The sequence below is a fragment of the Stegodyphus dumicola genome, chromosome 8 (assembly GCF_044657685.1).
Source record: "Stegodyphus dumicola isolate Sdum_Otavi_A_Nest chromosome 8, ASM4465768v1".
Classification (NCBI taxonomy): domain Eukaryota; kingdom Metazoa; phylum Arthropoda; class Arachnida; order Araneae; family Eresidae; genus Stegodyphus; species Stegodyphus dumicola.
This window is the reverse complement of record NC_140775.1, coordinates 147,093,525-147,150,775: the sequence shown is the minus strand read 5'-3', so window position 1 is coordinate 147,150,775 and position 57,251 is coordinate 147,093,525. Positions and strand designations below refer to the sequence as shown.

At 31.3% G+C, this 57,251-nt stretch overlaps 1 protein-coding gene across 2 annotated transcripts; it reads right to left on the bottom strand.

The window, feature by feature from the left end:
- Positions 1 to 8,081: 8,081 nt before the first annotated feature.
- Positions 8,082 to 46,879, bottom strand: LOC118186467 (EF-hand domain-containing family member C2-like). 2 transcript variants are annotated; one of them, XM_035356571.2, is made up of 9 exons: positions 46,791 to 46,879; positions 39,433 to 39,591; positions 31,648 to 31,780; positions 28,745 to 28,971; positions 25,747 to 25,998; positions 25,369 to 25,451; positions 10,350 to 10,489; positions 10,189 to 10,271; positions 8,082 to 10,074 (listed from the first exon to the last, which is right to left on the bottom strand). In XM_035356571.2, the coding sequence occupies exons 1-8, from the start codon at positions 46,827 to 46,829 to the stop codon at positions 10,222 to 10,224; spliced, it is 1,083 nt and encodes a 360-aa protein (XP_035212462.1). In that variant the 5' UTR covers positions 46,830 to 46,879; the 3' UTR covers positions 8,082 to 10,074; positions 10,189 to 10,221. The 2 variants fall into 2 exon arrangements, with proteins under 2 accessions (XP_035212462.1, XP_085678677.1); XM_085822551.1 differs by having other exon boundaries at positions 8,082 to 10,271; positions 39,480 to 39,591.
- Positions 46,880 to 57,251: the final 10,372 nt, after the last annotated feature.

Here is a 57,251-nt window from a genome sequence, read left to right as displayed (position 1 = left end):
AGTTTTTACTATTCTTTCAAATAGTGCCAGTGGCAGTTTACGATTGTTTAAAAAATTAGTGGTGCGTAGAGCACCACGCCCGCAGGCGAAATTCTGGTCAAAGGTGGCAAGTCTTAGGAAAGTCACAGATCGTAAATGACATACATGAGTTCAAGTCATAAGCAATTAAATGTGCATAATCAGGTCGTATTTAAAATTAGAGTAGGTGTTGGCTAGTGAGTAGCAGTTTTGACGTGCAGAGTAGCTGAGAGTTCTAATCAGACTAGGATGAGCAGCGATAATAATATAAGATTACTGAGCTGTATCACGTGACGTAAAAGCATTGTGATTGGTGCGAAAGTCTATAAGCAGCGCTTGAATTATAATTAATATATCATTTTGTACAATCAAAAATACAATAAATCCTTTTAAGGCATGAGGTCATTGAAGTAGAGAAACTTCATAACAGTCCTTTAGACATAGTAAAAACAAAAACATGAGCTTAAAATAATTTAAATTTGAGTGCAGGGCATGTCATCACGTGCACCAATGAGCAGTGAGCAAGCAGTATTGAATCAAAAGTGCGTAAGACTGCAATGAAAACAGTAAGTACAATATGTTTCACAAAAAACACACAGTTCCTAAAACTTTGAGAAAGTAACAGTCCTTTCAGTAATAAAGTCCATAGTAATTAAAAAAATTATATGAAGAAACACAAGTCCTAAGGCTTTGTCAAAAACAGTTCCACTCTGGGTAAACAGAAAGTCCAAAGTCACACAAAAAACAGTTGATACTAGATAAATACAAAACACAATTCTTAGTTAAATACTAGTAGATAAAGCAAAAATATTTACAGTAGATACTAGATAAACACAAAACACAATTCTTAGTTAAATACTAGTAGATAAAGCAAAAATATTTACAGTATGTACACTACCACCACTTTGGATTGTGGTGGATAGATCGTAGTCTTTTCATAACACTTTCTTGCGCATAATACTTGCAAAGAAATTATGCACATTGATAAGAATTTGATCATGAATACAGGGAATTTTCAGGTCATCATTAATTTGTTGATTTCGCTCAAACCAGGGTGCATCTGTAATAGCTCTGAGTATTTTATTCTGTAGCACACTTATTTTTCTTGTCTCCCTCTTATTTGCAGTTGCCCATTGCAGGCACTGCATACAGCAAAAGTCTTATAAGCGTGCATTTGATTCTTAAATCAAGCTTTGATTTTCTACCCATAAGTGGGTATAAAGCAGCGTTAGCCTTATTGATCACTGAAGTTATGTGTTCTTTGAAGGAGAGCGTGTTGTCTATATGCACACCTAAATATTTGTTGGAGGAAGCAACTGAGACTGGAACGATGTCAATTTCAATATTAATCTCCAAAGGATAGTGCTTCTTATATCTTCGATAGAGAACAATGCAGAATTTGGAAGGGTTTAATTTAATTTTTCAAAGTTTGCACCAGGCAACAATTATATTAACTTGGAATCTTAGTTTGTCGATTGCGTTCTGTGGGTTTGTAAAGTTCGTAATGATAACAATGTCATCAGCATATTTTAAAATATTAGAAGAGAAGGGCTTTGGCATGTCATTAATGAAAATATTAAACATTTTTGGTGAAATTACCGATCCTTGAGGGACAACTTCAAAAATAACTTTTTTACTTGAGACCAGACTGCACTTGAAAGGTTCTTTTTTTTAAGTAGAAAATAATAAGTTTGAGGAAGCTATTAGATAACATAAAATTTGAAAGCTTGTAAATTAAGTCGGCATGCCACACTCGATCGAAAGCCTTTTCAAAATCGAGGTAGAATGCAGCGACTCCTTTTTTCTTCTGGAATTCACTAGCAATATTTTCATTAAGGTTTAAAATCTGATGAGTAGTAGAATGCCATGTTCTAAAACCTAATTGATGATCGTCAATAAGTTCAAGGTGTTCGTTATGTCTTGCGCTGATAATTTTTTCAAGCACTTTACTGATGGCCGGTAATAAACTAAATTGGACAGTAGCTGGACACTTCCTTTGGATTTTTGTCAGGCTTGAGAAGCATTATTATCACAGAATGTTTCTATTGTGGGGGAAAATGCGTCAACCTAATACATGCATTGGAAATGTTGCAAAGGAGCACAATGCAATTTCTCGGAAAAGCTTTAAGGGCTTCGTTATTAATGTTGCAATAGCCTTTTGCTTTTTTCTTCTTTAAATTTTTGATAATTTTTCTAACTTCTCTTGGGGAAGTAAATTTGATGTAGTCTCTGTTATTTCTAATTTTGATCAGGTTGACTGCATTGTTTACTTCTTGTTCATGTTCAGAATTTTCTTCATCATGCTTTTCGAAGGTTTTGCTGAGATTACCGGCCATTGCTTCAGCAATCTTGATCTCGGACTACATCATCTGTCCCGTGTAATTAATTGGGTGGATGTGATTATTTTGCTGTGTACGGAGTGCCCTTGCAGTTTTCCACACTTTTTTGTCAGGACTTCCATGTGTTCTAAGATATTCCACACAGCGGTGCAATATTTCTTGATTCCTTCAGAAATTTTTCTAGTTAAATAATTTACTTGTGTTTTATCCCTGGGGGACTTAGTTAAGTGCCAACTTTTTCTGCATCTGTTTCTTCATTTAAGAAGGTCGATGATATAATTAGGGAGTTTTTGCGTATTGAAATTTTTGCTGGTATAGGTAACTTTAGTCATTGCTTGCTGGATTTTAGTGTTAAAACATCCCAGTTAATTTTAGTAATAGGTTTCTGTAGCCGGGGGGGGGGGGGTAAAACCCATAGAAGTCGAAATTCACCGGATAATGGTCTGAGGAGAAGTCTTCGATTACTTCCAGGGCCGGAGTGGTTGCGATGTTCTTAAGGATGAGAATGTCGAGAATATCTCCATTCCCGTTGTAATGATAGTGGGTAGGGACACTGGGAGTAATGATGCGTATGTCTGCTTACATAGAATAATTCTGGAGGATAATTTCATTTCTGTTAGTTGCGTTACAGTTCCAAAGGATGTTTTTAGCATTCATATCACCAGCAATCAGTGTAGGGAAGATAGAGTTCGTTAAACTGTCCAGTGCATCATAATTTAAGATGTTATTAGGTGTGTTGTATACTGAAATATATAAAAAGGGGTTGCTGAAGCCTGTATTGGAACATTTATTGCATTAGTCCTGTATAGACTAATGCTCCCTTGCAGTCAATGTTCCCTGAATTTTGAATGTCAAATTGAGTGTTTTTAATATACCTTTTAATGCAAATCGCTGTGCCTCCTCTGCCGTTGTACTGGCAGTCGTTCATAAGGATGCTATACCCTGGTATGCTGACTTGCTATCAGATGTGTTTCATTTAACATCATGATATCTATGCTGTAAAAATTTAGTAAGATAATTAATAAGCTCCTGTTTTTGCTTTCTAATGCCATTAGTGTTAAAAAATGAGACTTTCAAATAACTTGTGGTTGTTGCAATCAAATTAATGGTAGGATGAATGGGCCTAAAATTCATAATTCAAGCTGGTGAAGTAATCAACTGCAGCCATTCTGACTTCAGTATTTTGCATGATAGACTTCACAGCCTTGAATTGGGTGAAAAAGAATTTAACTTTTGCAAATTGAGTTTTAATTCAGTCGAAAAACGACCCTTCGTTTTGATTGCTTGAAGCATTATTGTTCTATGCTTGTAATTGGCCGGGAGTGGCCTGAGTGTTTGAGCTCGGTAGTGCCGGAAACTCTTCTTTGTCTTGCACAGATCCTACATGTGGCCATATCTTTGGCATTTAAAACATTGTACGGGACCTGGCCTTGATTTATAATTTGCCATCTGGATATCTAAACCATGTAATTTCTTACATCAAAAAATTTTCTTCTCATCCTTAATCCGCTTAACTTCTGCTAGAAAGACTGGGAGCTTAACTAAGACACCATCACGGATGGTTTTGATTTGTTTTATTTTTAGAATTGGAATTCCCATGCCCTGAATATCTTTATATGATATTTCAATATTTGAAGTAGCTGGTAATCGTTTAATTATGGCCTTTAACGGCTTTTGTGAATTTAGTTTAAACGTATGGAATGGTAATTCATGCTTCTTTAGATAGGCTGTAACTTCTCTATAGGGATGAGTCGAAGATAGTCAGACGTCCACCTTTTAGATTTCCTGTATAATTTTTATGCCTAATTCTTCAATTTCATCCTTTAGCTTATACCAGCTTCCCTTGAAGTCTGCTAATATAATTGGAGGTTATGTGCCCTACAACCATTTTAGGGGTTTCAAAGGGGGCTTCATTTTGGTTATTTTCATCCATATTGACTTCATTATTAAGCTGTTCGAATTTATTCTTTTGTGTGGGATAGTTAATTTCAGGGTTTGAATGAATTCTTTTGTGCGTTTTCCATGGGGAAGTGAATCCTTTGCTGCCTTTTTCTTATTTTTGCTTCTATTGCTCGCTTTACACTTTAGGATTTTCGAACTCTCACATTTAGAGGGAGTTGTTAAATTCGCGAGATCCTTGTTAATTTTCTCTAAATCCGTATCCATACCTTTTAGCATAGTGGTCGTAAACCTATGCGCGGTATTTAGTTCCACTATTTTTTGGTCATTTTCAGGAAGTTTAGAATTTTTTAATGAATTTTGATCAGGCTCAATTTTATTTAATCTAAACATTAAGTATTCTCGTGTAATCTGCCCACTGCACTCACGCTTGAATTGCTCATGTAATGTTTTAACCTGCACTGCATATTCTTTTAAACTCAACTGCTCATCCATTATGCTGCTTAATGCTGCTAACTACGTTGGCCGCGGTAATGCATTTCAAGATAACAGAAGAAAAGAAAACTTACCCGGATCAAATCTGCAGCAGTAATCCACTTTGTGTAATCAAATCATGACACAAATATCAAACATTGTGTGCTCTTGGATTAGAAACATCACACTGTTTCAAAATCCATGCATAACTTTTGATTCTCCAATATCTTTACTAACTAGCTACTGTTAACTGGAAATTATGCAAATAAAAACAAATTGGATGTTAAAACATATTTACATATATGTGCTAAATAAAAATCATTAAAAATTAAAATTGTAAGGAAAAATGCATTTATCCTGTACACAGAAAAATAGACTTATCTTGTACACATCAGTTTTCATATATGATACAAAACAGTATATATGTTGTCATTAATGCTCTAACAACAAATATAAAAAATCTGATGTGTACACCACGACTTCCTTGTATGGAATATTAAACTATATGCAATTTTCCTGCATTTCATTTAAACGTATTGAATTAGAAGTTACCGAATTTTGAATTAAATCTACTTCGTGGATACTATAGAATAAATGCACTCATTAAAGTTCTCTATATTTATTTGCCATAGTGACACTTTGGTGCTAGTTTCAATTAACAGCATTACATCTCATTCATTTTATAGTTCAGAGTGCAAAGAAAATATATCATCTGAAGAATTACCACAAGTTCTATTCAAATACTATAATAAATCTGAAATGATATATAAAAGAAATTAAACAAATAAAAAAGAAACAGTTTTTCGCAGACGATTCAGAGCTGCTTACCTGAATGTTTATCTAATGCACATGCACTTCTAATTAATTCACTTCACGGCAAGGCAAAAATTCAAAATATTTTCATTAAAATTTGAAAGATATAGAAAAACGTAAAATACTAAGTACAGTTAAAGCAAAAAACAATTTTTACAATTAAAAATACAGTTTCAACGCAAAAACGAGCTAATAACTTAAATGATAATTCCAGAATTAATTAAGCATAATTTAATTCGCAATAATAAAAGAAGTTGTTACTTTGTTATTGCGAAGCTTAGTTTTTCTAGATTGGCAACAAATCCTCTATTCTGTATGTTTTAAATGTACACAAACAGCTATGTTTGTATGACCATGGTAATAAAAAATTTGGCTTAGCCGCAATTAAAAAACTTTTAAATTGCTCATAATTCCACAATTATTGCATGCAGGTTTAACTAAAGGCATTAAAAATCTTAACCAGAACAATATAATTCAATAATTTTTATCCCAAAAAATGCACAGTTTACAAACATATAAGAATAAAGCGCAGAATCGCCCACTTATTTGATTGGCGTTTGTTTGGTGCTTTTTACAAGAGTAAGAAGAATTGGATTTTTGACAATTTTCTTTGACTTTTTAATTGAAAATAGGTCAATGTGTATATGGATAAAGTCAAGGGAGTGCACAATGCCTTTTTTTTTTTTTTTTTCAATTCTGGAATTTTTCAAGTGAAAATAGGTCGATGTGTACATCGATACCAAGTATGTGTAATTCTTAAAAATGCGCCCAGCAGTGAGTGATTCTGTACTTTCCCCCAATAAAGAAACTTAGATCACTGTGCCAAGTAACAGAGTGAGGTCTTTTGTCTAATTACCAGTTCGCTTTACATTTTCTTTTTCAATTAATATATATATATATCCACTCTGTAATATATATATATTTACATACTCTTGGTGCGGCCCATTGCAACCAAAACATGAGGTGCACATCTACATGTTATAGCAATCCTATATAAAAAATTTCAACATTCTGAGGCTTTTCGTTTTTGAGTTATGCAAGATACGTACATATGTACGTACGCACAGACGCCACAAAAAATTTACTTTAGAATTCATTTTAAATCAGTTTTATAATTTGGGGGGGGGAGTCCTTTATTCTGTCCTTACTTACGGATGTCATGCAAAAATATCGTTAAATTGCATTCAATAGCGGTCAAAATGGATATTTTTGTTGAAATATGATACCTGAAGTTTTTTGCTATTACAGTACTTCCTTTTTACTTCGTACAAGGAAGTAAAAAACTAAAGATGAATTTGTGTATATTTTTAGTAGTAAACTATAAAATAGACTCATCAAATAGTATATTTACATACATGGGTCAAGTAGCATTGTGGCTATCTCCTACATTTGATGTTAATATTAAATAAACAGTGACATCACATGTGTCAACTGCAAGATTTGGTGGGAATATAAAGTGTGTTGTAGGTATTTGGAAAAAATATATTAATTGTTGACGTGAATAAACAGAGCAATTTATCAGACAAAAAAAAGGGGGGAGAATAATTATTGGCTTTCAGGCTAAGGGTGGCAGAATTTCAAAAATCATGCAGTTTGTGAACTGTTTGCATACTGCTATGGTGAAAGTGTCCTATGAATGGCAAAATGGCTTAATACAAAACTGCACAGTGCAAGTTCATTATCATTGAAGCTGCTGATGTTATTGGAGTAGTACAAATCATTACCACAACATTGAAATGGCTAATGTTTGCTTTATTTATGGGGGTAGTGAATAGAAGTGGGTGAGCCACAGTGTGATTGCACTGTAGACTGTTCCCATATAATGTGTGCTATATAATCAAACAGTTAAATGTATGAGCAAGATTGTGTGAAACTGGAATCTTCGACATGCTGCTGGAACTATGAAATTAGCACACTTCTCTGACATCATATATATCTAACCGTATTTTATTTTTTTGTTCTTTATCTGTAGCATATATGGATTGCATTTGGAACATGTTCCTATGTAAAAGGTTATTATTATTATTATTATTATTTGTTCCCGTCTTAGCTTTAAAGTTATGGAAAATCTTTTGAATTATCCTGCATATTTTAATAGTTATATGTTACTGTACATCAATTTTTTGGAGAGACATTATTTCCTCCATTTTGCATTGCTCTGATGTAAGGGAATATAAATATATTTATTTTTAGGTATTTACTCAGTTATGTTTTGAAAAAGTAAATGGCCTTTGAAAGAGTTTTCAATTTTGCTATTATCACATAAAGGGACAAAATATTTTGTTCATTGTTTTATATTGCTTGGTTCATATATTGTTGACTTTCTTTAAGTTTTAATGCATACATTATTTCATAACATTTTTTAAATAAATAATTTTGCATCTTCTTCTATACAGTTCTGTTTTCAAAATTTTTTTGTGAGGTAAAAAAAGCAGTATTTATGGTAGCTTCAATTCTTTTGTAATAGTTACCTTTGCTGTCAGATCAGATTATTGCTTATGATTTTGTGTGAATTTCAAGCAAGTATAATATTGCATGTAACCTGAAGTAAAACCATTTTATTGCCAGTTCACATGTTTACATAAACATTCAAAAACTTCTAAAATGTGAAAAGATGAAAATACTGAATATCAATACAACTATTAATTTTATTTAAGCAAATATTATTAACTAGTATTTATTTAAATCAAGTAGAGTACAACGTCCAAGATCCATAATCATCGGGTCTTTGGCAATTCCAGATTTTAGGTCATCAGTTTAAATCTAGTAAAACAACATGTAAAAATTATAAAATTAAAAACATAAAATAGTGGTTTATGCAATATTAAAGCATTTATAACCTTAAAGGAATCGAAATTTATTTAAAAAAAGCTTGATATTTATTTGTTTGCTTTATTAATAATTTCTTTCAATATAAGTTGTTTAAGTTGCTTCGTTTCTTCTTCAGTTGCAAAGTTCCGTTATTCAAGTCCTGTAGTTGCGACATCTAAAATTCTGACTAGATTCTCAATCAAAATCTTTTCGTTCTCAAAAACCTCTTTTTCACTTTCTTCACTATCAATAGTGATATTTTCTGGATTTTAAACAGTACTGCAGATTTTGCCATTCATTAGTTAATTGCTGATTGCAGCATTGTCATCGTAATGAAAATCATTTGTAACATCATCTATATTTATTGACTTTTCTCACTATTTCTTCAACTGGAAAATTTTGCCTTCTATAGCATTCAAACTATAAAAGAAGATTTCTGTTTTGTATAGATTTCTGTTTTGTATAGTTTTGAAAATGCACTTTCTTAAGCCCAAAATTGTCCGAATAATATTTATTCTGGTACTCTTCTGTTATTGGGACTAGATTCAGAAATGTATGTATGCATGCAGATTTGTATGTGTGCATTTGGATTGCATGTGTGTATTTATACACACACATACATATGTACATATATACACACAAGCATGAATACATCCATCCGTACATATATGTATGCATATGCATACAGTTGTGTTTATAAACACATACATACATACGTACATATATTACACACATACAGGAACACATCAATCCATCCATACATACATTTCCGACTTTGGTCCTGATAACAGAAGAGTACCTTTTTCCTTGCCAAGGACACTATGGAAAACAAGTACTAAATATGCTTTTGCTTTGCAGATCCTGTTACAGCTCCAAAACTGAAAACTGTTCTTGACATATCAAAATTAAAGTTTGAATTTTTCATTAAGATAGCTGGAAAAACTGTAAGATAGCTGTAAAAACAAAAAAATAATAAGCTGGATCAAATGAAAAAGTTAAGGAAGAGTGCAGTTAGCTATATTAACTGAACTTAAGTTCTTCAGAACATAATTTTTCTCTCTTCTCAGCTACTATGCCAACAAAAGAAAACTAGTAAATAATTATAATTGCTATGTTAACAGAAAATTTCTTCGGAATCTAATTCTTTTTGCCTTCCCTGTTGTTAGGTCAACAAAAGAAAACTTGTATGAGCAATGTCCAATTCCAAATAAATATATCATAGGCCTTTACGTATTCTTTAGGTCAGATAGGAAAATTTAATCCCCTCTCCACAATTTCCTCAAGCCCTGAAAGCATGGTTGTGGCTAACATCAATCAATGTATTGTGATTGGCCATACTCTGATTCCCTAGTTAGCAGGTGTTTGCAAGAGACATACGGGAATCTCAGATATAAAAGAAAAGTCATTTTTATGCCCATACCTACTTCTTTATTTTTTAGTGTGATATTCTTCATTCCTATACTTGGTTTAAAAACAAATGCTGGTAGTCCAAATATTAGATGTTCCAATTTCAGATTTGGTACTATTTTTGTTAAAATTATGCACATAATTATTATGAGTGTTGATTCTGTATAAAATAATGTGCATATTTTTCTTCATCAGTGAAACATTATACCGTTAAAAAAAAAAAAAAAAAAAAAAAAAACTTCAGATTGCAATTCTTTCTTCACACAACAATATTTTTTTTCAAATCTTCATCAAGCAGCATTTCTCACTTCAGCTTCAAAAAGTATAATAAATTGCAAATTAAAAACTGTATAACAACATTTGCCAGATAATAAAATGCAAACAATTTCAAATTGATAAATGATTCATTTCAAAAACATATACTTACATAGTTGCTTATAATATATCAAATAGACATTTGTTACAGTATTTTCTTTTCTGGTATCATAGGTTTGGGGACTGGCATTAAATCTATGGAGAAAAAAAAGTAAAAATATAACAAATAATAAAATTTACCTATAAATTAAAGATTTAAGCAATTGTTATTACTTTTTTTATGCTGAGTGTAGTAGTATTCCTTTGTATATGCATCACAGTCATATAAAAAGAGTTGGTAGCCGTACATGTTGAAAAACATGCCTAAATCAAGATCTAGTTCAGTTAAAAATTCTTCTGGTTTTACTCTGAATCTGTTAAAAAAAAATAATAATTGAAACTTTTTATTACAAGATATTTGGTTTTTGAACTTGGACATAATGAGCAACAATAAAGAAAACTATAATTAAGACAATTTTACTGTAGAAAAAATTAAAGCAGAATTTTTACACCTGGTATTTACACTAACAATTTTGCAGTCAAGGATTTATATATTAACATTTGGCCTGTCTATCAGAAGCAAAGTGGCATAAATAACTGGTGTATAACCAAAGAAACATTATTATTTCTGTAATTGAAATTTGCCTTTATAAACTAATGACACAGTTATTTTAGGTCAAGTAGGTTTTAGAACATTGTATGAGCATTTTATTTATTATTCTAAAAAATACAAAAGGGAAATGATTGTTTGAATTGACATGCAACAAACCGCCACTTTATATGTAGCTTTGGCTTCTTAAATTACGAACATCCAGTAAAAATTCAGAGTTGTGATCTGAATAAAGTGCAGGTCTACTTTTAATTTTATAGAAATCCTTAGATAATACTATAAAAAGATTAAAATATGAAAATAATTCAACAGTAATAATTATAAGTTTAAAAATTTATGGCTTTTTTATGCGACACTTGCAGAAAAATCTGATATTTGAAAAATAATCATGAAAATTTGCAGCATGATAAAGTTGTTGCCTTAATTATATTGGACCATCATTGTCAGAATGGTTAGAAATGCAGAATGTGGTAGTTTTATTCCACCTTCAATTTCTAGTTTTAGAAGATTCATACAATAAATATGAGTCATATCCCTTAGAAAAAAATTTTTTACAGATTTCTTTCCTAAACAAATAGACTGAGTGCTTATGTAATTAATAAACCATGGCCGTAATTGATGGGAGCCATAATTTTGTAATTTATATAAGTCTCTCATAATCACTATGAGGCAATATTTGTAAGAATTTTTGTTGCTGAAAGAAGTATTTGGTTGTAAATTGCTTGGAATGTAAAAGCAAAGGGGGGATGAAGAAGAAAAGAAAAAGAGAGTTGCTTTCACACTTTCATTTTGCTTTTTTTATTTTTTAAAAAAACAAGGAAATAGACAATAAATTTTAATGCACTGAGCATTATAAGATGAAATTTTTAAAATGAACATTAAGATTTTAAGCACTTGCAGTTTAATATATATATATATATATGTCATAAATAAAATCACAAGGAAAGGACGGAACATTGTAGATGCGTGCCTAGATCCATATTGAAGAAGAATTTTGATTGCGTAGTATTTAAAGAACTTGGCAGTTGAGGCAGTTTTAATTCCATTTTTATTTCCAATTGATATTTGTGGCCACAATCACTTGGCACTCTAGTCGTGCTTTTCCACAGAAGATTTACATTTTTGATATTGTTGGGATAGAAAGCAAGCCAGCGAAATCACATCTTAGCACAGTAGCGAGCAAACGCTGAAGTGCGTAGTTATGCAAGATGGAGGCACGCGAAGAGAAAAGTTTTGGTTTACAAGGACAGTTTCAGTTCCCAATGGTAACGTCATCAGAGCTGCGCCGATCATAGAGTGATCTAGAAATGACGCAATGCAAAGAAGTTATTACGATTTTAGAATAGAGAGGAAGAATTAATGTTTATAGTTTAATCTATAATTTTGATTCATATATTTTTATCTTACATATATATATATATATATATATTTATGGCTTTAATTTAGCCATAAATATATATATATATATATATATTAAACTGCATTTTTAAATTTCTCTTTAGTCACGTAAACTGTGTTTAATGTTAAATGTACAGTTTAACAATAAATAAATTTTGTTTAATACTTATGTGCAATGAAATTTATAGAAGACTATTAGTAAATAATATTTCTATTATTTAAGTTATTTTTTTTAATAAACCTTTTATATAATTATTGAAAATTGAAATAAAATAAGCAAATGATAGATTTAACTCATTATTATGAAAAAATTTAACATTGTCTTGGATCAAATTATAGCTGTGTTCAGTTGCATTATTTTAATTATCTTATTTGTAAACTTGATTAAGGAATTTTTAGTCTAACAATACATATTTTGATTATCATCAGTATTACAGCTACTACATCTTTTATATTTATACAGAAAAATTTTTATCATTGAGGAAGCATTTAACTATGTGTACTGAATAGAAACACGAGTAGTGGTTTTAAACTATTTGCTTGGGAGATAATCTCTAAATCAGACCACATGATTGGCCTAGAAAAATAATTCATAAAAATTAGAATATTTCATGGATTATGTCAAGGCCAGACTATGCTTATATTTTTCAAAAATTGGATATTCTTCATTTTATAAATTTCTAAATAAGAAACATAATATGGTTACAGAAAATAAATTGCTCCACCCCAGTGAATCCATGCAAGAATAGGTATACAAATTTGAAAAATGAATGCCTTTTCCTCAAAATAAGAAAACATTTATTTAAGATAAAGGAGGAATAATTATATACTTTAGCTCAACTTTGTATATGTGCAAGCTAATTTTTCTTTAATTTATAGCTAGAATTTCCTAAGATTAAAAAATGTTACATTTTTACATTTGAATAAAATTTTTAATTCAGTAAAGTGTTATGCACTAATTGCAACAAATAAATGAACATATTACTAAAAGCAGTTTCCATTAGGCATTTGAATCTTACTGTTCTGCAGTAATCTATATCCTAACTTTTTGCAAATAATAACTTCCATCAAGTGTACATGAATTTGCATGATAAGTACAGTTCATTTAAGAATCATGATGTCTTTCATAAGAAAGTAAAGATTTAGCAATGAAAAAGTTGCTAAAGTACTTTTGCTATTTGGGGTACGGGGAGTAATCATAAGCTTTAAATACATATAGATAGTTGGATTAATCAATGTTATTTTTAAAGTGACATCCTGGCTGATAAATTTCTTGAAATGATGAGAAATTTCCATCACAGTATTATAAATAAGCAATGCTCTGTTTGAAGTTTCATTGATGTAGCTAATTTCACTTGTCCCCTCATCGGAACAAGACCATGGATAACAGCAAGTAATGTAAGACTGCATCTGTTTTTCGCATGACCTCTGAGCATTATAAGTTAACAGTAAAGGCCCGTCCACATGACTAGGCTCGAAACGTAGCTGACGAACGCTCTTTTACATTACCAGAGAAAAAAACGTTCAAACGAGTACGCTTGCAAAGAGTGTGTTTAACCAATAGAATTATTTTGCGCAAAAATCACGTGGCGCTGTAATATAGCGGCAACGGAGCTGTATCGTGTTACTTCGCTGTGCTGCTATATGTTTGCAGCAAGTTGTCTGAATCAGATGATTTTTTTGATAGCTGAAACTTTACTTCATTAATCAGAGGCAAAACTGGAAAAAAAAAAATGAGAATGGATCCGAAAGATTTATTTAGAGCAACCTGTTCAAAGAGATTTTTTTTTTTTTTTTTACTGCCGTGTTTACGAAATGAATATCCGGAATTATTCAATTCCTACTAGTATTAGCTCACACTTTTCGTATATCTTGTTCAAATTTTCAGTCGTTAATAAAATACTTTTTATTCATTCACTCAAGTTGTACAATACAATTTTTTAAACTTGTAGTGGATGACACTTGATGATATTACAGCTTTTTCACATATTAAAATTTTTTTTATTTAAAAAAATTCTGTTAGTTCCCCCCCCCCCTTTGTTGATCTAAGTAGGAATTGACTTAATTTTTTTATATATATATTACTTGTTTTTTAATTACTTCAGAATGAGCATCGATCAGTTTGACAGACTTGCAGATTCTATATTGTATGCAAATTAGGATTTATAAAATTGGTTTAGAATACAGTATATAAAGAGAATTAAATTACTTAATTCTCTTTACACCATCCACCATATAATAAAATCAACTTCATATTTTTTAAACTCCCCCTCCCTTGGTCTTTCGTTTTTCTTTTTATTTATTTTTGAAAAAGTAAAAGAAAATTGACAAAAATCCAATTGTTTTTATCCTTGTAAAAAGCGGCAAGCAAATAAGTGGGCGATTGTGCACTTTAACCGAAAATTTTTTCAAAGAAAAGGCATCATTCATTATAGAAAATTATGTTTTAACAACCAACGAGATGAAATTATGCTTTAGCGATAACTCGGTAGCGAAATAGTGATGCAGGTATCCATTCAGTTATGTTTAGCAGTTTTTATATAAATTATAATAATGATCTGAAATAGTTATTTACTCTTATGATTCCATTCAGTCATGTTTAGCCTTTTTTATATAAATTATTATAACTAAAAGTATTATATGAAATAAACTTTTCATCAAAATTAAAACATCAGTCTTAAATAGTTATTTACTATTGTACTTCCTTTCCTGCATTAGGGTTGCTGCAATTATTTTTGGCAACACTGGCATCAACAATAGTTTGGCGATTTTTTACAGCCCTCAAAACCGAATAGTACCTATTTGGGCTGATCTTTGGAATATGGTAACTGGTAGTTTGGAGGCGATAAAGGTACGACTTTGGTAATAATGTGAGAAGTACTCAGTTCCGATTACGCATTATTTTGTGTGAGGGAAATGAGAGATCATGAGGTATGTCATGTGACATTAATGGATGAATTACAGTTCTTTAATCGGAAAAGGGGGGAATTTGGAAAACTGTAGTACTATATTATTTTGTATTAAGCTTCATTGTGTGTTGTGTGAAATAGTGGAAGTGTGTGTGCCACGTAATGAAGATTCTGAAGATTAGGTAAGTTAGTATTTTTAATCATTTGAGGATATTATTTTTATGCATTGTTCTAAATAAATGTAAGGAGTAAAAAAATTAATATGGTGTTATTGGAAAATTGTTATTAGCAATGATTTAGTTTAAAGTAATTAGGATTGTAATCTAATTTTTATTAATTTAATGTATGTGCTTATTTATATTTTAAGTAGTGTTTTTTAATTTAATTATATTTTAATTTAATGATCGTGATTTTGTGAGTTATATGTTTGTAGTATTTTGGAATACGTTTGAGTAGAATAAATTGAGTATTTTCATGCATTTTCGTGAAATTTTTCTAATTTATGAGAAAAAAGCAGTGTACATGGATATAGTGAAGAGTGTGCACAATGCCATTTTTGTGCAATTCTGGGATGTTTTTTTAAGTAAAAATAAGTTGATGTGTACATGGTTTAGTGATATTTTAATTAAATGATGGTTATTTTGTGAATTTTATGTTTGTAGGAATTTGGTATACGTTTCAGTTGAAGTAAACATGTGTAGGGTTTATATTTATTTTAACTAACATTTATTTTAAGTTTAAACTATCTTTCCTGTCAAGCCTTACTTTCCCCTGGAACTGCCAATGCCAGAATATGTAAATTTGAGTAGAACGCGCAAGGATTCAAATTATCAGCGGAAGTATTCTGATTTAAATAGAAGGAAACGAGTTCGGTGTGTGATATTCTTACTTAGCGAGCGCGGAGGTAGTTAGCGAGAATTTGAAGAACCCCGCGTTTCGGCCTATGTGCTTGGCGGGAAGTAGTGTTAATCGTTCCAGTGAGCTTCCAGTCTGCTGAATTAGCAGCGGTATTGTAAAACGCGGTGAGTTAGTTATTTTAGAGAGCCTCGTAGTTAGAATCTTGTCTTTAGTTTCTTTTCAGGTTATTATTTTTATTTGACTGCCGAGTTGGCACCGTCTGTAAGCGTCAAGAGGACGCAATTGTAATTTATTACGTTGAATAAAAAGGGACTTAAACCCTTTACAAGACTCTGTGTTTTATACAGCTTTCACACTCACATCTTGGTTGCGTGCAAGTTGGAGGCACGCAACATTATATTGGCGCCCGAACAATTATCGAACTGAAATGGCCGAAAACTGGATGGAAGCCGCTGGACAACACCAAGAAATGACAAGTCAGTTAGAAGGATTTGGATACCTGGTCCAGACTTTGAGAGCATCAATCAAGCCAAACGTCTATTTCGACGGAAAAAATTCGGTGTCGGTATTTTTAGAAGGTCTAGAAAACCACTTTCAGCTCTACCCTGTGCCTGAAAGACAAAAAGTTGCCATCGCCACATCAGCACTAAGAGGACAGGCCGCGCTATGGTGGAAAAACATAGGCAAATTTTTATTAGGGGAATTTGGAAGCCCGACATATATATTTGAAAATTTCAAAAAATCGTTAGTAAAGGCCTTCCCCATAGTGAAAGATCGCGCACGGCTGGAAGCCGAACTATATAGTTTCTATCAACGGGATACAGCACAATTGATGGACTTTATTTTACGAAAAATCAAGCTAACGGATATGCTTTATAGAAAGAAACCCGATGCGGAGATAATTGAGATAATATTACCAAGATTGTTACCCGCTGTTCAAGACTACTTTGAAATTAGAAACCCAAGCACATTGCAGGAACTTTTCGAATTGGCGGTGAAGTTTCAAAATCGCAGAATAGCGGAAAAAGCGAGAGGGGAAACATATTCTCAAAGTACCCGAAGGAAGGAGGAAACCAGAAATGGAAATCGCTCTTATGGGGGAAAGAACTATCAAGCTAATGCATCGAAACTCGAAGGTCAAGGCCTAAAAAGAAAATTTGAAAATAAACATCCGCGTACCCAGAAGACACAGATTGAAAGGAAAGCTTTAAACGAGTAGAGGGGCCTGTGAAAGGGAGGGTCCAGACCCCGGAAGTTTTAAAAAAACCCTCAAATAGACATTTAAACACCGTCATCGTAAAAAACTCACAGCTACCAATTATACAAGTCCTGGTTGGCGATGTACCAGTAGAAGCCCTCATCAATACAGGAGTAGAAGGAAATTTTATGAGTGAAAATTTCTTCAAAAAGAATTTTTATGGGATACGAATATTTAAAACCAGAAATACGGAAATTATAGCGGCGCAAGGAAAATCATGTCACTGCATCGGGAAATTATCATTAAACTTACAGGTAAAAGAGGAAAGTCTCAAAGTATTAATTTTTGTGGTGAAGGATCTGCAACACTCTCTTATTTTAGGTATGGAGTTTTTAAGGGCCGCGAGGGCCAAATTAAATTTTCAAGATAGTTCCGTGGTGTTGGAGATGGACCAGAGGGTGGTGGAACCTGTGGAGACACCTGAAGTGGACCTTAGCCATCTGAATGACCATGAAAGTAAAGCAATACAGCAAGTGGTGAGTAATTTTTCTCATTTGTTTTCAGAAAAACCAGGAAACTGCCAAATCGTGACGCACAAGATTCAATTAAATGCCGAAAAACCTTGTAGGACTAAGCCATACCGTTATGACAAACAAAAAGACTTAATCATCGAAGAACATATTCAAGAGATGTTAAAGAATAAAATAATAACGCCCATAAATAGTGAGTACGCGAGTCCAGTCGTACTATGTAGGAAAAAGAACGAGTTTCCTCCTTCGGATAAAAGGGCTTGGAGGTTTGCTATTGATTACAGAAAACTAAATAGTATTACCAAATTTCCAGTTTACCCTTTGCCGGTTATAGACGAGATCATTAGACTGATCAAATCGACAAGATATATGTCTACTTTGGACTTAACGTCTGGCTACTATCAAATAGCTATGAGACCCGAAGATATACATAAAACCGTGTTTATAACAAAATCGGGCACTTATGCATTTTTACGCATGCCCTTTGGGTTGTGTGGAGCCCCATCAACATTCCAGAGAGCTATGGACATTGTTCTAAAGCCTGTCCTAGGAAAATCAACTTTAATTTATCTAGATGATATAATTATAACAAGTAGTACGTTGGAACAACACATTAATGACCTCGAACAAGTTTTTAAATTATTAAAAGAGGCCGGTCTTACAATTAACGCCTCAAAATGCAAGTTCACAACTAAAGAACTTAAATATCTCGGTTATAAAATTTCGCAAAAGGGTATAGAAACGCAAGATTCAAAAATAAAAGCTATTAAGAATTTCCCACCGCCAAGAAACTTTCTTCGTTCCTTGGGTTATGTTCTTACTATCGATCTTTCATAAAAGATTTCGCTAATATTGTTGAACCACTCTTAGTAATCAAAATAAAAAGGGCTAAATTTACATGGACAGCGGAAGCTAACACAGCTTTTGAAAGATTAAAAGAAGCGCTTATTAATGCCCCTGTTTTAAAATTCCCTGAGGGGGACGAGAATCTGGAAATTGCGGCAGATGCGTCAGACTATGCGGTGGGTGCGGTTCTTATGCAAAATAACCATCCGCTGGCATTTTTTAGTAAAACGTTGAATCAGACACAAAGGAATTATACAGCTACACAAAGAGAAACATTAGCCGTATTAATGGCTGTACACAAATTTCGAGTTTATTTCGGCAAATCGCCAGTAACAGTCTTTTCGGATCATGCGGCTGTTGGTAGACTTTACTCGGGGAAAAACCTAACGCCCAGGTTAATAAGATGGGCTTTAAAACTCCAAGAATATAATATCACAATAAAATATAAACCGGGTAAGGAAAACAATGTAGCTGACGCACTTTCTCGTATAAAACTGGACGATGAAGGAAATGAACTTAAATGCGCTGTGTTGACTTCAAAAATTTTAGATTCTAGAGATACGGTTATTACTGAACTGAAAGCTGATCCTGAATTTGGAAATATCTATGCTTATTTGAAAGACCCCGAAAGCTTTGAGCATACAGATATCGATGCGATAAGAAATAGAGCAAAAAACTATGAAATAATAGATAATTTATTATTTTATACGAAAACAACAAACGAAAATCTTGAGTATAAGCCAGTCATCCCAGCCTCGCTTCGATTAAGCATTTTGAAGGAGTTGCACAAAAAAAAAAACAGCGGGCCACCTAGGGGTCAGAAAGACTTTAAAAAGGGTACGCGAGGCGGTATATTTCCCGCAATTATACAAAATAGTAACGGCGTATGTCAGGTCCTGCAATCAATGTCAGTTAATAAATGATATTAATTACAGCCCGGCCAGGTACTTAAATAGCATTCGCGCTACATTTCTGAATGAAATTTTAGGCATAGATCTCCTTGGTCCCTTCCCCCAGAGCGAGTTAAATAAAAATCGTTTTCTTTTAGTAATAGTAGATCATTTTTCAAAATGGATAGAAATTGTTCCACTTAAACGTGCGTCAGCCAAAACAGTCGCAGATGCATTCTTACAGAGATACATTTTAAAATACGGTGCACCGATAAAAGTCATTAGCGATAACGGAAAACAATTCATTAGTCAAATATTTGAAAACATATGCAATGGACTTGGCATACGCCATATCAAAATGGTTCCGTATAGACCACAGGCTAACATAGCAGAAAGAGTTAATAAAAACATTGTAAAAATAATTCGCAGTTACGTTAGCACACATCACAAGCGCTGGGATGGCTACATAAATGAATTAGCTTATGCTTTAAGAACGGCACATCATGATACTACGGGAAAAACTCCAGCAGAATTATTTTTAGGCAGAAAGTTAATTACGCCTTTAGATAAATTATTCTTTGTGCAACAAAGAGAGCAGGAGTTTAAACAAAAAGATGTGCAAAAGTTGATTGATCAGGCGCTTAAAACCTCGGATACGGCAAGAAATAGGCAGAAACTATATTACGATAGAAAACGCCGGGAAGCAGATTTTAAAGTTGGGGATAAAGTATTGAAGCGGAAAATTTCTTTATCAAGTGCCCCAGACAATTTTATGGCAAAGCTAGCTCCAAAGTTTGAAGGCCCCTATGTAATTCAGGAAATCAAAGGAGTAGTCTTATATCTTAAAAACGAGAGAGGGGAAATCTGTAAAGCAAGTCCCGACCAGGTGAAAAAATACTATAATCCAAATGATTTTGAAATCCTTAAAAGTTTCTTGCAGGACTCAAGTCTAAACGAAATAGAAGGGCCAGAGACTGCAACAACTATTCCACCACCCAAGAAACGGAGAACTGAAGAGAGACCTAGCACTTCTACAACCCGGACGTCGGTATCAAAAAGAAAAAATGATTTTCAAACTCCGGCGTTTAAGAAAAACAAAAATACAGATGAACCGGGTAAAGAAACCGTGGTAAAGACGAAAACACCACCTACAAAAGATGGCAGGAGAAATTACACATCAAGGAGAACGCGCACACGGCCACAGAGTCAGGTGCCAGCAAGGCCGCCGTTCCGGAAACTGAAACGCCAACAGGAAACACAAAAATACGAGGAACAGAAGAAATTCAAGAAGGACTCCAGACCAGAGGACGTCAAGACCAGCCGTCCCAGGGAGAAACAGAAAGGCCAACAACCAGACGATTACTCCGCCAAGAGGCCAGCATGTAGAGGACGCAAAAGAAAAAGTCAGGTGGACGACACTTGGAGGGCAGTAAGGAGAAGATTAACATCCATGAAACCTCTAACTTGGGACCAATTCTGCCAAAAACGAATGACGGAGTTTCAAGCATCGAAAACTCAAAGATAAGTTAAAACCTTCTATAATTTTTTTTTTCTCTTTTGTTCCGAAATGTTATGCATAAGTACGAAGTTCTATGTTTTGACGAAAGTCAATATGTCTCGGTTGAGACTTAGTTTTGTTTTACTTTATTTAGCTAAGGCAAAAGTATTATTTTCTTTAAGTGTAAAAGCTAAAAACAAGCATTTTCTGTTGGTCGAAAGACTAATTCTGTTATGTTAAAGCCAAAATTTGGCCGAAGATAAAAATCGTATTCTTGTATTAATAAGAATTTTACTTTCAGTGCCGCCAGCTTGGCGAAGAATGAGTAAAGTAAAAATTTATTTTCTCTTATTCATTTTATGGTAAATTGTACAAATCATATGTATTAAAATTTTGTAAATGTACGTAAATACTTGAATATTATGTAAAAGTAGAATGTAGTCTAGAAGCATAAAATTGTAGATGCTAAAAGTGAATGCTTAAAAGCAATGAAGTCAAAATTTAAGTATTAAATTGTAGATAAAGTCATGCTTTAGAGCGAAAGCCTGCATGTTTAAAGATGAATGAGGGGGAAGTTAGAATGAATGTGTTTTGTAGGGTTCTCCACCTACATTTGAATTTTTAAGAATATTAAAGTAGCTCACTGAGTTGTGGAATGTCGAGTAAGGTGTGTCTATTTGGTCATTGAATTCTAACAAATCATGGTGGTTAGGGGAAGTGTTGTAAGACTAAAACACGAATATTCCCGTTTGACACCACACACGGTGGAGAGCCAGGGTAAAGTTAAATTAATGCTTGAAAAATTGAATGAATGTGAAGTAAGCAATAACTAAGAAAAACGAATCGTTTAAAAACAAAAAATTATTGTGTCAAGAAAGTGTAAATTATAATGTATGTAGAAAGATACTGATACTTATTCCTTCCAGATGCTGGAAGGAAAGACCAAGATTGATTGATGAAGTCCAGGAAAAGTTGCTGTAAGAAGAGAGCTTTATAACGAGCAACAGAATTTTAGTATACAAATTGTTACATAAGATATTTTTTTGTGTAAACGAGGTTCTCGCCAGTTAGTTCAGAATTAGAGAAACTTACAACAGGTCGTTTGTAGGACCTGCTTCCAAGTTTTCCAAATTCTGGCAGCGGCAAATGTAGGGTTTATATTTATTTTAACTAACATTTATTTTAAGTTTAAACTATCTTTCCTGTCAAGCCTTACTTTCCCCTGGAACTGCCAATGCCAGAATATGTAAATTTGAGTAGAACGCGCAAGGATTCAAATTATCAGCGAAAGTATTCTGATTTAAATAGAAGGAAACGAGTTCGGTGTGTGATATTCTTACTTAGCGAGCGCGGAGGTAGTTAGCGAGAATTTGAAGAACCCCGCGTTTCGGCCTATGTGCTTGGCGGGAAGTAGTGTTAATCGTTCCAGTGAGCTTCCAGTCTGCTGAATTAGCAGCGGTATTGTAAAACGCGGTGAGTTAGTTATTTTAGAGAGCCTCATAGTTAGAATCTTGTCTTTAGTTTCTTTTCAGGTTATTATTTTTATTTGACTGCCGAGTTGGCACCGTCTGTAAGCATCAAGAGGACGCAATTGTAATTTATTACATTGAATAAAAAGGGACTTAAACCCTTTACAAGACTCTGTGTTTTATACAGCTTTCACAGTCACCTCTTGGTTGCGTGCAAGTTGGAGGCGCGCAACGTTATACATGTATGGAAATAATTTAAATATTTGACACTAAGTATTTGTAACCATTTGTAATGTTTGCGGTATGAATTCGTTGGTGACGTTTATAATATAATAGATAATTTAGAGGTAAATGTTTTTGGATATTTTATTTATTTTATACGTGGAAATGTTCATCCTTGGAAAGGGTATATACTTTTTCGCGATCAGGTAATTTCATATATGTGCTTTTTATCGAATTTAAAGATTCACAGAATTTTTTTGCATTTTCGTGCAAATTTTTTTAATTTATCAGAAAATAGCAGTGTAGATGGATAAAGTTAAGAGTGTGTGGAATGCCATTTTTGTGCAATTCTGGGATGTTTTTTTAAGTAAAAATAAGTCGACATGTAAATGGTTTATGTGTATGTGCTATTCTGAAAAACGCGCAAGGAGTTTGCGATTGTGCACTTTTTCCCAATTTTGCAGTTAATATTTGTCATGATTAAGCAGTTTTGTTACATAAAATTTCTAGCATAAGTGTAATTCGGCTAGTAGATTGTTGGAAAGTGTTCAGTAAATAAAAAGAAAAGAAACATGTCTTTACTTCGTGAAGACAAAATGGAGGGTTGCTGTAGCAGAGTTGGTCGCCAAATTTTCGCCAAAAAATCGCCAAGTTGCCATAATCCAAAGATCAACCCCTATTTGTTTTAACTGCAATAAATTAGACATTTATTGCATGACTTAGTTTTTTTTTACTTTTAGGCTGAACCAGAGTAGGAGGTTACAATAAATAAGATATTTCCTTTGAATAGTCCCAATAATAGTACATGACATACTACTGCTTTCCTATTGGATGGCATAAACCCTCCAATTGGCATTAAGTGAATAACGCCATAGAGGACCGGCAACAGGTGCATACTTGTCTAGATGTCTAGACTAGTTCAGTCACATTTAAAATATTATAGTGAGACATTGCATATTGCTCTGATGTAGTAAAGTGCATTCTGACATGGAGTCCCAGTTCTTATTTGTATACAAAATTAGCAGTGTTTAGTTTTTATTTATATATAAAATGAAACCTTTCCTTGTGTCTGCCTCTGCTAGTTCATGTCGTAAGTGTTTAAATAGCCCCGATCCATTTTATTATAGATGAGGTAGTTGTAAAATAAAGTAGTCATACTTTACTATCAGCTATATGCTCAGTGCTAGTTTTTGAAGAATTATCCTCTTTGGAAATGCAGGAATACAATTCTGATGAATACCTAATTGACCTCAACGACAAAGGTTTTGAAACTGAAGATGATTCTGTTCGTAAAAGATTTGACCAGCACTAGATCTGGGACTACCTAAAAATCTTTAGCATCAAGACTGCATGAAACTGACTGACTGACTGTTAGCATCAAGACTGCATGAAAAAAACTTGTTTGAAAAAGGAGCTAAGGTATCCTTCTTTCAATTAAGAGAAAGTGTATTTCTGCAATACTTTTGAAGTAATTATGCATTTGTGTATTGCCATAACTTACATGGTTTAATGGAAAAGTTGGGAATTTCAGCCTATGATGCAACTCATCGTATGCTGCGTCAAAGTTATTAACTAAAAAGCATGATATAATGGAAATACAACTGAAGAAATAAATATCAAATGATGAATCTGTCAGAAAAGCAGATGAGTTCCTCATGAAAACTTTCTTCTTGCATGGTTTAAGCATGATCTATTTAAAATTTTGGAATTGGTTATTAAGTGCTACAAGCATAGGACATTTTATCACAATCACATTTATACAAATTACTGCCTTTAAAATTACAAAGCGCCTATATTCAATTATTGTTAAGTAGTTCAATAATGAGTTGGGACTATATTCCCAACTAAAATCTCAATGCATGCTTCATGGCCATACCTTACTTAATAGGCACAGAATGAACTTAATAAATCTTTTCTGATCAGTAGCATAGCTAGGGTTTTCAGCGCCCGGGGACAACTGAAGATTTTGCGCCCCTTTCTCTGTGCCAAGAACGGAAAACATTTCATTCTAAAATTCCGTAACATCAGTTAGGCGCCCCCTGAATGCTGCGCCCGGGGACAGATGTCCCCCCTTGCCCCACCCTAGCTACGCCACTGTTTCTGATAGACACATGACTTAATTTTTGTGGTCGTTTTCCATTTAATCTTGAAATAAGTAAACAAGTGTACTTATCTTCTGTAACGGCATTGGCACTATTTGGGCTTAAGAAAGTGTGATTTGTTGCCAAATGTTACAAAAGCATACACAAAAAAAGAAATTGAATATAATAAACAATAATTATCTACACAGCCTAAGTTATTTAATATATACATATAGGAAGAATTTAATATAAGTTTGTAATTTATATAGTATTTAATTAAATAAATTGTAAAAATAATATTTTAAATAACGTAAACATAACAGAAAATTCATTTTGTACAACTATTTTTGTGGCCACAGTTCAGCAATAGCTCTTAATAATGCCTCAAATAATAAACATGCTGAAAATCACAGTGAACTTGGTGCCTGAACATTAAATCACTAAATGGTTGCTTGTCTAGCATATATTAATGGGACATTACTAACATATATTACTGGACTTTTCTAATGTATATGGGCATATTATGCCCATTTCCACAAATTTTCTCACTTGATAAAATCATTTTTATTGGAAAAAAATATAGCATCTATTTCATTTGATGGTAGATGAAAAATAGTTAGTATAATTAAATATTTGCAATGAAAAACAGCAATATTCTAAAAGCAAAAATTTTCACTAGCTGAAGAAATGTGAACTACGGGCAAAAAAATCATTAAAGCATAACAGGGTAGAAGAAATGCGCACCTGTAACTGTTTGTTTCTCGCCAATTCAGACACATGACAACATTAATATCCTTTGCGAAGACCGCTACAGAAGATATATGTACCTAAATCAGTATATAATTTAAAAAGCATGCCAACATACTTCTCTGTTCAAATGTTAATATAAATATAGCATAATTTGGTATTAATATTTCAAATATTTTCACAACAAATATAGTCTCCGAGTGATGGATATTGTCAAGATCAAAGGCAAAAAAAGAAATGCATCAAAAATAAATAAAAAAGTAGCTGAATTCTAAATTATGATTAATTACATATAAATTATTATAAGCCTTTTCAGCTTATTTTTTAATTATTTTTGTTACCACATTAAATAAATTTAAAAGGAAAAATATTAACCTTTGGAATTAGTGATGGTTTTAAGACAAGACGAGAGTCATAAGACCGCGAATCAAGTTCCCGATCTTCGATAATTTTGAATGTACCATCAGTAAGACTAACAAGGAGTATGATATATAATTTTTTGTCCTTTGGAACTTTGTTGTCTTCCCATATTCCATAGAAGCGAAGCATTTTGGGGTAGGTTTCAAGAAAGTGGGCTAATTTATAGGCCTTTTGAGTAGCTGTTCTTCGGCGAAAGTCTTTTTGTATCTGAAAGTGAACATATAAAGAAAATTGAATCTTCATTTATATAAAAGTAGACTTTTTCTTCACTGATAAATATTGTTACGTAGAAAAAAAAAATAATATTTTTCATTTAACTTTTATCTCTTTAAAGCTGACTCCTTGGTGCCGCGACAAAAAAAAAAAAAAAACTTCTCTAAACTACTAAAGTTGTACATACAATAATCAAAACTTTTAAATCTAAGAGACATCAAAGAAAGATATCCCCCCTGGTGTTTTGGTAGAATCACGATTAATTGACAAAAACAAAATTCGAAAATGCACTTCCACAACAAAATCTTTAACACGCTATCTCTCACTAAATTAAAACTAATTTATATCTCCAACCTGAAAACATAAATTCCAATACAAAATCTAGAGATAGCCTTAAACCTTTAACCTTTCAAATACCACACAGATCTCTTCAAACACCGGGGAAAGATACAAACTCACAATTAAGAAGTTTACTCAACATAATCAAAATAAATTCTGTAAACAGATCGTATAGTCTCCAACATTAAAATTGATTTTTTTTTTTTACTACCGCAATATAATTACCCAGGTTCGGTTGAAAAACCATGTTTCCGTTAGGATCACATGGGTGACCTACAGTAGACCACAATTAATACACACACAAAAAAAAAACATACAATATTAAAGATAATAAACACATTTATTGAAAATTCCCACACATTATAACTTAAGATAGCTGGCCAGACTACCCCTACAAAATCTTTTAAAGTTACTCATTGGCTCAAACAACACTAAAATTAAAAATTTAGCCAATCTTAAGGAAACTTGGACTCCCCTTCACCAATTAAAAGAAAGCTAATAAATAGCCACTGAAATTCTCAGAAATTCAGAACTTTCAACAAGATGACAGATCCTTCTTTCCCACGCAACAGAAGAATGTTTCCAACCTATAACTCTGTCAAAAATCGCTGCCCCTTAGAACTATTCGCCTCTGAACGAGAAAAACACGTGTTTTCAACCCCCGCGAAAAAAGGGGAAAATGCAGCTGGACAGTGACCTCTAACCTCCAAACAAGCCTACGCGTGAGAAACGGAAATACAACCGCGCCCTTTTAACTGTAACACATATTCTGCCAAACTTAAGGGAGCTTTGCCGTAAAGTTTAACAATATTAAATATTATACATTAATTTAAAATAAGCTCAATACAAATTCATTAAACACAGTAAAATAATATAATAACTAAGAATACAATATGCACTGTAAAATAACACGCAATAATTATACACAACAAAAAATACATAAGAATTTTCCATAACAATATTAAATAATTAGAAACATACACAAAAATAAATAAATAAGTTCCATTTTTCATAACATTGCAGAATTATTTAAAGATTAAAAATTTAAAAAAATCAGTGTTCATTTTAATAACACATTTTAATAACATTTAATAACATTTTAATAACACATTTAATAACACACATTTTAACAACAAATAAATAAATTTATTTGCTTGAAACAGAAAAAGGGAAAGAAATAATATGAATGTTTTGAAAAATTAAGTTACAGAACATACTACATCATGAATTTAAATTTCAGTTAAAGCAGAAAAGAATTTTACTCCTTTAAAGAATAAAATCCTCACATCGCTATTTTTAACAGTATGTGCTTTCATTAAAAAGAATTATTTCCTACATCGTTAAACCCTTTTCTAGAAATACAGAAATTTGCGGTTGATCTTATCTTTTTCAACTTAAAAACCAACTTCAATATATAGTTTGCTGCATATTTTAGATTTTCTTTTCAGTTTTTAATTTGCTGATATAAACAGGATTGGCTGTAAAGTAAAATGCTTAATAATTTCTTTTTGCAACAGGGGATTTTTTTCCTTCAAGAAGAGTTGGACTATATCTTCTCATATAGTCCAACTGCACTATTGATTTGATTTCTGCACTTCATCTTATCCATATTTTCCCCTTGTTGTTTTCGGATTGGATTTCAATTTATTGGATTATGCCTATTTGCAAACAGGGAAGAATGTGTTAGCAGGAGATTTATTAAGGGAAACTGGCTTATATTCATATTATACATGAGGAAAACCACAAAATGTTCATGTAACTGATCCTTTGCTGAGATTTCAACCCACGTCAAACTACCTCTGTTCAGTGGTTGTATCTGCTAGTGAGCTGCTGTTTCTTGAGCATAAATAGTATTTTAAACTCGTGACATGATTTTGAAAAAAGAAAATATGTCAAAATTCTGTTCTGAAGCAAAGTTTGCAAAAATTCTCAATTCAAAATTATCAAAATCTTATCCAAAGCTTTATTTAGGTTTTATGATCATATTCACTTTATTATAAAATGAAAGAAAAGTTATAATTCTACAATAAGAATGATAGAGAACATGCCTTAGTTCTTTGCATGAATGTGCTGCCATCTGAATTTGTTAATGTCTTTCAATATAAGTTATGCTTTGCTTAAATTACAACTAGAAACCAGTTATTAATTATGAAAATATAATGAATTGATTTTCAATAAACTGGAATTAATATCACATTTTTAGTACTAAAAAGATAATTATTACTGGAATACAAAAAATAATGAAAATGTGTAAAATTTAATGACAGTTAGAAAGTAAGTTATATAAGTAGAGAAATGAAAAAAAAAAAAAAAAAAAATACAAAACATAAACAGTAATTAATGCTGATAACAAACTAAAAGTATATATACAATATTTATGAAATTCAAAGAAAATCTATACCTCACTCTCAGGCAGTAAATGAGAAAATTCAGCAATAGGTGTTTTCAGTTTGAAACCCGTGTTTGTTAAAAATTCGTTTGTGAAGGAGTCACAATTAATCAATGTATATTTATTTCCATAAATTTCTAGGCATGTTCCAATATTAAAATCTTGAATTGTATAAAATGTATCATTCTTCCAAACATTAGTAATTGTCTTTTTTAATTTTTGTCTTGTAATCAAGCAACCTGCAAGAGAGAAAATTGGATATATTTTTTTTTCATTCAACTTGTGTATTGATTGCAAGATTATATCAAAACCTCAGACTTTTCCTTTACACATAAAAACAGTTATTTTTGCACTAAAAATATTTCTTATAAATCTGGAATAGCAATGTATGTCATAAACATAAAAATTTGATTCTTTACTTCTAATTAAAATAAACTAATTGTTTGAAAAAACAATTGGCTAATCTTCCCAGAACAATGATGCAGTTATTAAGTTTTAGGATATTTGGTTAATTTTTTATACATGTTAGTGGATTGAATTGCTCTTGTATAGAAATTATTTACTTCTATACAGTACGTACAGATGTCATACAAAAAAAAATTGTCTAATTGGATTCAGGAATGGTCAAAATGGATATTCTATTGAAATATGATACCCAAAATTTTTCGCAGATACAATATTTCCTTTACTTTGTACAAGGAAGCAAAAATGAAAAAACATATAATGTAATTCTGTAAAATATTAAATGTTTATAATTAAATATATCATGATTTAAATGCATTTTTATTTAAATCAATCAGATTAAAAAGTAAAAAAAAATCATACTTTTTTTAAATATGTATGTACTACTTCTACTGTTACTAGAATGGAGCAGCATAATGCTATGTGTAGTATTGCTAAGTTGCATAGATGCAAAATGTAGGGTAGTGTATAATGTAAAGTTTGAAAAATACTGGAAAGCTGCTATTTAAGATGTTGAAACTGCTCAACTAATTTGAATATACTTTCACTAACTTATTTTGAAAATATAAGTCGTTCCCATATAAATATTAGTAGCTCCCACACTGCTGTTTTCAAAAGGGTTTTTTTTTTTTTTTTTTTTTTTTTTTTAATAAGTATTGTTCCTATCACTGTTTGAAGTATTACTGTTCACTGTTGAAATATTGTATTGTTCCTATCACTGTAACATGAGGATTATATTTTTAAGTAACATCTATTTTGCAATAAAAATGAAACAAACAATTTAAAATAAATAAATAAAATAAAATCTGAAAGCTTTCAGATTTTATATTATGCCCAAATAGGCCATTTTTTTACATACATGTACATTAAGACACAATAACATGCCGAACAAATACTAATTCAGAAGTCAAGCAACAAAAATCAGTTTCATACATGTACATGTTTCGAAATCATTTGGGTTAACACCACATTGTGCTAAAAATATTTATTAACAGCATATCTTTAGAATTTCTGATAAACAGTCTTGCATGTTGGAGATAAAAATGTTTTATTTTCTACAGCATTGTCAATGCTTGCTTTGAATCTATTAAAATTTGACAAAATATTAAATAGACAATAAAACAAATTCTAAATTTGGGCTTCCAGGTGCCCATTTTTGAGTGCATTCGAAATTTGATGAATCTAGGTACCGTTGTTTTTTTCACAGTGCGAGAAACATACATACATTCATGTAGATTATTCATTATTTACTTTCTTTAAATACATACACGATGATAATATTAGGTGGCAACAATTTGAAAAGTGATTCGGACATTTTAAGACTAGCCCTTTTGAGCTAATACCCATTTGGGCTAAATACTCATCTGTTTTCTGAATGTATGCCTATTTTTGTATGTAATTTCACTGTCGCTTTAAACAAATATCATAACAAACATTCCTTTGTAACCATACAATTGAGTTTTTGGATTTCTTTCTCATAGAACTCTACCATCTGTGTTTTGATCTTCCTTGAACAATCTCACTCATTTTGGCCCATTATTGTTACTCACTGCATTGTTATTATATACACTTCATATATCTAAAAATGAATATCTGCAACTGTCACATTTATTGTTTTTAAGAACCGAATGACTGATCATATTACATACTCCTATTGTAATTCACTGCATTGCTATTATACCCTTCACATATCTAGCAATGGATATCTGCAACTGTCATAATTATTGCTGTTATTAAGAACCAGACGACTAGCCATATTACATAGTCTGTGAGGTGTTTGATTTTCCTAAATATTTTAATCTTAAACTATGAAGCATACAGAGCGATGCTGTGAATGCAAGTACCATTTAATTATGTAAAAAAAAATGCTGGGAACCTGTGCATGTAGTTATACTCATGTGTACAATATTTTAAAGAGTATTCACATATTGACCTTACTTAAAATATTAACTAACATTTTGTGTGAGTATTTATAACATATATATATATATATATATATATACACTCATACAAAGTCACTGTAACAGCTAACAAAAATATTCGAAGTTAATACTAGGATAATTTTCATTAAAAAATATATTCATTCAGAATTATTCTTCTACTGATTTGAAATTTGGTTTTATTGATTCCTTTCAAAATTTTAAATTGCATTACTTAAAAAGGTATTAAAATAGTTTAAAAGTAAATCCAATGTTTTGAAAAATGCATAAAAATATTAATAAAATATAGTAATATTAATAATTATGAGAATACTTACAATACCAGATTAATAAAAATTCTTAAAATATGGCATATTTATTTTTCAGTTTTAAATACTTCATTATATTTTGATCAAATTAGATAAAATATCTTATGATACATTCTATGAATTTGTACAAATTTAAAACATCTAAAATCTTTTATATTTATAAATAAATATAATATTTTTGTATTTATATGCATGTAATACATACCCTTGTCTTGATTAATTTTCTTTAACTTTGGATCATAAATCTTAATGGAACCATCTTCCAAGTAATAAAGCACTTTGCATGTTTTATATTCACCAGTAGTACTATCTTTATAATAAGCATCAAAACAGAGTTTCTGTATATTAATAATATAACAAAAAATTATTTTAAATTTTTAAATAGTATTCCAAACTAAATTTTGTATATAAAATAAAATCATGAATAATACTGCAGTTGAAATATTAACATGTTTAAGAAGTTCCACATAAAAAAGCAGAAAAGATGATATATTTAACTAATGTAAAGAAGTACAAAGTAAAAAAAGGGCATTAAAATACTTTGCATTTAAAAGAAATTGTGGATTATAAATGAGTATAGTTGAAACCTCCTATAACAAACTTCAAGAGACTGGGAATTTGGTTTGCTATATCGAAACCGGCAAGAAAAAGTAAATTGTCTCAAAAAAATATGAAAAAGAATAACAAAAAATACTGATGAATACACTAACTTAAGATATGTGTGGTTACAAAGAGAAGTTTCAATAACATTCATAAAGAGTATTCTATTGGTTTGAAACATAAGTAATGGCCGTTTATGTTGTGTTTAAAATTACGTGGTAAAAATAAAATATTATTAGCATAATGTTTTGTGTTATACGAAAGAGAATCTTTCCCTCTGCAAGATGGTATATTTGATTTTTTTGCCTGAGCTAATTTTTATTATTTTTCAGATCATTAAATTGGAGTGTCAAGTCGATAAAAATAAGCATTTTCAACACCTTCTTTTTGTGTTTACTCGAGGCACCAATGCTGCAGAAGCTGCCTGAGAGATTTGTTTGCGAGTATGGAGAAGGTGCAATGCCTGAGCGCAAGAAATTGGTTTGTCAAATTAAAAAATGGAAATTTCAACCTCAAAGACGCTGCTTGTTCCTTACGACCAAATGAGTTTGATGAAAAGCATCTCATTCAACTTCTGCACGAAGACATGCATCAAACCACTCGAGAATTAGTCGAACGAACGGGTTGTAGCCGAATGACTAAAGTTCGACATCTTGGGTCTATAGAAGTCCTCCAAAAACTCAAATATTATTGAATAAGTTTTTTTTTTTTTTTTTGTTGAAATAAAAATTTTTAAATTAAAAAAACGGCCATTACTTGTGTTTCAACCCAATATGTCTTTCAAAAGACCTAAAAAAGAATGAAGAAACCCCATTTGGAGGACTGAATTTTAATAGCATTTATATTCCTCCCCCCCCCAAAAAAAATAATAAGGTTAAAAAAAATTTCTTTTCTAAAACATAATCAACTCATAAGTTTCAATCATAAAATTCACTACTTCCTCTTTCTCTAAATAGTAAACATTTCAAAACTTCCATAATTAAATAATAGCCTTGAACAGAACTCTGTCTGACAACTCAGTCAAAGAATTTGAATGACATCAAAGAACCCACTTTTGGTCTTTGGTTTAATGGTTATATATACCATATGGTGCTTAATGCTATGTAGTTAATAGCCACATATGGTGTCATGATGCCTAATATTTACGTATTGTGTTCTCATTCTTCTAGATTAGGTGTCGCATATGTTTTGCATAGTCTTAAGTTTTAAAGTCACAGTTTAAAAAAAAAAAAAAAAAAGTTAAAAGTTTTAAAGTCCAGTTGGGAAGATAGATGCCACATAAGGTTGCAGCTACTCTGCAGTTATTTTCAGATAGTCCGCAGCTTTTATGCTCTGTTCACCACAACTAAGGGTCGCAGAACTGCCCATGAGAACCTTCCCCAAAATATAATACCACCACCGCCACCAGCATGTATATGACCTGCTGTACAAGACAAAGCAACTGTTCACTTGGAAGACCTGCTATACACAGTGGAGGAGCAAGTGCTTGCCCAAGACCATCGACATGATGAATGAGAAATCATGATTTATCCAACCAGGCAATTGTCTTCCACTTTTCCATGGTTCAGTCTCTATGTTCCCAGGCTCACTGTAGGTATAGTTGACAGTGATGCATGGTCAACAGACGCACATGAGCAGAACATTTTCTGTGCAGTCCCATATCCAATAGTGCCCATTGAACTGTGTGTTCTGAAAAACACTGCACTTGGACCTGCATTGTACTGTCAGCCGAGTCACAGTCTGATGTCGATTTTGCTGTATCAAGCCAGTCTCTGACATCCTTTTTCTTTGATGTTATGTGGAGGTCCAACACCTTGGCATCTACTGCTGGTTTCACCATCATTTATCCACTTTGCATAAGTACTAACAATGGCAGTTCATGAACAACCTACCAGTCATGCAGTTTCAGAGATACTCATTCCAAGTCTTCTTGCCATTACAATCTGCCCTTTATCAAATTTGTTTCAATCAGCAGTCTTTCCTATTATTTTCAAAAGTAAGTACAAGAATGATTCCTTACCTTCTCCAGCAGCAATTAAATACCATTCTCACTTAATCACAAGCCCTCCATATCATCAAAATAGATGAGTTCAGTGAAAAATGTGGTTATGGTCATAATGTTCTGGCTCGTCAGTGAAACTTGGAATTACAACAGGTTCCCACAAAAAATGAAAATAATATATAATAATAATTATATAATAATTATTGCACATATAATAAATATATAATAATTATTGCACATATAAGTTGGTTGCTTGAGGAAAATATAAAGAGAAAATCTTCATTCTCCATTACTAGTCTATTTATCTTATATATTCTCAATCTCATTTTTTAATAATATTTAATCGAAAATGGAAAAAAATATAAAACTGTGATAAACCATTTTTTGATACTTCCTTCTTATAGCAAACCTCAAGATTGAATTGCTAATCAATCAAAATATCTCGCCAAAATCTCACCATGTATTTGCCATACCTCATTACATGTTACATCTCGGTTGATTATTGATTAAATTTTGGGAGCTGCTATAATAAGGAAGTACCCATTTTTTCATATGGTTCTTTTAATTTTTCGTATGATTTTTTGTACATGCTTTTAATATAGAGTACAAAAAAAACTGATGATTTAGCACATATGCTACTAGGGTAAGTATCCAAAATTTCACCAGAAACCAACTAACAACAACATATACCTGACCATGCGCTATTGCATGATTGCATTTAATAAGATGATAATACTGCACTAATGCATGATCAGTAATGAACCTGTTAGTGGTTTTATTTAAATATATAATTTTGCCTGTTATAGTACTATAACATGGCATTTTATTCATTTTGAATATCCAGATGAAATTTTTTTATTATTATTACTTTTTTACTCTTGCTAAGCAAATGTTTAAGTGATCATGCATCAGTTGTTCGGTTGTAAAAATTTACCGTTTCATTTTGTTATAGAACAGTTATTATATCCCATTCCTAGTACTTTTCCATTAAATCCATAACCCTTGCAACTTTTTTTTTTTTTTTTTTTTTTACATCTGATTTATTTGCTTTGCTTTACCCCACCAACACCTGTAGTTGATTCTGTGACATGGAATTTGCTTTAAGAGATGAAGAAACAGCTATACTGTTTCATCAAGAAAGAGATCTCTTTGCAAAGAGAGACTGTTTTTCAAATAACCACTTCATTAAATTAAAATGTGACTTAAAGCTAAAATAGCTATGCTGAACTTCACTCCTGCTGGGAAAAAAAAAAAAAAAAAAGGTGTTTGAACATAACATGGTTTGTTGGATCACACATTCCTTTTGTTACTGCTGTATAATCCATTTACTTATAATGTCAAGAGTTAGTGTCTATTGAAATTTAAGAATCAAAGCTTATTTTAAATGAACAACAGCACATCAGTTAAATGGAATAATTACATAAGAGAAGTGTTTGCTAATTCCTCATTTTCTTATCTTAATGCCAAAATTGTTGGAATCAACAAAATTGTAGATAGAAATTGATGAAAACTTTTAACAAAAAAGAAAATAAGGTACTCTCTTGATTATCCACAATCCCTCTAAAAAGGATTCACAAGGCAATGTACTATGTCACCAAAATGTATTTATGTGAAAACCAGGGTCAACCCTCTGCAACCTTTGCCAGTTCTAAATTCTGTTGCCTTCTTAAATTCTAAAAATTTTGTTATCCTTAAATTTTTCTGCTCGGTACTTCTCTAAATTATTCAACTTTTCTTATCACTAAATTTTAGTGTCCAGTGCAACCAAATCAGCCTGGTGGCAATCCAGGTATGTGTATGTGCACAGCTGATTACTGGCTTCATAACCAATCATCATTTTTCTTAACAGTATTTATTTCTGTTACATATCAGTACATTTTTTTTTTTTTTTTTTTTTTTATAATGGTGGACTGTGGGGCTTGCCAGCTGATGGAATAAAAAGAATTGCATTTTCTCAGAAATATGATGTTTTGTCCAACAGTAAAGATTACAAAAATTGAAGCTGTACTTCATAGCAAAAATTCCTTGAAGCTTAAACAGTCAAAATTTGTGCCCTAATGCCAAATTTGTAAAATTCTCTGATTTTTTTTAGCATCAGATCACTGTGTACATGGAAGGGATGACAATGTATGCAGTGCTAAGTTGTGCATGATACTAAGTTTCTGCAATTTTCAAATATTTTTTAAGCTAAAACAGATCGCTATGTACATGGGCAGAACAATGTAAAAAAGAAGTGTTTTTATTGTATATGTTTCTTGCATTTTTAATTTTGTTAATTGGCTGTTGTTTTATGTAATTCTTAATGCACCATCGTATTTGAAAATGGTTTATATCTTTTGCATCTTAGCCTGATGAAAAATTAGTTGCTAATGGTTTGTGACTTTTCAGAAGAAGAAGAATCAGAATGTTCTGAAAAAAATAACATAGGCCTCGTTTTTAAGGATTTTGTCTGGAAATTAAAGAATGTTCTTTTTTGCTATTCCCAGTCATTCCATTTCATCTGGTTTCAAGCCAAAAGCATAGAAATTAAAGAAGCCAAGATGTGCCAATATGACATGAAAAATTCCTGTTATAACTGAAATGGAAAAGTATTAAATTCTTCTATGAAATGGAAAGGGTGAAAAAAGAGGCTGTTGAGATTTAAATCAAGCCCAGTACTATAATTAGTAAATAAAATATTCACTAATTATAGTACTTTAATTGTATTACAAATTATTAAGCAGGGGGAAAACTTATATATATTTCATTTTCTGTGTTTAATTACCAAACAATAATATTTTTATTTATTCAAAAATAAAAGCATCAAAAGTAATACAGATAAATTATCAAACAGAAAAAAAAAAAAAAAAAAAAAAATGGAACTTATATTATCCCATCAACCATGAAACTGTCTCTAATGTGATTTACTGCGAGTAATGGATAAGCAGTACGTCATAACATCTACACTTTTCATTTGATGTAACCCAATTGATTCTCTCTCTCTTTTCTTTTTTTTAAATATGAATTAAGGGCTCTACTCTTATTTGCACCCTAAGATCACCAAATGTGGCGATATGTGTTCTGCGTTGGTTTTTGGTGTGATTGCGTGTTATATGGCAACCTTTTTGGAGCTATTTAATTGCTCGTTGGTTCGTGTCGTGCGTGTTTTGAAATGGCCTATGTTGCAATGAGAGACGTGGTTGCAATAGGGTCTGGGAGATTATTTTTAGTGGCTGTACATGATAGAAGTAAGAAAACGCTAATGCAGTGTATTAAAGAATGGATTGAGAGCCTTGTACAACTATTTTTTCAAATGGCTGGAAATCTTACAAGGATTTAGGAAAAGAAAGTTTTGAACATTTATTTGTGAACCATAGTATGAATTTTCTAGATAGTGTGTCTGGCTGTCATATAAATACGATAGTGATTATGTGGCGGCATATTAAATGCGGTATGAAATTGGTATTTATGCTGTTCTAAAAAGTATTCATTCATGGTAAGTGCATTTTATCTTATTCTTGTTCTTATTTTGGAGAATGTTATGTTCATTGTTTTTTTAGTATGAATTTCTGTCGTTATTGTTGTTTTTTGAATTGTTTGAAATTTATTTTAGTTTATTTTGTTGATTAGTGCCTAGTGCCTAGATTGTGCAATTCGTAGATGTTTTTTAAAGTTGAAACAGAACGCTGTGTACATGGTATTCTTTGAAATTTATTGCTGTTATGTTAATTTATTAAAGCAAGGTGTGCATAGTTCGTAGATTTGTTCATTGCCTAGATTGTGCAATTGGTAGATGATTTTTTTAAAGTTTAAACAGGATGCTGTGTACATGGTATTCTTTGAAATTGATTGTTGTTATATTGATTTATTAAAGCGAGGTGCGCGTAGTTCGTAAATTTATTCGTTGCCTAGATCCTGGTTTTTTTTTTTTTTTTTTTTTTTTTTTAAAGTTAAAATATATTGCTGTGTGCATGGATTCTTGTCAAATATTTTTGGTTAGAAACTTTACGTTTTTGCTATCTAAATTTTTTGTTTCAGATTTTTAGCTTAAATTGTGTGTTCAAAACGTGTTTTTTGCATGTGCGAAAATCGCATTTTTGGAGACATTTTAGGCTTAAAGTTCGAAATGTAGATAAAAAAAAATTTAGATTGTAATATGGCAGCGTGAAGTTTCTCGCCGCATTTGGCGACCTAAGGGTGCATATAAGAGTAGTTCCGAATTAAGTGTTATTGTTGTATTTTTTTCCTTCCATTTTGAGAAAAAAAAGGGTTCGTGGACAGTAGAATCACATTCATGATTAAACACAGTTTCATTTACAGCTGGTCAAGAGAATAAACATCTGTTGGATGTGCTAAAATACATCTAGATATGGCTGACAAAACAACAGTTCGTAACAGTAACAAATTGGCAAAATCACTTGTGGGAAGTTTGTACTCATAGCATTGTAAACAGAACTTCCAGTAAGATCGAACAGTCTAACAAAATAGAAAGCAATGAAAGCTTGCTTATGAAATGCCCAAAAAAAAAGGGAGGTTGAATATTTCTGCAGCAGTGGCTGTTTAGCAGATTGTGCAGAGAGAGTGGCAGATGTTTTATTGTAAGAGTTGCAGATAGAAGTGCGGCTTAGAATTCTGCAGGAATGACTGGCACGCTTTTGCAGTAATCTCCATCAGCCTTATTGATTTGACAGTAGTCAACTTTCATAGTCAATGGGCTAAAATATAAGTGTCAAAAAATTAATTAATCCAGAGATCAAACTGAATCTTCTTACCCTATTTCTTTGTTCTTTACCTATATGCTATCAAGACTGTTGCTATTTGGTGATTAATTATATTATCTATACTGATTATATCTAGTTATACTCATGTTTAATTTTTAATCCTAATTATTGATTTTTATAGAACATATTTAATATCTCTCTGGAGCTGATAAAAATACCTTTCTATTTTTATCAGGTTTCATTATATAGATAAAGAACAAAAGAAAGGATTTTTCTATGGAGATAATGCACATGATGGTGATATTTTTGTATCAAAGAAATACTATGGTTTAAAATTCTTGAGAATACTTATTTCATGGCAATGTGAATCATAATTCACCTGAAAATTTTAGAATTGCTAAATACTGGTTACAATATTTTTTATTTCAAACCCCCATTCTGGACATAGTAGTGGCATAATTTCTCATCATTAATATAGTCGTGCACCCATGCTTATCATTTGGTAAAGTTCAAATTCTTAGATCTTGCACCCTTCCAAGATTTTTTTTGACAAAATATTAGACTGTTATATAATATATGATAAGGCCTTGTCATCATATATAAGAAAATATAAAAGTAGTTCTAAATAAAATTCCTTTGCTATTTATGTTCAGTACTTTCAATTAGAATTGCAGTTTATTATACATACATTTTCTGTAAATTTTTTTCCAAAAAGACAATCATGTGTTGGCTCACTTTGACATGTAACTGATTCATTGTATCCTTCATTTTTTTCCATTCGGATTCCATTAAATACAAAAAGTTTTTGGCTTTTCTTAAAATCTCTTCCACGCTGTAAGCTAACATCCTAAAAATAATAAACAAATTCACTGATTTAGTTGAAATAGTACATCCTAAATTAGTCTGACTTAAATAAAGCAAATGAGATACAATATTCAATAAGTGGCCAAATGTCAAGAGGAATAATCAAGATTTCACATCTGATCACAAGTGAAAAAATGTCACAGATGGTGTATAATTCAAAAACTGATAAATTACTGTAAATAATCTTTAGGAAAGAGCATTTCATTTTATAATTGTTATTGGCACTCTTCTGTTATCAGGACCATATTCAGAAATGTATGTATGTATGCATGTGTGTATGCACTTATATGTGTGCATGTATACACAAACATACATGCGTACATACATATATACATTCAAACATGAACATATATATACATGCATACACAGAAACATTTCTGAATTCGGTCCCGATAACTGATGAGTACCTTATTATTTAATAGTAGTATCATATAATGTCCAGAAAGAGCTGATAAGGAAAAATGTGATATAAATTGTCTTTTTGAATGACTGATTTATTCTGAAATTTAAATACTGGATTAACCAGTATGAAACTAAAATAAATTCTAGATAAATTCTATAAAACAAAGCACAAAAAAAAAAAAAAAAAAAAAAAAAAGACAAAAATTTTAATAAAATTTCATACCATCCAAAATGGTTTATTTTTAAAAGAAATTTTTTGGCTGGAATATTGGCTCATACAACAATATGGGTAAAATACTACCATTCATCTGACAGTTATGTTTGGGAAATGAAAATGAAAGAAAATATTTTATTTTGTTACAATTTTATTATGCAAATTCTTTTCTTAAGCTTAAATTAGAATTTCATTTAATATCATTTGTAAAAAAATTAATATGATTTAATGAAACTGTGGGTTTCAGACATTTTAAAAACCATTATGTTGTTTCTAATTATTTAAACTGGAACAGATTATATGGTACATATATTCCTCACAGAACAACAAAATCGCATCAAAACAAAACAATTAAAAAATGAGTAGCTCATTTGCAAATACAGTCAAAAGTCGTTAATCCGGACTCGTCGGGACTTCGGCGATTCCGGATTATCGATTTTTCCGGATTATAGATCATCAGTTTAAATCTCGTATGATGGCATGCAGAAATTCTAAAATTAAAAATATGAAACCGTAATTTATGAAATAAAGAACAATTATGATCTAAAGGGTATCAAAATTTACAAAAAAAAAAAAAAAAAAAAAAAAAGCTTAATATTTATTTGTTTACTTTATTAAACATTTCTTTCAATGTAAGTTGTTTAAGTTGCTTCGTTTTATGTGATAATACTTTCTCCTTAATTCTATAAACAGACATAATTTCTTGTTGAGTTACAAAGTTCCGCTGTTCAAGTCCCGTTAATTGCTGTGCCGAGAATACCGACTAACTTGTCAATCGAAATTTTTTCGTTTTCACTAACCTCTCTGTCACATTCTTCATGTCTTTATCCATCTTTTGGAGCAATTCCACTTTTTATTTGTTGGACATCGAAACATACTTTCGTTTTGTAGATCCTTTGGAAGTTCCAGCATCGGAAATTCTATTTGACATAATCGAAATTTCAAGTTTACTTTTATAAAATTGCTCTTACAATCTGCAAAAAATAATAAGCGGGATCCAATTCGAAGATTAAGGAACAACGCAATCATTAACATTAACTGAAATAGATAATTTTAGCTTACACCGTCCGTTATACCGAAGAATCTGTAAGGATCCTTAGAGATTCTTTGGTTATACATTAAACGCGCAGGCGAAAACGTATTCTGCACTTGCGCACACGCATATGCGCAGTAGTCAAGGTCTTACGCGCACGCGTAAAACGCCTGTGCGCATGTGCCAAAGCGGCGCATGCGCAGAAAGTTTTTAGCTTTGAGGTCCGGATTATGGGTGTTCGAATTAACGACTTTTGACTGTATTAGGTAATCCCATCTTTTGCAGGCATAAAGATTTTAAATCTACATTGCATTACATTTTAAAAGACTAAAAACATTCTTTGCCAGATACAAAAATCACTCTTATCTGACGAAACACTAAACAAACAAACTTGATTCGGCCAAATATCGCATAATACGTACTCAAAGCAAAATAAAGTTCCTTGAAATGAGAAGTTGAGATAGATAATTTCCAACAGCTGGAGTTATTTGGCAGTTTCACGAGCATGGGCATCATTTCTGTTTACTGATACAGGATATATTTTCAGTTTTTGAGAATGAAATATATTGTAGATTTAGAGGTCACTTGTTTGATAAAAAAAAAATTAACTGTCATTTGATGAGAAATCAGTACCAAAAGGTGACTAGTATTTTTATGTCTGCCATATGTAATAAATTAAATTTTACGTAATTAGCAACAGCATGATGGGGAAATTTAATAAATCTTACCAACAATGCATTTAGAATTAAAAAAATCATGAAAAAAGTTATCAATTTTCAGTATTTTTCATAGATTAGACTAAATCAAACTCGGATTTAAGCTTAGAAAAGAATACTGCACAATCAAGTTCTAAAAACTTATTTTTTAATTCTTATCTCCGGGAGTTATTTGATAATAACAAAATCACATAGTATAAATTGTACTTAACTTTCTATTTAAGAATGTTGAAACTGAGGATGGGGATGATCAGAAAACATCAAATTCAGTTCAACAAAATACATAAAACTAAAATTATATGAAGAGATAAATGAAAGAAATAATTTATAAAATGTTATATCTTTATAAAAAATCCTTTTAAAACTTTAAATTGAACTTAAAGTTTATATATATATATATATGTGTGTGTAAGATATAAAATATGTAAATCAAAATTTGAATATTGTTATAATGAATATTAAGAAATACTAAAAATTTAAAAAATTGAATAACTGTAATAAGATTTACACAAGGACAAGTAATGTAATTGAAAAGTAAAATTCATGGAAAAATTACTTTGGAATTATGGTATAAGTAATTGTATAATGTATAAGTGGTAAATAATTGTATGTAAAGATAGAGTATGCTAAAAGAGCACTGGTTCAAAAACAGAGGCCTGTTTTTACCTCTATACAATTGATCCTTTTACTCTCCTCATACAAATAAATATTGAAGGCTTCCACTTCATGGAAAATGCAATTTTTTCACATAGAATTATTATTATATAATGGATTGTGGTTGCGTTTTTTTTTTTTTTTTTATTTATTTATTATTTATTTATTTAATGGAATGTTTACTGCAATTCACAAAAGCCAGTTATCTTATAGTATAAGGAACAGAAGCCTTTTCAAGCAACTGCTTGTGGATCGCTTGGGCCCTGGTGACGAACACAACAGTCAGCCAAAATGGATATGTTTGTATTTGGAGAAAGCTGTTAGGTCTTCTAGTTTTGTTTAAAATAAGAAAATTAGAAATGTAAAGATAACAATATTGTCACCATGTGGACTTTCCAAAAACAAGAACTTTAAAATTGGACTTAAAATTTTAATAGGTCTCTAAAATATTATCAAAATTTATATTGTGCAATAATTTAAATAATTATTTTGGTCAAAATTTTATAACTTGTATTTTCCAACTTATGTTTCTCTTCATTTTCTACTGCTTTAGTATTTTTCCCTCTCAAAAGGCTTCTCTGTTTAAATCTTTTTCTCTTTGAAGGTGGTAGTGGGAGGGGGGCAAATAAATAAGATATAAAATATATAAATTAAAATTATAATTTAAATTAGTAATAGCTCCATAATTCTTTATTTTATTTTGAATACCTTCCCTTCCTGTTCTAAAAGTAGAAATTATTTAAAATAACTTTTACTGGACTGTGTCTTTTAAAAATTAATCTGCATCATGCATCTTATATAACGTGTAGCACTGCGGATATCTTTTCTGCTATCAGATTAAAGAAACTTTTGACCATATATCTTATGCTTTGCTGAATGCATACTTACTTTACACAGGCCACTCATCTCTTTGCTTCATCCGTTGTCTAAAAAGCTGAAAAGCTATACAAAATTGTGGGGTGCTTATTACACTGATGATGATGTGTGAAAAAGAATATATGTATCCAAAATTAGTTATTCGGCAAAAAATTATGTCTTGCCTTCAGACACATCTATCTGCAAGTGTCATTATATCTATGCAATAAACCTCGCTTTTGCATTTATCACCCAATCATCAAGATAATTTACAGATATACATCAAGATAATTTACAGATATACACAGACACACATAAAGCTTGTATATGATTTAGATATACACAAGGGCTATCTGCCTAAGGAGATCGATTTTATGAAAGGCTTTCAAAGGGAAACTAGTGTGCATTTATTAATTGGTAATATTTTAACAGTAGTAATGATGCTTATGTACATTTTTATAAAAACAGGCAAATCATTAAAATTCATTAATGTAACATATTTTAACAATATATTTTTTTTAAAACATTTTCTGCAATAATTTTTTATTTAAGGGTGCAATATCAATTAAATTTTAACTGATTACTTGTAAATAATTATCTGTAGTTCATTATAATTAAATATGGAGATTGTGGAGACCATTAGGTTTTTTTTTTTCAGAGCAGCACATATGAAAAAGCAGTTGTGCCTTTGGTGGGATTAAAACTGTGGCTCTTCTAGTTGTTAGCTGAATAACCTAATTACTTACATCATATATGAAAGGGATGTAATAATTCTTTATATTTTTTCCAATTAAAGGGCAATTGAGAAAAGGCATGAGACTGAGTTCCAAATCCAAATGAGTTATCGTCCATTACTTTTTAGTTCAAGCCCCACTACAGAGACCATTAGCTCTTTCATAGCAAGAAATGTAAAAAATCAGTCATATGCCTGCTGGAATTTGAACCACTGATCTTCTACTTGCTAGCTAGATGTACCACAAGAATATATACATTAGAAATCAACAATTATTTACATAGTTGCTTCTACTTAAATTTTTTTTATCTATGTTATCAACGAGATTATTTCATTTATGTTACCTATAGACAAAAGTGGGAAACAAAGCAATTTTTTTATGGCACAGTCACAATTAATAATATTCAAATCATGAATTTTTATTTCATTCCATATAGAGAGGCTGTTTACACATTTTTAGAAGGATTTTGAGGCGATCTAATGAATGCCTAAAATTTAAAGAGTATTTTTTAAATGTTAGATCTGATAGCCTTTTCTCTGCTCTATAAGTCTGCATTGTGATTTCCATGACAGAAGGGCTTTTCATAAAATTTCCAGGATTTTCATTACTTCCAAGAGTCTATCAATTGGCTCAAAAACAGCTCTTTTCTAAAGACTAGAAGGCACAATAGTCCGTAAATGAAACATCAGAAGAATTCACAGGATTATGTGAAAAGGTATATATGCAATACCTGTATCAGTCTTCATTTTTTCAAGAAATGCAGAAGTACTTTTTAAAGTATCACTCATTGTATTTTCTTGATGTAGTTTCACACTTTGCTTTGAGATAAAGCAGTGGTTTTCAAACTGTGTCAAACAAAGTCAAGTCAAACCCTAGGGTTCCAAAAGTCAAAATAAATATTCAAAAGGAAAATTATAAAGCACTCACTCTAGTTGACTAGTGTTTATTAGCTAAAAAATATAAAAATGCATTTACTTATAGATTAGATTAAAAATAACATATGGCCATCATATGTCAGAAAGAATGATGTGCAATACTTTGCAAGATTAAACAGTTTTCTAATGGAAAATTAATTGAATTTAGCCAACAGTGTTAAAAATTATGCAATAGAGCACATTTCTCAGATGAAAAATACTAAAAAAGAATACTTCCCATTAAAAAAAACTGGATAAAAAATTTGTTTGAATATAATGATAAATCAGGAGACTTGTAAATCTTAATAAAATTTTTTTTGGTTGTTAATTTTTTTTTTTTTTTTTTTTTTTTTTTTTGTTTGTTTGTTTTGTGTGTGTGTGAGAGAGAGAGAGTCTTGGTTTATAATTTTATTTATTGTCAATACAACTGCATTTAAAAACTACAATTGATTTCCGCGTCGGCAGACTTTCTCTTGTTACCAATAGTTCAACTTTAGAAACATTAGAAACAATACATACCATTTTGATGGTTTTCCCTTTTTGATCAATAATATTACTTTTGCACTCAGAAATTTTAATACTATGCATTTGACAAGATCTTTGAATTATGATATATTTCTCTTCTGAAAGAGCAAAAGCATATCCTTAAATCCACAGCTTGTTTATAGGCAATATTTTGAAAGAAGGGTAAATTTAAAAATAGCCGACAATATTTCTCATTTCAAACAATTCGGTGTTGCCATTTGCTTCCTTTTTTAATTCTTTATCAAAACATTCCAAAAATGTGTAAACACCCTCTGTATTTTTTTAAATGATTAATAAATTTCAAACCATACATTTTATCCAGCATCTATAATTCATCTGGTTTTATCTGCACTATCTGATTAATGTAGATCCCCTTCATAACTGTATCTTATAACACTAATATTTTTATTGCAGCTAATTTAATAATATTCACTACTCACAAACTTTCACAATAATATCCTGGTACTTTTATGAAGCTCTGTTTTTAAGTCAAAACTAGCAACCTATCTAAAGGTATTGACATTTTGTATAGTAAGAAAAGGAAGACTTGGATTTATTAGATTGTGACAAAGCACATGCCTTTATGGAACATATTTTAAAGGAAACTGGCTTTTATTTATGTTACATACGAAGAAAACTACTGAAAACTCGCATACAGCTAGCCGTTTGCTGGGATTTTAAGCTGTGTTGAACTACCAGTTTTCACTGGCCTTTTCTGCAGGTCTGATCCTAGCGGGGGCAAGGTGATTATCAGTTAAAAAATTTTAAACGTAAGGTTTGTAAAAAATGCGTCTAATTTCAATTTGCACGTGAGCAGCCGTATTAAAATTGCAGAAAGGCATCGAGACTGCCTTTCTGCTCTGTCGCTGGTGGATACAAAAGAAAGACAAACTGAAATTTAACTATGTATATTTCTTCCACACTAAATCTCAAAATAAAGCTATAACAAAGCAACAAACGTAATTTCTTTTCACAATTAACATAAGTGACATTATATATGCAAAAATAACGAAATATTTATCAATTTTCGAAGACTATTGAATTACTTTGATTCAAATAGCCGCACAGTATCAACATAAGAAAATATATCAAATTATTTATATCTATCAATATTTGATTAAAAAAAATAGTTTACATTAAGGAGTGGATATCTGGGAACAGAATATAGATACATTTTAGTAATGAATTTCAGCTACGGGAAACCGAGCCTGAAAAGCTGTTTACGATTAAAAACTACGTCGCCTAGCAACCGTACGATAGAAAAATGTGAGTGGAGTAGTTTCCCAGTTACCTTCGTTATGTTGTTTTCCTCAAAATGTTCTCAGGGTTCAGCGCTTTCGCCATACCTTTTTAATATATATACGCAAGACATCCCTAAAGGTCCTTCTGTTAATCTTGCACTCTTTGTCGATAACACCGCTATACTTACTAAAGCCTGCAAAGCAATCGTCGTAAGAAACCAACTTCAAAACTATCTCATAAAACTGGAAAAATGGCTCACCCTATGGAAGATTAAAATAAACACTGATAAAGCCAAAGCAATGATTAAGCGAAGCATGAACTATTACCCTCTATCTCCTGAAATATTTATTGAAGAAATAGACTGGATTAATGAAATCAAATATCTTGAAGTCACCCTGGATCAAAAATTTACTTTCAGAACCCACTTCCGTTCAGTAACACAAAAATTTAAAATCACCTCTGCTACTATGCAACCACTTCTTGGTAGAAGAAGCAATTTATCTACAACAAACAAATTAATTTTATATCGCTCCATACTTCGTCCAGCCCTTCTTTATGCAGCTCCGATCTAGGGCCATGCAGCTAAAACCAATCTAAAACAATTGCAAGTACTACAAAATAAAATTTTACGAGAAATTATCAGTGCTCCTTCGTATATTCCAAACACTTACATTCACAGAGACTTACAAATAGAGCCTATGCAAGACTATATTAAACGCTTAGCGGTCAACATCTTTTACACTGTACAATCCTAAAATAATAGCCCTATTAGGACTCTCAGACACCCAAGAGAAAAACATCGGTACCCCGCTGACATCCTACACACCTAACAACAGTAACCGCAATTGAATCATTAACGCTTAATTGCGGTAATTAATTTGCGGTTTACACCCGCTGCTCCATCTTGTAACGTCACTGATTTCAAGCCCCGTCCCCATTCGCCGTCGCTATCGCGGACAATAGTCTCCCTTCCCCACCTCCTACTACACTATTTTTTCGTTTTTCCCTAGATTGCTTATCAGAAGCCTAGTAAAAAAAAATGTTTCTACATCTTGACACTCGAGAATATAATACGATCTTCGTCGTTGTTCAAAATGTTTACTTGATCTTCTTTAGACGAATAATAAATAATTTAAAACTGCTGTTTAGCTAGATGACTATGAGAGGTACTTAGAAGCTAGTGCAGTGGTCTGAAACTCAAATTGCATGCGGACAGAATATATAATCTAAAAGCAACTGACGGGTCAGATTTTTTTTTTTTTTTTTTTACAAAATGAAAACTTTTATTAACAAAATAAGAAAATATTAAGTAATTTTTTAATTTGCTTACGAAATATTTATCAAAGCATACGTAAACAACAATAATAAAGCTCAATCCTAGACGACACTGCACAAATCAAAATGTTGTTTACTCATCTTAGGCTTAGACACGCCTTTTTGCGCCGTAATATTATCTATATGTCTCTTTTTCCAACTCCAACTACCACTGGTAGCTGAGATTATTGAATATTTTACTCGATGTGTTCTGGATCAGGAAACTAATGCCTTCATGAGCGCCTAACGATAAAAAGTCCTAGAATCCCACCTTGGATGAGCTGGAAGGTTCAGAAGAGTGTGTGACCGATTGTCACGTGAGCGTACCGAAGGCATCGCATTGGCTGAGGTAGTTCCATGTCAGCCTGAATTTAAGGAAATATATGTAAAAGTAATTCATTAAAATTGAACAAAATAGGATTAGATAATGCTGTTGGAAATCGCAAAACAGAATGTAAGGTGAGTACTGTCATGTTGTAATCGTATATTCATTTCAGAAGACACTTTAGTTACTTTACAATACACATTATGTATACAAAAAGTACGCTCACTCCCCATAACTTCATGACCGGCTTTCACAGTCTCATTTACCGGTTTTTAAACGCTTGGTGATGCTTGGCGCTCCAAGGATAGATATTTTGATTTCTTAAGATTTGCGAAAAACTTGATTGTTTCGAGATAAAAATAACGCATTTGATGCTGACGATTCCACATTTATTGCATTATTTCGAGTTACCAAACCTATAGCATGGACCTTATTAATAAATTAAGGACGTACTTTACTAGAGAAACCACATCAAAGACAGCAATAACTCCTGAATTAAAGGTAAGAAATAATTCGCTTGTTTTCATATCTGTATGATATAGGTTTCTGGCTATTGATCTATCACAGGGTTTCTTAAAATTTTTCAGTCGCGACCCCTTTTTATCACTGAGATTTGTTTCGCGACCCCCAGGACCCCATAATATTTACAAAAAAATTGTGGGACCCCCATAAGTATTGCGCGAATCCGACACACGGGTGAGTGAAACTGTCGATGTTTTCACTTGTATTGCAGGCGCGTAGCCAGGAGGATGCCCTGGGCGCCCGAGCACCCTCCCGCTTCACCACTACCTATGCTTAAAAAAGTGCTAAATAATCTTTGATAGATAACATAAAATAAATCTAATAGTCTTTGATAGATACTAAATAATCTTTGATAGATAATTTAAGTTATAAATTTTTAAATATTGCTTTCCAGCTTCCCAAAATATTCATTTGATTAACAAAGAATGAACGGAAAGCTTACGCTTATCCATTTAGAAATAAGTTCAGAAAAAGTCATCCTTCCTCGGCAAAAAAGCGGAAAGAAAATACTTCGAAGGTTATGTGACACTTTCAAGTCGTAAGGCTTTTCTTCTTTTACAGGTTTGAATAGTCCTGCGTATCCGGTCCCACTTTCCCTTTAGCTATCAAATTTAATGTCACTAAAGAAGTAAAAGCCTTTTTCATTTCGTTCCAACCATCTAAAAGCGAAATTACCCTATATGCGGTCAGGTCGTAAATTTACAATCCCTTTTTTCAGGGGGAGAGCTGACAAGGATGGGATAATCTTGCTCGGGGTCTTGAGAAAATGTGGGGGTCGTTTAAACATCTAACTTCTCTACATTCAGTTTTATACAGAGGAAAATACAAATTGAATTCTTCGAATAAATGCAATTTTGTACAATGAAAATGCATTATTGAACGATAAACTCTAAGACAAATAACATCTTTTTTTAAAGCCATAGGCGTAGAAAGACAGATATTCGAAACATGAATGAATTTGTTGTAAATATTGAGTTTTTCATTTCGAATGCTATGTTACATGTATGCGAAGTAGCTGAGTATCTGAGAAAATAGTCATAATCCAAATGGCTTTCCACCTTTTCACGTCTAAAGGACTGTTTTTCAATTACATTGTGGTCGCTGCTTTTTGGTTTAATTTTCTAATGACATATAAATAATAATTGTTTTTATTTGAGACTTATGAATAAAATAACGCAAACTAGACTGCAGAAAATTGTTCAGAATGAAGTTAAATAATACTTAAAAATACATTATTGATGCACTTTTGGGTTTTATATGTAGTTGTTAATATAGAATCCTTAAATTATATATATCTATGTATAGGTATATATATAAACGGAACCAAATATAGAATAAGGTATAAAATATCAAAGAAAAATATCTTTATTATACAATGTTCATTACCATATGTATATTTACATAATATCAATATAAATGGTTAGTTAGGTTTCGTACATATCTAATTTATTTTTATATTTTGTATTATATTCAGTATTGTATACGTATCTGAAGTTTAATTTGGCTTGTTCTCCTTTCGGTTACGACTTTAAGTGAGAAAGAATTGTTAGGGCCTTCATAGGGATTACATTATATACAATCAGTTAAGATCCGACTTTTCCTTTCTTTTAATCATTATATATATATATATATATATATATATTTAAATACTACTTTAGAAGTATACATAAAATATAGCAATTTTTTAAGCTACTTATTTATATATCTATTGTTTGGTCTGGTTTGTTTGATTATAGCAAAGCATTCGACGGCTATTTGCCTAAGGGTAAGTAAGGGTCGAGAACTTTCTAAGCAAAACTGACTCTTATGCACGTTACACGTGGGGAAAACCACGAAAACGCCAATACATCCATCCCGTTCACCGGGACTCGAACCCCAGATCGACCTGCCAGATTTCAACGACTTTACCGCTCAGCCGCTAGTAAGCCCCCCCCCCCACACACATCCACACATATACATTAAATTATATTTACATGTCGTTTATAAAGTATAATTGAATGCAATTTAATCATAAAGAGGAATTACTTCACTTCGTAGACTTTTTGTAAGCTTCAGCATATTTCTTAAAGAGAATCTCAATGCTAGTTCTATTTGCAAGCCGTTTATGTACCTTATTTTTTATGCTTTGAATTATATTTAGAGAATTATTTCACCTGGTTATAGCTAAAAATGCAGTTTTTTTTAGTGAAGAATTTAAGGGTAAGAAGAGAATTATATCCTTTTCTAATTATTCTTGAAGCATTTAATTTTTTTTTAAGGGCACATTAATACGGATCACTGAACTAAGGTGCTCGATACAGGACAGATTAATTAGCTTCTAAATTTTAATTTTCATTGAGTAAAAATGAATTCATCTGCATTCTATAAGAAAGCAAATATTCAAAAAATATTTTTCTATTCTCGCAGTCATACTATTTTTCTTAAATATTCAGCTAATTCATATTCAAATATTCCAATCCATTACAATTAGTAATAAATCGATACAGTAAATAAATAAATAAAATCAATTAAATGGAATTTTAATTGATTTTAATTGACCTTTTCGCCTCTGATAAACCCCTATTTAGAGTTCAATAGCAGTCGATCAGCTTTTGTTGGGGTTCATTTTTCTTTATGGTATGCTTACGTTATATATGTATGTACTATGCATTGCTCATACTCGTCAAATGCAACTTTTAATATCTCTTGGAAAAAAAATCAGTATGGGAATCCAGAAAATTATTCTTAGTGACGCTAAAACTATTATTACTAGGCGTTGTCATGCCACAGTGTGTAAAAAAAAAAAAAAAATCCCATTATTTAAAGGTAGATTCTATGCTCATATCCTAGTCTAAAATTAAAAGCTGTCAGAATTAAGGGGGTTGCTCTTAGGAAGCCTTAATTAGAAGCAGTTATAGGAAATGTTAGTCAATACTTATTATCTTATGGATTAAACACTTAGTCCCTATTTGATCACGTGTATAGCAAACAGATATTCGTCATTCATAAAGAAAAGAAAGGTGAATCAAAATAAGTTATATTCTTGTTTTTTCAACTGCAAAACCATCTTAAGATACTATCGGATTTAATCTTTAAATTATTCCAATAATAATCAGAACAATGGGGGCCATTATTCTTAACTATAATTTACTAATGCAAACCCTATTTTCGTTTCAAATGGCTTTCATTAATTACATTAATGATATGGATATTTACTAATCTTTACTATTACTAAAAATAGTTATAAATACTTTATTACTGATATGTTTATAATTCAAGTTTTTATTCCTGATATACTGATACTGAATGGGACCTAAACACACTTTTCTTTTAAAATATATCTTCCCTTAATATCCCTGACACAGTCGGTAATTAACGTCAGTCTCTTGCTCTTGACCGCATTTTCAAAGCCACCCTAAAAGCATACTGGTTAAAAGAAAATAAGTAGTAAATAAAAAAGAAGAAGGAGAAAGAAGGAAAAGAGGAGAAAAAATTAAGTTGGGGTATTTAATTTTAAGATTTGCTACTTATTACCTAAATATTGCACAAGAGAGAAACACAGTAAAATAATTTTGAGTGACTGTTTTTTTACATTAATGTCGAATTTCGGTTAAATCAATAAATATAGCAAAAATATTAAACTTTTTTTGGAATAATATAGAGAGCATGTCAACTTCGATGCTTTCAATGCAATAAATATTGTTTTCTTAGTCATCTAACATTTTAAATTCTTGTTATTTAAAACGATTTAATAGGGTAGTTGTTAAATACGCAGATAGTTCATTCACTGCCAAGTATATTATTTTATTTTATTATTAGCCCAAAGAGGCAAATTGCCCAGAACTGCTATTAATTTCGTTTTGGAATTTTGCGCTGGATAGATGGCGTTTCACTTTCCAAATTGTTGCCACCAAATATTAGAGCCCTACATTACATTTAAAGAAATTAAATAATGAAGAATCTGCATTAATATATGCATGCTTCTCTCATTGTGAAAAAACAACGGCACCTGAAGACAGCAAATTTTGAATAACGTAGTCCTCCACTAGAATATGGGCATATGGAAGCCCCAATTTGGACTTTGGAAATTGGTTTATTATCTATTTCACATTTTGTAAAGCTTTACCGAATTTTTTATTAACAAACTCAAGGGTTTCAAAGCATGGACCTTATAATAGATAGACTAACCCAGTGGGCGGGGCGGCGCGCGTCACCGACATGTCGGCAAGAAAGAGTAGGAACGATCTGGTTTACTTTAACACTGAAACCTATGGCGTTTGTATCACATAACTCTTTTTTAATTATTAAATGTGATACGTTGTATAGTGATGATATTATGAAAGTCACAGTTTTTTCCAAATAAGATTTAATATATCTCATTAAAGCACTTTCATTAAAGCATTTCGCGCATTTTTTTCACGCGTAATTCTTGTACAAATATCTTTACTTTGGTAAAACGGTAAAAACTCTATGCACAAAATTTATGAACCTACTTTTGCGTACAAATAACGTAAAATTAAATAAGCTTGATAGTACGTGATGCTTTGAAATAAATAAGGTAAAATTAAACAAGATCTGGTAACTTTTTTTTTTTTTTTTTAATTTAATGACCATTTTCAGGCAGTGATTTTTCAAAACTATAATAACATTACAAAACAATCATTTATTTCATTTATATCATCATTAACTTATTAACATTAAAGTGGAATATTTATTTTAGTAATTTATAAAATTCGGAGCATAAAATTTTCTGAGTGTAATGAAGGGGAAAAAAAGGTAAAATAAAATCTAGAAGCATTAAGATATTATGTTACGCCCAAAAGGAACCTTTTATTAACGTTTTGTGAGTCATATTTATCGAATATTGAATATATATTGATTATTTATTGAATATATTATATATATTTACTGAATATTATAAATTTATATATTTATTGAATATCATGTTCTTCGCCCGTAAACCACATACATTTGAAAACAGCATATCTTTAGAATTTTCGCACTGGAGATAAAACTGTTATTTTCCGTAGAGTGCTATCTCTGAACTCGTTGAGTTTATTAATCAAAAATTCGTTAAATTTTTACAAAATATGAAACAGATTAAAACAAATTCGAAATTCAGCCGTCCAGATGCCCATGTTCAGGTGGAGGATTACATTATTCAAAATTTGATGGCTCTAGATACTGTCGTTTTTGTCACAGTGCGAGAAACATACATGTATTCACGCGGATTCTTCATTATTTAATTTCTTTAAATATAATACCGGGCGATAATATTTGGTAAAAACAATTTGCAAGGAGACACGGACATTTATAGTAAAACAGCGCAAAATGCCGCTTCGAAACTAACAGCCTTTCTAGGCTACCGCCGCTTTGGGCTAATAAATTAAATTAACAGTAAATAAAAAAAATCCTTAGCAGAACTAAAAATAAATTAAAAAATAATCACTGTAAAATACAAGCAAAATTAATTATTACAGTTAAATACAATTTTAATATTAGAATTAAATGTATAAAAATTATTAAGGAGTCAAAAGTGTTTATCACTATGATTTATTATGAAATATAATTGAAATAAAATTCCTTTATAGAAATTGTGCAATAATATTCATCTATAATTTAAAAAACGAAGCACAATTTAGAATTTTAAACAAAACTTTCAAAAATTCGTTTTTAAATATTTTAGTATTTTTTACTTATTTGTACCAATAAAAACCATAAAAATTGCAAGAGAAAATTGCTTGTTTGAAATTTTCTATTAGTTCAGATTTAAATATTATTTTCTAAAAGAAGTAGTTACAAATTTCCTTACAGCATAGAAAAAGCTAAAAAATATCCAGCCCTGAAAGCATGCAATAGCTTTATAATTATTTGGAACGTTAATTATGCTTGATAAATATGCTAAATTTTTAAAAATCAATCTCAACTTTAAAAATAAAAATATGGAGAAATTCTAATTTGTGAAATGAGGCGCTACAACCAGCTTTTTTTGACAATTACACCTGCTGCAAAAGGCAACCACTGTTAAATTTCTGCAAGTCGTCCCTACTCCTTCGGATTTGATCAAGGTGACAGCCGGGAACGCCTCAGACGAGGGAGAAAACCCATTTGGGTTAGTCTATTTCTCATAAGGTCCATGTTTCAAAGCGAGCAATGGAAACACTGTACGGGGGGGGGGGTATTATTTCCAGCGCGCAAGACTGTGTATCGGAAATTCTTAAGATATGCTCTTTTTAATTTACGTTGTGATATTGCTGTTTGTTGAATTGAATTTTGTGGTTTAAGGCGAATAACATGATATTAAATAAATAAACACACAAAACGTAAAGAAAACACCCCTTTGGGCATAATATAAAATCTGAAAGCTTTCAGATTCCTTTTATGTATTTATTTTGAGTGCGTCTGTGTTTGGGATAAACAATCAGGTAATTACCAGTTAAAAGGAAGTACAAAACAAGATATTTTAATAGAATGAAAAAAGTGCATAGCATATTGATGGGCAAAATGTATAAGATCGCTGAACAGTGCTAGTTCGACATAGGTTAGGGTATCAGCGAACGAGCTTTTATGGTTCTCTTTATGTATAAGGTAAATACAAATCAGTTTCCCTTGGAAAGTCTTCCCCAAATGGGATGGTATCCTTTGCCTAGGCTCGTCTATGGGAAGGCATCCCTTCCATTTGTTTAAATTAGCACGGAAAAGCATACAGATAACCATTGTATGCTTTTCCGTGCTGATTTAAAAAAAACAGTAGCAAGCATATATGAAATACTAATCATAATGATAAAATTTTTATGTAATTGTAAGATCATGTACATCGTCGAAATCATGTTTTTTTTTTTTTTTTTTTTTTTTTTTTTTTAAGGCTTCCATTTAAAAATAACACAAAACGTAGACACATACTCTTTACTCTCTTCCTCTGTTTAAGAACAAAGGCGTGCCGACGAATAGAACCGAGGCGGTTTACTAAATTGCGGGTATCACTATTTATGAGGTCCAATCAGCCCTATAAACTATGAGAGATCTGCCAGTTTGATCATGAGAAAGTGAAAAGTAACGGATCATATCTAACGTCTTCGGAAGTTACTATACTTTTCCTACAAATTTTGCTGTGTGTTTACTAGAAATAATGCATGTTGTGTTGAGTTAATCATTTAATATGGGACGTCCTGAAAAAAAGAGAGCATAAATTAGAAAAAAGTGTAAAAAAAAAGTTAAGGCTTTCTTTTCTACAAAAACTTGTACATCCTCTAACGAAGTGAACTCTACCGGAAGCAAAAAGTAAGTAATCTTTTACCCTCATTTAAAAATTCTGACTATTATATAATTATAACTATTATAATAATTAATATAATTATAATAAATAAAATAACTTTTCATGTCATTCAAAATTCATGAAGTATGTGCTAATGTGTATTTAATTGTATTTATCTAAACTGAAAACTTCAAACTTGTTCAATTATTAATTACCTCTGCGGTTATGAACTGTATTCGAAACATTAGTTTCATTTGCAATAATCTTAATTTTATTTAACTATACTATTCAGAGATGTAACCATACAGATAGCTAATGCTTCCAAGTTACGCAGCTAGAGAAAATAATTTTCGTAACAAAATTATTTCTTTAATGTGCGATATTAATGAGAGTACAGTTATTTTAATTCTTATTTGAAGCTTTTCTTTGCAGAGGAACACTAATCACAAAGGAATGACTAGATCAAAATTTGCTAATAATGTCTCAACTTCACCTATTTTATAGAGGTGTAAAAGAAAAATGTCTTGTACTTATCCGTATGCTATGACATATTCCTTGCTCCTATATCCAAGAAATGAATTGTTTAATCTCTTGCGTTGTATTATAAATTCTAAGAAATGTGACAATCATTGATTTAGTAACAGGAGAAAAAGTACAAAGCCCTCTTTCTAACTCTTTTTACATTAAAGAATTAGCTGTAAATACGTTAACCTCTGCTGGTTCTGTCAATTAAAAAGCATATGTCGATATGTATTTAATTTGACTTATGCAAAAGTTTAAATATGATTGAGCATATCTAAAATGTTATAGAAGCTTTCACAAAATCCTAATCCATAAACTAATAAACTCAGAATTAAAATAAAAGTTTAAAAATAATTCTGTACTTAAATGATAATTCCAAATGCAAGATATTTTGTTAGACATCATTATTGTTTCCAGCTATATATATATATATCCAC

Coding starts and splice junctions, on each gene's coding strand:
- LOC118186467 (XM_035356571.2), bottom strand. CDS start 46,829: ATGTATCTATATTCTGTTCCCAGATATCCACTCCTTAAT. Junction 39,592..46,790: donor CCAGATATCCACTCCTTAAT/GTAAACTATTTT, acceptor TATTATTTTTAG/GATGTTAGCTTACAGCGTGG. Junction 10,272..10,349: donor CTACACTCAGCATAAAAAAA/GTAATAACAATT, acceptor TTTTCTCCATAG/ATTTAATGCCAGTCCCCAAA.